The following is a 62,642-nucleotide window of genomic DNA, read 5'->3' as shown; positions in this document are numbered from 1 at the left end:
CCCACCACCCCCCCCCCCCCCCCCCCCCTCATTCACCAAAAACCGACCACCCTTCTCACTAAAAACTAACCCGACCACCCTCCCTCACCAAAAACTGACCAAAAACCGGCGACTTCCACGACTGAAATGGCATCACAAAATAGCTCTTCTTCCTCAACCAAGACGGCCATTTCCCGAACCCCTGTCGACGAGGCAACGGAATCTGCTAAGGTAACATTAAGGTTTTATTCTGTGATTTAAAATTAAGGTTTTATTCTTTTTTTTACTTTTTTTTATACATTTTTGCAAGAATAAAAACTTAATATAAGAAAACAAGAATTGCATACATTAGTGTGTGGTCTGTTCGTAGTCGGTTCTTAGTCGGTTTTGGTTCTTCTGTGGTCTGTTCGTAGTCGGTTCTAGGTCAGTTTTAAGTCGGTTCTAGGTTGGTCAGTTCTTGGTCGGTTCTAGGTCGGTTCTTAGTCGGTTCTAGGGTTAGGTCGGTTCTAGGTCGGTTTAGGTCGGTTCTAGGTTGGGTTCGTTCTTGGTCGGTTCTAGGTAGTTCTATTCGGGTGGTCAGTTATTTGTCGTTCTGTCAGTTCTAATTCGTGCATTGTCATTTCTGGTCGGTTCTAGGTCGGTTCGGTCTGGTTTGCTCGGTTCTAGTATGGTCTGTTTGGGCACGGTCAGTTCTAGGTCGTTTCAAGGTCGGTTCGGGTGGTTCAGTCGGTTTTGTCTTTTCAAGGTTCTAGTTGGTCAGTTCTGGTATGTTCTTATGGTTTTAGGTCGGTTCGGTCGGTTCTGGTCAGTTGTGTCGTTTTGGTCGGTTCTGACCGATGTATTTTTTTTTCAAAATGACCTCCCGAAGTACAACACATATGAACTTCCTGGGATTGGACAGCTAAAGATGATCATGGATCCTATGCAGGAGTACTTCCCAGTGAAAATCACTATGAAGTCAAAGATAAAGGCCCTGGAGGTAATAAGGCAGAATTTAGACCCTGAAATGGAAATGCCAATTTTTAAGGGATCTACCTTGGGGCATTTGATTTCGATGTCTGAAAATATGATCTATTTTGCAGCGTTGACACACTATCTGCTTCTGAGGCAAATAGAAACAGAAAAGAAACATGAGTTGTGGTTCATGGTTAATGGAAAGCCAACTCAGTTCGGAATGAGGGGATTTGCTTTAATCACTGGATTGAATTACGGGGAAATCCTAGAGCCGGACGTGGTGTTGAAAGCTTCGAAGAACATAAGATTGTTGGAACATTTTAAGGCTCAAGTAGTACTTGTTGCTGATTTAAAGAAATTGCTCACAGAGAACAAGATAAAAGGTAGCGATAAAGCAAAGATGCTATCATTTACTTTTTAGCACAAGTATTACTATATGGGGACGAGAAGAATACCGTCCCACTGGATTAGTTGTCGTACGTTGACGATTTAGATTTCTTTAACAGCTATCCATGGGGCATGGTGTCTTTTGAATGCACTATGCGGTCTTTGAGGAAGAAACTAAAAAAGAAATTTCAGAAATGGGTTCGGAAAGGACGTAATAAGAGCATCAAGGAAACCTACTCAATATGCGGGTTTCCTTGGGCCTTCCAGGTATGTCATACAGTTATATGCATAATTTTTCATGGTCTTATAGCCCACCACCCCCCCCCCCCCCCCCCCCCTCATTCACCAAAAACCGACCACCCTTCTCACTAAAAACTAACCCGACCACCCTCCCTCACCAAAAACTGACCAAAAACCGGCGACTTCCACGACTGAAATGGCATCACAAAATAGCTCTTCTTCCTCAACCAAGACGGCCATTTCCCGAACCCCTGTCGACGAGGCAACGGAATCTGCTAAGGTAACATTAAGGTTTTATTCTGTGATTTAAAATTAAGGTTTTATTCTTTTTTTTACTTTTTTTTATACATTTTTGCAAGAATAAAAACTTAATATAAGAAAACAAGAATTGCATACATTAGTGTGTGGTCTGTTCGTAGTCGGTTCTTAGTCGGTTTTGGTTCTTCTGTGGTCTGTTCGTAGTCGGTTCTAGGTCAGTTTTAAGTCGGTTCTAGGTTGGTCAGTTCTTGGTCGGTTCTAGGTCGGTTCTTAGTCGGTTCTAGGGTTAGGTCGGTTCTAGGTCGGTTTAGGTCGGTTCTAGGTTGGGTTCGTTCTTGGTCGGTTCTAGGTAGTTCTATTCGGGTGGTCAGTTATTTGTCGTTCTGTCAGTTCTAATTCGTGCATTGTCATTTCTGGTCGGTTCTAGGTCGGTTCGGTCTGGTTTGCTCGGTTCTAGTATGGTCTGTTTGGGCACGGTCAGTTCTAGGTCGTTTCAAGGTCGGTTCGGGTGGTTCAGTCGGTTTTGTCTTTTCAAGGTTCTAGTTGGTCAGTTCTGGTATGTTCTTATGGTTTTAGGTCGGTTCGGTCGGTTCTGGTCAGTTGTGTCGTTTTGGTCGGTTCTGACCGATGTATTTTTTTTTCAAAATGACCTCCCGAAGTACAACACATATGAACTTCCTGGGATTGGACAGCTAAAGATGATCATGGATCCTATGCAGGAGTACTTCCCAGTGAAAATCACTATGAAGTCAAAGATAAAGGCCCTGGAGGTAATAAGGCAGAATTTAGACCCTGAAATGGAAATGCCAATTTTTAAGGGATCTACCTTGGGGCATTTGATTTCGATGTCTGAAAATATGATCTATTTTGCAGCGTTGACACACTATCTGCTTCTGAGGCAAATAGAAACAGAAAAGAAACATGAGTTGTGGTTCATGGTTAATGGAAAGCCAACTCAGTTCGGAATGAGGGGATTTGCTTTAATCACTGGATTGAATTACGGGGAAATCCTAGAGCCGGACGTGGTGTTGAAAGCTTCGAAGAACATAAGATTGTTGGAAACAGTTTCTTTTGCCCATACGAATGTTAGCTGAAAGACTAAAGACATGTTTGTTTTATATAATTAAATTTAAATCATTAATTCTTTTATGATATTTTTTTACTCAAATCATGATTCTTAATTCTGACATTTAAAACTCAATTTTTTTCTCGTAAAAAAATTGAGTTTTAAATGTTAGAATTAAGAATTATGATTTGAGTATACTTTTTAAAGGGGTCATAAATAGTCCTTGATACTTCCACTTGGAACGAATCATTAGAAGTTATTCTATTACCATACGAGACATAAAAGTTCTTAGTGTGGATATTCACACTCTTCAATTTGCTAACAAAGCGAGTGGGCTTATGTCAGCGGTTCTTGAAGGAAATCAAATGCATGCTCACAAATAAAAATGGGTTTTGCATCTGATATCATAATTGAAACCGTTCCATATAAATACGTACTTTGAATATGCCCCAACAGATTTTCGATGAAACGCCTAATAGGGGATATCTAGTGAATGAGAAATTCTGTTATTGCTACATATGCTCTGCACAATTTCTCTCGATACCTTTGGAATCTGCGTATCATAACTCATATGGTATATAACGGTTTGAGATTGAACTTGATACGTGATATAAGCGTGATCTTTCTTACTTTTTTGTTTTTTTACATAGTAGGGTGTAAATCTCGTACATCAATTCTTCTTAGCTCTTTTAAAAAAATATATATATATATATATTTATAACCATACGTCACGTGTTAAGAGGAATTTCGGTGTGATCATATATATGAGAGTTCATAACGTCAACAGAGATTTCCCTCCTATATGCATGAGGACTTCGGTTTGCTCTTCAAATAAATGGTTTTGATGATCAGAAACTGTGCAAAACTATTGTGGATAAGCTGATTAAAGAAGACTCTTTTTTCTGATACAATAAGCCCAACGTTGGATTAAGGATCCAACAGACCATGATCATGTGGTTTCTTCTTGTGAATTGCCAATTTTGTTATGCTTTTTAGTCCCTAGGCAGGGTAATTCTGTTTTTTTATATATCTATTGGCTAGATATGCCTTAATTGATGCTGGTGATGTTGTCTAGAATAAGGGTTGTGTAGGGTAGACCGAAAATGATTGTATTTGAACAGTTCGATGATTTTTAGACTGTCGATTCAGTTCCACGTTAGAACTGTTTGTTGGCAGTCTAAACCAGATTGGACTATGCAAATAGCGATTCGGTGTATTAAAGCGAAGTTAGTAGTCCATTTAAAAAAATTCAATACTTCTGGCATAAGAAATTTAGGATAGCGTGTTTTATTAATTTGATGACGTGGCAATTTAGGAAAAAATTATATGAATACGTTGTGACTCATTTATATAATCATTTTATACACACGATGACAATCCATTTAGTCATGATTATAATAATTCTAAGGTTTTTATATGTCCAGACAAGCTGCAAGTGAAAATCATAGGGTTTAGCTCATGTATATACACTTTGACGCTGGTGTATTGAATTACCTCTACTTTCTGAGAATATTGATAACAATATTATTCTGAATTGGAATGCTAATGATGATAATGACGACAACGGCGGCGACGACAATGGTGTTAGTACTTTTGAGGCGGCGAGTAAAGAGTCGATTGAGAGTTTGGAGAAGGGGTAAGGTTGAGGTTCCAATTACTTGTTCGGTTTGTGTGGAGGATGTCTTGATTTGTTCGGAAGCGACTAGGTTGCCATATATGTTCATTGTTCGCATCTTTATCATGGAGATTGCATTGTCAAGTGGCTGAACAAAAGCAAGTGTTGTGCATTGTGACGATTTGAATTTCCTAGCGAGCTAGTTAGAAAGAGCATTATTCTTGTTGTTGATTTTCTTTATCTTATATATATATGTAAATATATTCTAGTGTTTCATTTGTCCTAATACAATTATTGACAGCGTCAGTTCTTTTTATTTGAGCCCTTTATATTTAGTTTTTGTTTGATTGTAAATAATGCTGTATCAACAAATCATGCAAAATAGGCAATTTTAGAAATTATAAATATGTTATTAAACAAGCAATAAATATTGCCTCCGGTGCAAGAATGGTCCATGTCCAGCAACTGAAGCCTCCCAAACAATATTCTCATCTCCAACAACTTCCCTAACAACAACAGCAACTTCCCTAACAACAACAACAACAACAACAACAACAATAACAACAACCTCGTCCCCAGGATGGTATGTCTATTAATTACATACTTGACATACTCTATCAGAGGATGGTAGAGTACAATGGTAGACATTTTAAAGCCATCAACATGAGGTTAGACTCACAAGACCAATCAGTTAGAGAAATAAAGGACAATATAGCATGTCTAGCAAAATAACAGTTACAGCCACAGCCTGAGGAACAACTTGAGCCACAGGTTAAGCCAAAGCCTGAGGAACAACTTAAGCCACAGGTTCAGTCAGAGCCTGAGGAACAACTTGAGCCACAGGTTCAGTTAGAGCCAGAGTCTGAATCCAAGAATGAAAAATGACTTAAAAGGCCCAGCAAGTATTTTGAGTCGCCTTACACAGATCCCCTGCGTAAGGTGATGAAGAAGATGCGGACCTATAAAGATGCTGTCGAGACCTTCAAAAAGTGGTTCGCTGATACAAGTATAGACTCTGAGCTGATTGATAGTGTTTTATTAATTTGATGACGTGGCAATTTAGGAAAAAATTATATGAATACATTATGACTCATTTATATAATCATTATATACGCACGATGACAATCCATTTAGTCATGATTATAATAATTCTAAGGTTTTTATATGTCCAGACAAGCTGCAAGTGAAAATCATAGGGTTTAGCTCATGTATATACACTTTGACGCTGGTGTATTGAATTACCTCTACTTTCTGAGAATATTGATACAATATTATTCTGAATTGGAATGCTAATTATGATAATGACGACAACTGCGGCGACGACAACGATGATAGTACTTTTGAGGCGGCGAGTAAAGAGTCGATTGAGAGTTTGGAGAAGGGGTAAGGTTGAGGTTCCAATTACTTGTTCGGTTTGTGTGGAGGATGTCTTGATTTGTTCGGAAGCGACTAGGTTGCCATATATGTTCATTGTTCGCATCTTTATCATGGAGATTGCATTGTCAAGTGGCTGAACAAAAGCAAGTGTTGTGCATTGTGACGATTTGAATTTCCTAGCGAGCTAGTTAGAAAGAGCATTATTCTTGTTGTTGATTTTCTTTATCTTATATATATATGTAAATATATTCTAGTGTTTCATTTGTCCTAATACAATTATTGACAGCGTCAGTTCTTTTTATTTGAGCCCTTTATATTTAGTTTTTGTTTGATTGTAAATAATGCTGTATCAACAAATCATGCAAAATAGGCAATTTTAGAAATTATAAATATGTTATTAAACAAGCAATAAATATTGCTAACAGAAAATATAGCAACCATAAAATTGTAATCCCTCCTAAAAAAAAAAGATTAATTTTAAAAACATCCCCTGGGCGAGGATTAACGGAAAATAAATATTTTAAAAAAGGTCCTTGTGCTAATGTAAAAAGGATTAACGGAAAGAACTCGAAATTAATTTGACGAGGAAATAAAAAAAGAAAGAAGATTCAAGAATTCTCTAGTTGTTGAAAACTCTTTACTAATTCTTCCTACCAATATCAAAGCGTTTTCAATGATTGACTTCGATCTCGATCATGGTGGAGTGGCAGAATCAGCTCATTTGGGCAATCTGGGCGAGGTCCTTCTTGACAGAGGAGAGCTTGGGGGAATTGATGGAGGGTGGAGGCGCTTGAGCGTTCGACAAAGTCCCAGCTCTGCCACCCATTTTCGCTTCCATTTTTGCTTCTCCAAGAGAGATCTGAGTTTGTTTATTTACTGATGGAGCCTTTTTGCTTTCCACGTTTGATTAACCGATTATCAGAATCGACCTTTGAATTTTATTAGAATTAAAAAACCCCAAGTCCTTTGCTGAGAAAATTTGATAAAAGAGACCGGAGCAAAACAACAATTGAGAATGTAGACTATATTTTTTATAACAAAAAAATTTTGATGTGTATTTTACGTATCAAAAAATGGATCCTATTTAGTCCATGTGTACGGGTCATTTCAAAAAAACTTTCCCTCACAAACTGACCTCCTCACGACCGACCGGCCCTCACGACCAACTCTCTCGCCGGTTTTTCTCTCCGATCTCTCACCCACCCTCACGACTGACCCTCACCACCGAGTTCCTCTCACCGGTTTCTCTCTCCGATCTCTCTCGCCGACTTTCTCTCGTCGGCCGATCCTTTCTCTCCGATCTCTCTCGCCGACTCTCTCGTCGGCCAACCCTCTCCGATCTCTCTTTCCGGCCGACCCTCTCTCACCGACAAAACCGACCCTCTCTCGCCGACGACCCCCCCCCCCCCCCCCCCCCCCCCCCCCCCCCCCCCCATTCACCAAAAACCGACCACCCTTCTCACTAAAAACTGACCCGACCACCCTCCCTCACCAAAAACTGACCAAAAACCGGCGACTTCCATGACTGAAATGGCATCACAAAATAGCTCTTCTTCCTCAACTAAGACGGCCATTTCCCGAACCCCTGTCGACGAGGCAACGGAATCTGCTAAGGTAACATTAAGGTTTTATTCTGTGATTTAAAATTAAGGTTTTATTCTTCTTTTACTTTTTTTTTATACATTTTTGCAAGAACAAAAACTTAATATAAGAAAACAAGAATTGCATACATTAGTGTGTGGTCTGTTCGTAGTCGGTTGTTAGTCGGTTTTGGTTCTTCTGTGGTCTGTTCGTAGTCGGTTCTAGGTCAGTTTTAAGTCAGTTCTAGGTTGGTAAGTTCTTGGTCAGTTCTAGGTTAGTTCTTAGTCGGTTCTAGGGTTGGGTCGGTTCTAGGTTAGGTTCGTTCTTGGTCGGTTCTAGGTAGTTCTATTCGGTTGGTCAGTTCTTTGTCGTTCCGTCAGTTCTAATTCGTGCACTGTCGTTTCTGGTCGGTTCTAGGTCGGTTCGGTCTGGTTTGCTCGGTTCTAGTATGGTCTGTTTGGGCACGGTCAGTTCTAGGTCGTTTCAAGGTCGGTTCGGATGGTTCAGTCGGTTTTGTCTTTTCAAGGTTCTAGTTGGTCGGTTCTGGTATGTTCTTATGGTTTTAGGTCGGTTCGGTCGGTTCTGGTCGGTTGTGTCGTTTTGGTCAGTTGTGTCGTTTTGGTCAGTTTTGACCGATGTGTTTTTTTTTTTTTTCAGAATGACCTCCTGAAGTACAACACAGATGAACTTCCTGGGATTGGACAGCTAAAGATGATCAAGGATCCTATGCAGGAGTACTTCCTAGTGAAAATCACTATGAAGTCAAAGATGAAGGCCTTTTGAGGTAATAAGGTAGAATTTAGACCCTGAAACCGAAATGCCAATTTTCAAGGGATCTGCCTTGGGGCATTTGATTTCGATGTCTAAAAATATGATCTATTTTGGAGTGTTGACACACTATCTACTTCTGAGGCAGATAGAAACAGAAAAGAAACATGAGTTGTGGTTCATGGTTAATGGAAAGCCAACTCGGTTCGGAATGAGGAGATTTGCTTTAATCACTGGATTGAACTATGGAAAAATCCCAGAGCTGGACGTGGTGTTGAAAGCTTCGAAGAACATAAGATTGTTGGAGCATTTTAAGGCTCAAGTAGTACTTGTTGCTGATTTAAAGAAATTGCTCACAGAGAACAAGATAAAAGGTAGCGATAAAGTAAAGATGCTATCATTTACTTTTTAGCACAAGTATTACTATATGGGGACGAGAAGAATACCGTCCCACTGGATTAGCTGTCGTACGTCGACGATTTAGATTTCTTTAACAGCTATCCATGGGGCATGGTGTTTTTTGAATGTACTCTGTGGTCTTTGAGGAAGAACCTGAAAAAGAAATTTCAAAAATGGGTTCGAAAAGGACATAATAAGAGCATAAAGGAAACCAACTCAATATGCAGGTTTCCTTGGGCCTTCCAGGTATGTCGTACAGTTATATGCATAATTTTTAATCATGGCCTTATAGTAAATAATACATAGTTTTTTGTTTTACTTGTCTTAAAAAAAATTATTTAACGCAGGTTTGGGCATTCAAAACTTTTCCAACCATCGGCGCCACATTTGCAAAGATGGTTGATGGACGTCTTCCCAGAATCCTCAAATGGGAGGCACGCCGGGTTTTATTGGTCGATGTTGGACAGATAGACGACCTCATGTAAAGTGGCGAGGTAAGGGTTTGAATACAATGTGTTTATAGGTTTTTTTTTTTTTTTTACAAAGTAGGTATATTTATTTTTTTAACAATATGTTTCCACCTAAATAATCATTAAATGTATATTCTTTTAATATACAGGGAATGGTCGTACCAATTCTTTATCCCACTAAGGAATAAATGAGTAGTATGTGCATGAGGTTGTATCTATGCCGACCAATAAGATGCATAGATTGACCAGCTTGCATCGTTTTTGGACTCCGGTGCAAGAATGGTCCATGTCTAGCAACCGAAGCCTCCCAAACAATATTCTCATCTCCAACAACTTCCACAACAACAACAACAACAACAACAACAACAACAACAACAACAACAACAACAACAACAACAACAACAACAACAACAACAACAACAACAACAACAACAACAATAACAACAACCTCATCTCGAGGATGGTATGTCTATTAATTACATACTTAACATACTCTATCAGAGGATGGTAGAGTACAATGGTAGACATTTTGAAGCCATCAACATGAGATTAGACTCACTAGACTAATTAGTTAAAGAAATAAAGGACAATATAGCATGTCTAGCAAAATAACAGTTACAACCACAGCCACATCCACAGCCTGAGGAACAACTTGAGCCACAGGTTAAGCTAAAGCCTGAGGAACAACTTGAGCCACAGGTTCAGTCAGAGCCTGAGGAACAACTTGAGCCACTAGTTCAGGCAGAGCCTGAGGAACAACTTGAGCCACAGGTTCAGTTAGAGCCAGAGTCTGAATCCAAGAATGAAAAATGACTTAAAAGGCCCAGCAAGTATTTTGAGTCGCCTTACACAGATCCCTTGCATAAGGTGATGAAGAAGATGTGGACCTATAAAGATGCTGTCGAGGCCTTCAAAAAGTGGTTCGCTGATACAAGTATAGACTCTGAGCTGATAGAGTGCGGTTTTGGTGATTGGAAGAAGAACTTCTTCCGGATCATCGTGAAGCCAGGTAAATGGCTGTACAATGAAGTAAGTAATCACAACATATTTTATAAATTTATAGTCTTATTTTTTATACCATTATCATTATACTGAATTCATTTTTTATGACTTACAACAAATTGACGAGGCATAGGGTCATCTATCTATGAGAAGGTCACGGGCCAACGAAGGAGAGTTCATTAACGATATTATCATCCTAGATGATGTATTTTGCCAAAAATTGAGAGGGCGATTCATCGCCAACAAATCAAAATTGGCAGAGTATACATTTGACAACGACCTGGATGAATATGTCTGTGGAAAAAAGCGCATAATTAGAAAGAAATAGGATGGGGCGTAAGGCTTCACTATGCCTTTTAACATTGTGCATAAACATTGGGTTGCGCTTTATGTTGATTTATCTGAAATCAACATAAAGGTGTATGACTCAGCTGTTAAGATGTACAGAGATCAAAAGATGCAAAAAAAATGTGAAGCCAATCTTTGTCATGATGCCAAAGTTCTTGAAGTACACAACTTTATTTAACCATCTGGGCGATAAACTTGATAGTGCGTGGCCAATCGTTCGTCCTAAGTGGTTGGTCCACAACCTCAGAATAGTTGACTGCAGACTTTTCACATACAAATTTATTGAATACCTTGTCCGCAAAATCTCATTAGAAGAACTCACTGAAGAACAAGTAGAAACGTACCGGTTGGAACTTGCGGCCGTAATTTGGATCGAGTACAAGCTTAAAAGGCCCGTAAGTTGTATATAAAATGTTGTTTTGCTTGTTGTAAAATGTATACAAATTGTTGTTTTGCTCGTAAAATGTACTCAAAACGAGGTTATTTTGGCGTTGCAATGTTTTTATTATTGGTGTTGCAATGTTTTTACACTTATTATATTCAACAGGTTATTTTGGCTTTAGAGAAGCTTATAATTATGGAGAAATGCTGCCTAAATTTTTAGACCAATAGGCGACCAAATAGACTAAGAACAGACCAAGAACTGACCGACCAGACCTAGAGCAGACCATTAATCGACCGAACAGACCAAGAACAGATCAGGAACCGACCGACCAGACCAAGAATAGACCAAGAACAAACTTTAATAAAACATTAAAAACATACATTTTTACATATTTTTTGATTTTTTGAGTATTAATAACTATTGTAATTTATAAAAGAGAAAAAAATTGGTAAAAAATGAAAAAACCAAGAACAGACCATGAACCGACCACACTTGACCAAGAATAGACAATGATGTTTTTTTGCAAAGTCTCGAACCAGTCTCGAAGATTGGAGAGACATTTAATTTATAAAAGAGAAAAAAATTGGTAAAAAATGAAAAAACCAAGAACAGACCATGAAACATCTTGGTTTGTTCTTGATTTTTTCATTTTTTACCAATTTTTTTCTCTTTTATAAATTAAATGTCTCTCCAATCTTCGAGATTGGTTCGAGGCTTTCTAGAAAAAAAAACATCATTGTCTATTCTTAGTCAAGTGTGGTCAGTTCGTGGTCTGCTCTTGGTCTGCTCTTAGTTTTTTTGTTTTTTACCAATTTTTTTTCTTTTATAAATTAAATGTTTCTCCAATCTTCAGGACTAGTTCGAAGTTTTTCAAAAAAAAAACATCATTGTCTATTCTTGGTCAAGCGTGGTCATTTCGTGGTCTATTCTTGGTATGTTCTTAGTTTTTTCATTTTTTACCAATTTTTTTTCTCTCTTTTATAAATTATAATGGTTATTAATACCCAAAAAATCAAAAAATATGTAAAAATGTATGTTTTTAATTTTTTATTAGAGTTTGTTCTTGGTCTGTTCTTGGTTTGGTTGGTCGGTTCTTGATCTGTTCTTGGTCTGTTCGGTCAGTTAATGGTCTGTTCTTGGTCTGGTCGGCAGTTCTTGGTCTGTTCTTAGTCTGTTCAGTTAGTTAATGGTCTGTTCTTGGTCTGGTCGGTCGGTTCCTGGTCTGTTCTTAGTCTATTCAGTCGGCTATTGGTTTGTTCTTGGTATGGCCGGTCGGTTCTTGGTATGTTCGGTCAGTTATTGGTCTGGTCGGTCGGTTCTTGTTCTGTTATTTGTCTGTTTGGTCAGTTATTGGTCTGTTCTTGGTTTTTCCATTTTTTACCAATTTTTTCTCTTTTATAAATTAAATGTTTCTCTAATCTTCAGGACTCGTTTGAAGCTTTCCAAAAAAAAAAAAAAAAACATCATGGTCTAAAAATGTGTGCATCATTTCCCCATAAATATAAGCTTCCCCAATGCAACGCCAAAATTTTTTTTTCATGAGTACATCAGTGCGTTTTTACATTTCTTCTGATAATGTCCATATTGCCCACAACTAGCACATCGGTTCTGCCTTCGTGTGAACTCACCTATGTTGGGAATGCATATTTTCTTTGGCCTTAGTACAACTCGTGGTGGAAGAAGGTGAACTTCCTTTATGTCATTCGGAATATCTTATTGCGAAGTATCCGGCACAAGATAGATTGTCTCAGCATACGCAAGAGCCTAAACTTCTGTCCTGTAGTATTTTGAGCATAAATCATAGAGAAATATTCCTGCTTTTCTACAACATGATATTGCATGCTCGCATGGTATCTGCTTAAGGTCGAACACACGACAAGTGCAACTCCTCGTTCCAATGTTGACAATTGCAGTGGTCTCTCCACCTATCACTTGGAACTTAACAGTATTAAGTCTTGTGGCCGTTAGAAATCCCGCTTTATTGTGTCTCTCACGAAGAGTTTTTTTCCAAACTTGGCGTTAATAATGTTTTAGTTTTAGAAGCTTCGATCCGCCCGTTATTAAACCACTCTGACATTTTCGCTTGTATGAAATTCAAGAGGGCAATGATAGGGTAATCTCGAACATCTTTGAGCATTACATTAACTAACTCATACATGTTTGTAGTCATAATATTATATCGATTTCCTTTAAAATGAGCACGAGACCACATTTCAAAACGAACTTGCTCTTGTAGGTATCTGAAAATACTGGGATATCTTGCAGACAACTCATCAAACAAGACATAAAACTCATCAATGCGATAGGCCTCAGCGGTTTTAAAGAACAATGGCAGAACACTGCTACATCTGAAATTACTCTTGATGTTTTCCGACACATGCCATATGCAACAACCATGATGTGCTAATGTATAAACTGTAGACAATGCATTATTTATACTTTGATTCCTATTAGAAATAAAAACTAATTCCTCAGAATTAGTGATAATTTCCTTCAAGTTCGAGAAGAACCATGTCCAAGATGCATCATTCTTTGAGTCTACAATGGCCCATGGATGGGATAATAATGATGTTCACTATCCTGTGCAGTGGCAACTAACAACGTACCTCTGAACTTTCCCTTCAACCACGTTCCATCAACACTGATAACTTTTCTCATGCAATCAAAATCTCATATACAAGGTCCATATGCTAGGAAAAGATAGATAAAACGGTTATGGTCATCAAAATGAATATTGGTGATACTGTCGTGATTAGTAAGAGACACCATATGAAAGTATGATGGGAGCTTCGTGAAGCTTTCTTCGGCTGTACCTCTTATGAGTTTAAGTGCATGCTCACGAGCCTTCCATCCTTTGTAATAACTGAAGTCCGTCCCGAATTCGTCACGGGCATATTTCTAAATTGATTTGGGAACCAGACCCTGTTTGACGCCTATAAATTAGTTTTTCATGCAACTCCCAATAACGGAGTACGTTGCTTGCATATGCTTCACAGAACGCTTTTATAACGAGCAAGAGTGAAGACCATTATACTTGTGGATTACAAACATGTTCGATAGTCTCAGTTTGCAGGCCCGGATACGCCACACACACTTCAGATCCACACACTATACTACAAGCATGTCTTTATTTGATTTTGTTGTTCAAAACTCAAACTTTCCCTTTAAAGCTATTAAATGCAGCTTTTCCTTCAAATCATTCTTACTTGTAAAGTACTGACCAACTTCTAAACTAGATCCGTCACTGAAGGTAGATCCATGAGATGATCCAAACTCAGTCTGGTCGATACAACCTAAAGGACCAGCAACTTCTACTTCATTTAAAATGGCAAGTGGTTGTGGCTTTAGCTGTGACTGTGACTCTGGTTGTGGTTGCGACTGTGGTGGAATATCATTACGAGTCCAAAACTCATATGTAGCTACAATACCTATAAAATCACGATAAAAAAAAAGCATCATGCAAAGGATTTCTCCTAATTTTGACTTCATCAATATGTTCTTCTAGATTAATAAACTTCTCATCCGCTATCACGTGTAGCGGTACCTCGTGGGCTATATCCCTGAAGAATAACAAATCATCATTGTCTTTTATTACAACAGGCAACGATTTCTGTTTCAAATTCGGTACCCACGATAACTGCAAGGAATGTATTTGTCCATCAATTCAACATTTTCTATAAATCTTATTAACGAAGGTTTCAAGAGTATCATTCTCATCCATATATACGCCAATCAAATTAGAGTCTGTATGCCACACTCCACAACTTTCATTCTCCTCCCATTTTCTTCTAATGTAAAAAAAAATCCTCCACTGAGGCATTTTTTAGATTTTAAAACTGCAAAAATTTAATCAAGATAATAATATGTCATTAAACCAAACCAAATATACCACGAACAGACCAAGTACAGACCATATAATAAGAACAGACCAAGAACATACCATATAATAAGAACAAACCAAGAACAGACCAAGAACAGACCAAGAATCGACTTTGCAATAAGAACAGACTAAAAACTGACCGTGCAATTGTGGGTTACCGAATCGAATTCGGATGCGGAAGTGTGGTGGGGAGGCGGATTGTGTATAACAAAAATTTTCATAAAAACTTTTGAGATACTCTATAGATTATATTAATTTATGCACGAATAAATTAATCACATTAATTTATATAACAAGAACTCAATTAGGAAAAATACCTGGAGGCCGACTCGGATGATAACTTGAGTTCTTTGACCACGAACAATTCTTGCTCTAATCTTTGTGTTTAGAAAACCAAAGACTTCCACGTCAATTCCTTGATTCCACGTAGACGTGTGTGTGGGCACACGTGAGACAAAACAAGTTTGATTAAACACTCGAATTTACCACAAACACCAACGCATGCACGATGTGGAATTTTTTGGGAGAAAAAATTTTCCTGCTCTTTCATTTCAGGGAATTTGGCCAGCCCTCTTAGGTTAGGTTAAAAAATTTTGTCACCCGTAATTTTTCATCATCCCTTATTTATAGAGTAGAAGTCCAACTTCTAGAAGGAAACAAATCTCTCTCTCATGTTTGAATTTTGAACAAAAATTCTCCTCTACCTCATCCTTAAGTGGCCGGCTAACCCTAGGGTTTTATCCCTGTGTGTGGCACCAATTGCAGATAGGGAAGGAAGAGAAAATCATCATTTATCCTGTAGTCCAATTTCAATTCAAATTCAAATTCGAATTTAAGTCAAACTTAAATTAATTTGAATTCTAAATTGAATAACTTATCAAATAAGTTTAAAAGGATAAATTTAAATTATATTCATGATTCAAATTCAAATTTAAATAATCACATTATTTAAATAATAATTAATTCTCAATTAATTATTTTTTGAGTATTTAATTTTAGAATTCCATAATTCTAAAATTATCATTTTGTCCTTTGTCTCTGGTAGAATTACAAGGACGACACGGGGATTTATGGACCTATAATCTCGAGCTCCAATAAAATTAATAATTAATTAAGCACTTTAATTAATTAATTAATTCTATTAATTCCAATGGTTACTCCACTATAAACTTGGAATTACACTCTCGAAATTATAGACATTAATTACTTCTAAACTGTGAAGTGTCCATTTGATATAGTCATTACATATAGATCAATCTTCTTAAATAATTCATAATTAGAGTCAGGTAGAATCCGTTAACATCTCTAATTATATCTTCATCCTTGAGTACCATTGATTCTCTAATGGATAGTGATTCATAAAACACATTCATGAACCAGAGTGCTCTATACTAATCCAAGTACCAAATCAACACTCAAGAAAATTATTTATCTACTTCTTTCTCAAGAAGGAATGGATTCCATCTCGTATAATAACATTCCCGGCTACCTATTTCATCATGTCTCCAAAATACAAGGAATAAGATTCAGGGTCTCAGAATCCGTACCGAGTAAATAAAAAAACACAAATCCATAAATAGGAGTTTGTTAAGAACTCAGGATTAAGATCATTCTATATATGATCATTGGTAGACTCAATTAGAATTTCTATGCTTAATGGAAATTATTAGAAATTCACATTATGTGTGTGTCCCTGTTCCACACAATCTCATTATGCGAAATACACTCATTCAATATCTCACCATATTAACAGTGTGGATAGCACCATTCCATTCTAAATGGGAATGACATGTATTAATAATGTTTTAATTAAAGATTCTGAACTTTAATTAAATTCATTATGAACAATGTTTTTTATTATTTTCCTTAAACATTATCCTCTTGTATATAACACTTATATAATATGTTTAAGGTTACATAAATAATCACGGAATTTTCATTTGATATTCATAAAATATTCATAAATATATGCACATAAAATGATGAATAAACTCTTTTATTAATTAAATAACAAATATCGTATCACATCTCATGCTTCTAGGACACTATTCCCAACAGCAATAAGAACAGACCAAGAACAGACTAAGAACTGACCGTGCAATAAGAACAGACCACGAACTGACTATGTAATAAGAACAGACCAAGAACAGACCACGAACTGACCACGTAACGAGAACAGACCAAGAACAAACCATGAACTGACCATGTATAAGAACAGACTAAGAACTGACCAAGAACAGACCACGAACCGACCATGTTATAAGAACAGACCAAGAACAGACCAAGAACAGACCATGTTATAAGAAAAGACCAATGACAGACCAAGAACAGACCAAAAACAGACCAAGAACAAACCTTTTTTTTTTCTAAACCCAGTAGATCTTCATCATATCAGACAATGTAAATTGGTCCTTTACCATGTAAAATTACTATTTTAATGGATTTTTAACATTTTTAACTAAATTTTCATCTTAAAAACATATGAACAACAATGAAAAAACATCATGAGAGATATAGAAAAAGAAAGACTTACTTAGTAGCTCTTCTTCAAACTTCGTTTTGGACGAGAAAAAAACGTACGCTGAATGGGCAAGATAATAATGTTAATGAGGTTGTGCGACGACAATGACTTGAGAAAAAGAGAGAAGAAATGGAAGGTGGCTGGGAGAAAAAAATTGCGTGCAATGGAAGAGGAGAAGGAGAAAGAAACTCCTAAAAACATAATTGATGACGTAGAATAGCTTATGTGAAAGTTGGTTTATTTACCCAATTTATTTTTTCGTGGTTTATTTACTTAAAAACACTTTTTACTTAGTCTATTTATCCAAACAGCCCTCCTTTGCTGCAGCTCTACTTTACACGCACTAACAGCTATCTAACTACTTTTACTAAAAGGGCCTTCATTAACTGATTTTAAAAATGCCACGTAGGAGATTCCGTCATTTCATAGACGGATTTTGACAGAAGGACTTTTTTGCTACTTTTGCATAATGAGAGGGTGACAATGCTATATTTTAAAGATTAGGGGCCAATTTGACACAAGGTGCATAATTCAGGGGGTGTTTTTAAAATTAATATAAAAAAACAATTTAATAAAATTACGATTCCAAATCATAATCTTCTAGTATTGTCGTTCTTCTCTATTTGATTTGGTTTTGAAAAAAGGAGATAAATATTTCTTAAAAGTACATAAATCATAATTTTTACTCGTTACTCTTGATTATTAACATTTTTCATCAAATAACTATACTAGTAAAAGGAGTATTTATCAAGAATGAGTGGTAAAAATCCAGACTTATATACTCTTAATGATAAATTATGTAATTTTCTCTTTGATTTTTTCTAACTCCTCCAAAAGCCCCAACCAGCTTTTTATGAAATATACCAAGTAATAAAACTCTTTTTAAACTTTATTTCATAAATAAATAGTTCTAAACCATTGAAACAGTTAATATATAATTAATTGTATTTTATTTTAAAAATTGTTCAAAATATATTTTTTAGAGGATTTTCAAAATATATTTTAGATTAATAATTGCTTTAACTTACTGAAATTTGAAAGATAATTTTATATTTACATAAAAATAACACATTAATATTGGGACGGATGAGGGGTAGGGAGCATTTTCCCTATCCCCAGCCCGTCATGAATTGGAGATTAGAATTTCGTCCATATTCTCATTCCTAATAATTATCTTCTATTTCTGTCCCATTTAAGATGGGCCCGTTCCCATAGAGATTATTATCATCCCTTTAGTTGCGGGCTAATAATGAAATTAACCCGAATTCTTTCTATTAAGAAGTTACTATTTAATTAATCCCTTACACTTGGTGTACACTTGATCTAAAAGTGAATCAAAAAGTCCTAATAGATCTGAAAGGCACGTGGCCTTCTTCCCTAGTTATTATCTGCCTGCATGGCTTGGAGACTTTAATTGACTAAAAGTAGAACTCGAATTGACACTAAGAGAAGGACTCGAACTCAAACGATCGATAACCTAATAGTAAATACTGACTTTATATATATAATCCTTTATTGCCTGTGTATTTCCATCGACCCCTGTTTAATTATTTGCCATTCTCACACACACTCTCTCTCTCTCTCTCTCTCTAAATCCCTTTTCCTTTCATCTTTTTTTTTTTGTCTTTTTCTTTCGATCTTGATATATATCTTCCTTTTCTCAAAAACATGGATAATTTCTTATATCTCAGCGAACCTTACATCGATGCTTGGCCACAAGAAAACAATGAAATTACGGAAGAGTTTCCGTCTCCGGATCACGAATCTTCTTCATCCACCACGGTCTTGAATATCTCTATCACCGTCCATTTCTTGAGCCATTCGGAAGTCGGATTGTTCCTGTTCGAGAAATCGTTCTCGCAGTCGCTCGAAACGTTGGTTCGCGGCGGCCCCGTGGCGCTGGCCGCCCTGTCCAGTATGCTCTCGGCGGTGCGCCTACCGTCTACGCTGACGAATGCGCATATCATTATGGAAGACTGCCGCTTAAGGTCCAGACAATCTGCAAGTGAAAATCATAGGGTTTGGCGCATGGATATACACTTTAACGCTATTGTACATCGACTACCTCCACTTCCTGAGAATGAAAACTATGTTATTATTTCTTCTGATTATGATGATGATGATCACAATGATTACGACGACGGCGATGACGACGACGAAGATAATGGTGAAGCAGAGCGTATTTCTTTTAATGATTACACCGTTAGGTTTGAGCCGGCGAGTAAAGAGTCGATTGAGAGTTTGGAGAAGATGAAGATTGAGGTTCCAATTACTTGTTCAGTTTGTTTGGAGGATGTTTTGGTTGGTTCGGACGTGACTAGGTTGCCATGTTCACATCTTTATCATGGAGATTGCATTGTCGAGTGGTTGAACAAAAGCAAGTTTTGTCCATTGTGCCGATTTGAATTTCCTAGCTAGCTAGAAAGGGCATCATTCTTGTTGCTGATTTTCTTTATCATAAATGTAAATATGTTTCAATATATCATGCGCTTGTTCGGTTGTATTTTTGAGTTATGATGACTTGAGTATAGATTATGAGTTGATTTTGAATTATAATTTGAGTTAAAGTTGTAACCTGAGTTTGTGTTTAGATGTGCACATTTGAATTGAAAATCTATTTGAGTTTGGCTTAGTTTGGTAGTCCTTAGATTTTGAAAAAATTGCTTTTAGCTGTGCGGAAGGAAGAAACAGCTGAGTGTTTGGTAAACTATAATTATAGTAGTTGTGCTGATTCCAAAATTAATGTAATAGCGTTTGGTAAATTATAAGGTTGAATTGCTGTGGATAGTTAAAAATTACGACTATATTATATTATAATACAATATATTATATTATATTATAATACAATATATTATATTATATTATAATACAATATATTATATTATATTATAATACAATATATTATATTATATTATAATACAATATATTATATTATATTATAATACAATATATTATATTATATTATAATACAATATATTATATTATATTATAATACAATATATTATATTATATTATAATACAATATATTATATTATATTATAATACAATATATTATATTATATTATAATACAATATATTATATTATATTATAATACAATATATTATATTATATTATAATACAATATATTATATTATATTATAATACAATATATTATATTATATTATAATACAATATATTATATTATATTATAATACAATATATTATATTATATTATAATACAATATATTATATTATATTATAATACAATATATTATATTATATTATAATACAATATATTATATTATATTATAATACAATATATTATATTATATTATAATACAATATATTATATTATATTATAATACAATATATTATATTATATTATAATACAATATATTATATTATATTATAATACAATATATTATATTATATTATAATACAATATATTATATTATATAATTATGATATTATTTGTTATAATATTATTATTATATTATATTATATTATATTTGGAGTCTGAATTTTAGATTGAGGAGATTGTAAATTTTAAATTTCATTAGGAATATTGTGGATATTATGAAAGTTTTATTAATTATACTATGCTGATTCTCGCACAATCTAAAAGTTAAAGTTGTCTTTAGGTTACTTCTGATTTTGGCTGTAAATTCTTAAAAAATTATTCAAAAAGTACTTTTGAGAAGATTTACAAAACACTAAAATCAGCTTCTGGTACAAGAAGAAGTTGATTTTGAGAGAGAAAAGTAATAACAAACTAAGCTTTTGTGTTTGGGTGGGTCAAAACTTGAATTTATATTTAAATAGTATTTTAATAAAAACTCAATGCTGATGAAAAATTTTAATAGGGTATATAGGTGGGGTTTTATTCGTCTCTTCATTGTGAACGCATAGAAAAAAAAATCATCTCAATCGGAATGAAAACGAAAAAGTTATGATGTTTTTAAGAATAGAAAAAATATTGTTCATTAACTTGAGTTTGAGTTTAAAAACTTGAGTTGAAGGGGAAACTTGACCTCAGATTTTAGCCCCAAACTCAAGATAAAACCCAAGTTCAAACTCAAATTTTACAAACGAACATGAATTTGAATAAAATTATAACTTGAGTTCAAACTTTTTTTGAGTTTTACTCCAAAAAAATAAACCCTATATGTTCTAGTAAAATAGACAGTGCATGCCAGTTAATTTTTATTTGAGTTATGTTATTGTTTGATTTTAATTAAAGTTGTATAAAAAAAAATCGTGCAATAGAAGGTTTTTTTAATTATAAAATTGTTATTAAATAAATAATAAATATTACTAAAAAAAGAGAATAAGGGAAATAACAGAATTTAAAGAGGGGAATAAAAATTAATGACAGCAACTTTACAAAAATGAAATAAATAACATTTTTAGAATAAATTACTTTTACAAGCTAACAAAAAACCCAAAATACCCCCACTAAGAATACTGCTATGGAAACCAAAATATCCCTCTTTCTTTCTCTCTCATCTCCTCATTTTTTCTCACGTCAAAAGCATAAACACTAACCCAGCAACCTCATTCTCTCTCCTCTCCTCATCTTCCCTTATGGTCTCTCCTCCCATCAAAAGCACAAACACAAACACAGAAGAGCTCGTTCTTGAGTAGATCTCGCCCGACGCGGGCTCGCATCTGTTGGCGACGGAGAGAGAGAGGAGAATCATGAAGAGAGAGAGAGAGAGAGAGATGATGTCGCCGGAGAGAAGATTGACTAAGAGAGAGAAGAGAGAGAAAGTAGTTGGCAGCCAAGAGGAGAGAGACATTGTAGAGACGAGTTAGAGAAGGGAAAGACCTGAGACGGAGGAGAAAACTATTAAGGGTAAAAAAAGGAAAATAAGATCTCTTTTAAATTAAATGTTATTTATTTAAATGTGTAGAAAAATGTGTTATTTGCTTTCAGAAGTTTATTAAATCTGCTATTAGTTACAATTTCTGCAAAAAGAAAAAAAAAAAACATAACAACCGTAATATTGTGATTCATTCTTAAAAAAGATAGTTTCATTCACACAATATTTTTTATTCTACACGTTCTACTTTAAATTAAAATTTCCTATAATAAAAAGATTCTCCCGCAAAATGACAAAAAAGACAACTACAATGGACTTCATGTAGTTTTCTTTAATAACTTTTACAAAAAGTTGCATGAAGAAATGTTAAATTTTCTTTGCTATTTGTTTGTTGTATGATGATTTTTTTTTTTCAATTGATTTTTATCGATCGGGGTTTAAACATGAATTTATGATTAAAAAAATTCACTGTGGATCTTTTTAGTTCTTAAAAAATTTCTATATACAGTCCCTTATTAACAACGTATTTCCACCTCTTGTGCATTACCACTTCATTCTCTCTCTCTCGCTCTAAATCACTTTTCCTTTCCTTGATTCTTCTTCTCTCTCAACATGGCAAGCAACTCTGAGCCCGAGTTGCGCGTCGACCCTTACATCAGTGTTTTGCTGCGAGATTTCATCGAATTATCTTCGGCATCCACCGCAGTTCTCTTCATGATCACCATCACCGCAAAGCTCACTTGCCCGTCGGAGGCCGAAGAAGAAGGGGATGATGTAATTGGAGGACTCCCAGAGGAACGGCCCGGCCGTTCGATTCAGTTCTGGAACTCGTTTTCGATGTCGCTCGGCACATTGGACAGCGGCGGCGCCGAGGGGCGGGTTGCCGTGGCCTCCATGCTCTCGGACGTGCACGTTCCGCACAGCTGTGCCTGCAATGCCGTGAGCAAGATTGTGGAATGCTGCCGCGGAATGGCTAGTAAGAGAGAACCGCATCAGAGGGTTTTGCACGTCGATGTGTACATTGACGCTTTTGTAGATGAACTTCCCAAACCTTCTGAGAATGACCGCTTTGTTCGATAATGATAACGATAACGATTATGATACAGAGCATATTTCTTTCGATGATTACACGGTTAGCTTCGCGCGGCGAGTAAAGAGTCAATTGAGGACTTGGAGAAGCTGAGGATAGAGGTTCCGGAGAAATCGGTTACTTGTTCGGTTTGTCTGGACGACGTTCCGGTCGGTTCCGAGGCGACTAGGCTGCCATGTTCGCACCTTTACCATGGAGATTGCATTGTCGAGTGGTTGAACAAGAGAAAGTTTTGTCCATTGTCTCGTTTCGAATTGGCTAGCTAGCTATAGCTGGATAAAAAGAGAATTGTTGTTACAAATTGTCTTTAACATACACTACAACAAAAAGGGTTATTAACGACGATAAGCATCGTTGCTAAAATTACAGTATTAGTGATGACATGTCGTCGCCAAAAAAAAAAAAAAATTTTTTGAACGACTTGTCGTCGCATTAACTATTAGCAACGACATGTCGTTACACAAAATTTCAATAGTTACGACGGCATGCCGTCGCTAACATGTGGCAAATTATTTGAGACGACGTGTCGTCGCTAATAGTTAATGACACCAAAACCAATCTGACGCCAACAATTTTGGCGCCAGTTTGTCCATTATGTGCAACGACATGTCGTCGTAAATATGGATACATACAGCTGGCAGTGGCATAGCCAAAAAGAGGCAGAAAATTTGGCGGTTTCCCGCGAATAGATTCCAGATATTTCTTTATTTTTTACGACAACAAATTGAAAAGTCGTCGCAAAAAATGGTTTCAGAAAATTCTTTTCAGAACGACTGTTTTTGCGACGACACGCGTCGTCACAAAAAAAGGTTTCAAAAAATTCTATCAAGTACGACTATTTTTTGCGACGACTTGTTTAATAATGTCGTCGTAAATAAGTTAGAATTTAATTTTCCCCAAAAATAAGGGCGGAAACTTTGGCGGTTTCCCTAAAATTATTTGCGATGACATCTTAACAAAGTCATCGCAAAAAATGAGCACGGGTATATTCCTCAAGAATATTCTCAGAAATATTAATGAGGTGAAGAAGAACGACGTCATTTTTCTTACAATTGTGACGACAATTTAATATTTTTTACGACGACAATATATCGTTGCAAAAAATGGCCTGTATAAACACGATCGCAGACCTCCTTCCACCATTTTTCTTGGTGAGCTCTCACGTTTTCTTACTTCCTCTATGTCCAAAACCACAACATACTGTCCAAAACCTCCGAGAAAAGCTTAAATACTTCATTCTCTCTTCAAATCCTTCATTTGTGTCAAAAAATATTGCGAAAAAATAAAAAAAAAATAGAATTTTTTCTAGCCGTCGCCACCCCTTAATCCGGCCATCACTGCCCCTTATTCTTGCCACCATCGCTCTCCCATTTTGTTGCCTTACCGTTCTCCAACCCCCGGTGTTTGTGGGTTTAGATTTTGTAAGTTAATAGTTTGGTATTTTGTTAATTGATTTTGGTATTTTTGTTTTGGTTTGTGCTTTTGTTTTAGATTTTGAATTTAGTTTGTGGTTTTGAATTTAGAATTGTGAATTGTAAATTAGAATTGAAATTGAAATATGTGGTAATTAAATTGAAATTTATATGAAATTTATTTAATGATGATTATGTGATTATTAAAAAATAGATAAAAATTTTAATTAGGATTATATTAATAATTAAATAATAAAATAAACTAATGTTAAATACTTATTATAAAATAATTTGTGTTAATTTTCATAAAATTTGATAAAACTTTATAAATTGTTCGTAGTGGAGATGCCTATGGATAAGAGTTGGATACATTTAAGGAACCGGTTATTTGATGAGTACTGAGATGGTTTGTGTGCTTTTATTGAGGTTGGAAAGAATTATGCAAATTCAACCGGGGGTATTAGTTGTCCGTGTATCAAGTGTAGAAATCATGAGATGCTGCCACCAGAAACAGTGAAAGCATACATACATCGATGGGGTTTTGATACAAGTTACACCACATGGATTCCCTATGGTGAAGTACGTGTTGCTGCTACAGTTGTTAGTGAACCTGTTGACAAGATCTTTGCAGTGTTAAATGATGTGGCTGGGATTAGTGATGATCATGAGACAATGGGTGAGACAAAAACAGTTATAGAAGATACTCATTATGATGAATTTAATTATCTCTTATCTGAGCTCCAAGTCGGATTGTATCTGGGTTGCGCTAAGTATTCATTGTTCAATTTCTTAGTGAAACTAATGCATCTAAAAGTGTTGTAGAAGTGGTCTAATGGGTGCATGGATGAAATGTTGAAGCTACTGAGAGATGCACTCCTTGAAGGGAACAAGTTACCTACATCGCATTACGAGGCGAAGAAGTTATTAAGTAAACTAGGTCTGAGCTACGAGACAATTCACGTGTGTAAGTATGACTGCGCTTTGTTTTGAAAGCAGAATGCTGCTTTCCAGTCTTGTCCAGTATGTAGTACAAGTCGTTCGAAGAGCAAAAAGGGAAAAAAGTTTTGTGGAAAGTACTCTGATATTTCCCTTTGAAGGATCAGTTGAAGCATCTATATGCTTCCCGTCACACTGCTAAGGAAATGACGTGGCACGTATGGGGGCGTCTGAGGGATGAAGACTTAATGCGTCATCTAGTTGATGGTACGGAGTGAAAAGAGTTTGATGAAAAACATCTACAATTTGCACATGAACTGAGAAATGTTCGATTAGGGTTATCTACTGATGGTTTCAACCCATTCAGGAATATGAGTTTATCATACAGTATGTGACATGTTATTGTGACTGCATATAATTTACCCCCGTGGCTATGTCTGAAGGACCCGTATAAGATGTTGACGTTATTGATTCCTGGTCACAATACTTTTGGGAAAGATATTGATGTGTTCTTAAGGCCCCTTATGGATGAGTTAAAAGAGTTGTGGGATGAAGGGGTTGTTGTTCATGATGATGCTACGAATACGTCATTTCGGATGCGGGCTGTGTTGTTGATGACAGTTAACGACTTTCCTATGCGTAGTAGTTTATCTGGTTGGAGTGGTCAAGGGTACTTCGCGTGTCCCAATAGCAGCGATTTAACCCCATCGAAGCGAATAACAAGTAAAATTTACTTTGTTGGGCATAGACAATGGCTTCCTATGAGTCATAGGATGAAGACTAACAAAAAGTTCAATGGTAAGGTTGATCGACGACCTCCCCCACCTTGAAAATCCGTTAAGCAAATATTGGCTCAATTAGAAAAGGTGGAATCTCGATTGCCAGGTAAACATGAAAAATTTAACGGTAAAAAGTGAAAGAGACATCCGACAGAGCTAAATTGGACGAAGATCCTTATAGGTTGCCATCACACTATGAGTCTAGTATGTTAGAACATAATTATAAATTTGTTAAATTAATTACATCAGTATTATATGATCACTAAATATATTTCATTCTATAGCACCCGATGCCGCACCTCGACGACTTCATGGAAGTCGAGGGAAGGCTAAAAGTCACGAAATCATAGCCATAGTGGCAGAGGAAGGAAAGATCACCCCCATGTCTGACGAACGTGGAGATACTTGGAAGGCAATTAGAAACTACGTCACCTGGTTCGATAGTGCCGTTGGAATCCATGTTTGGGATGTCTGTGAGCCTTTCCACGATGCCTGGAAGGTTGTGGACATCCAGCATAAGAGAGAGATTGAGCAGCGCCTGCTGGTATAAATTATTCAACGTCATTATTTTTTAATTTAATCTAAATTTCAAAATAATAAAATCATTTAATATGTTTATATTGTATTATAGGAATGGTTCAACCTCGATTATGACTGCGACGATGGTATACTTAGGTATGTGGTTGACAGGGAGGCTGCAAAATGTTATAAGGATTGAAAAAGTGACCTCCATGACTATTTCAAAGATCTTGGTGGTTCACAAAATGAGAGTGCAGTTAGGGCCCACCCTCTCAAAAACCTCAAGAATCCATATCATTGTGGTCGCTGCTGCGATAGATTCATGTCTGACAAGTTTCAGGTAATTGAATCTCTTTTATATGTTGTTTTATTATATATATATATATATAATAAAGGTTAATTTTACTAACACTGAATGTAATCATAAATAGAAAAAGTCAATGATCAATAAACTTAATCGTAGCAACCAAAAGTGCTTGAGTTTTCATAGTCGGCTGTCGTACTCCCAACCTCGCGAGAAGAAAGTAAGTATTTGTTAATAATTTATTCAATATAAATGTTAATTTGGTAATCTATTACACTATATTCATATACATTTAAACTATTATACAGTCTACCACAGGGACTTAACAGTCGATATATGTCATCAATAACTGGGGGGACATGCATTATCGTGGGGATACTTGGGTTAATCCCCAAGCTGATGAGCAGACTTTTGTAAGTATACTCGTAATGTTTAATTATATTTTTTTATTTAAATCGTATTATGTATTTAATTATTTTTCTTCTAATATTTGTAGCATCAGATAGAGAAAGAAAGAGAAACACAAATCCATACGTAGTATGCTACTTCTGGATTATCCACAGCAAGAACAGTTAACGCGGAGGATATTATGGAGCAGTTTCTGGGCACCCACAGAAGACACAAGACTGGAGTGGGTCGCACACTCCCACAAAAAGTTTATCAAGGAGATGTGCCATCATCAGGCTCATGCTCGGTAAGATCTTCTACGACATGTTCTGACCCACACGTAGAAGAATGCTTGCAATAGAATTACCAGCAAAACCTCTCGCTGTATGAGAACGTCAGAATGATGCAGGATTTCATCACTCAAATGCACCCCAACATGACTTTCCCAGCGATTACTCCTCATGTGTTGTAAGTTTGTCCAGGTCATCCGCCTCCGAATCCTTCTGATGATAATGACGATGATTCTAGTGATGCTGCTAATTTAGAATATTAGATTTTTATTAATGTAGCAATTTGTATTTCAGCACATTTCTACTATAATTACATTTTTATTTTATTTTATTAATTACTTTTTACAATAATAGTTTAATTTCTATTTTTAATTATTTGTTTCCTTTTATTTAATTTATTATTATTATTATAATATCATGAATTATATTTAATATTGGGTTTAAATATATAGTAATATAACAAAAAATAAATAAAAAATTAAAATATTTTTTATGACGGTAAATGTGGTCACAAAAAATATAAGACACGTCAGCTAAATCTGCATCTTTTGCGACGACTTAATTCAAAAAATGTCGTTGCAAAAACTCAATGCCATGTCATTTTAACGATGTAACCGATGAAATAATTGCAGCGACTCATTTGCAACGATTGTCGTCACAAATATAATTGTGACGACTGCTTGGCGTTATAAAAATTATTTTTGCGACGAATCAATTGCGGCGACAGGTTTGCGATGACAAGTGATTGCTAAAACTTCATTTACGACGACTTTACATTTGTTGCAATGACTTTTTGTCATCACTAATAGCCATGTTTCTTGTAATGATATTGTGAATATGTTACCTTACATAACTAATTCAAATGAGAGTTGTTTTTTATTATTATTATTTTTTCTGTTCTGCATTAATGGGAAATACTAGTATTTGTTAGTAAAAGCTGGAGATCCAAAGGAGCTAAAGTGAAGCTTCTGAGAATGCCGTGGCTAGTTGGAGGAAAAGTAAAGAAGCCATTTTCATTAATAGGGAAAAAGAAAAAAAAAAAAAAAAAAAAAAAAAAAAAGAAAGAAACATTGAGTTGTTTGGCACTTGAAAAAAATTGCATCTATTGGAATGGATACAATGCGACTCAGATATATATAGGAAATAACACACACTTGCACAATCCAAATTTACATTCAATTTCAGTTATTTTTTTCTTTTTACCAACCTGCTCGTATAAGTTTATTTATTAGTAAAGTTTAGATAAAAGTTGATATTTTCAACTGGTTTATAGAAGTCTTTTCTTTGATATTCTGAGTGAATTAACGTACCTCAAAAATTAGTATTTTTTTATTTTTTTTTTTTTACACTTCCGCCACATCAGGGTTGTACATCATAACAATTCTGAAGTCTAGATGTACTTTTTCACAAAATTAAAGTTCAAATACCAAGTTGTGGCATGATAAACAATTCGGTGACAATTAATGGGAAAGTCCTTTTTCTTATTTGATTTTATTAGTTTTTTATTTTATTATGAGATTCATTATTTTATTTTATTTTATTTTTATTTCTTAAAGGAAATTTAAGTTTTTTTTAGTAAAAAATTTTGCTTTTGACTAGAAAAGGTAAAAGATTTAGCATAATTTTAAATCTAAACATATAAATGTGCAACAATATTGAAATAACCGGTACAAGTTTTTGATACTTTTTAAAAATACATGGTATATAAATATATATAAAAAAAGTATATGACATTATATTTATTTTTTTTCTTTTTGGCTCTAAGGATATTTCAGTCTTTTATGGTCAAAATCAACGGTTGTCGAAGAAAAAAGACTTGGAATTTCAAACAAAATATATATATATATATATATTTAAAACTCCAAAAAAAAAAAAACCGATAACCTCAAAATGCATAACATAAAAATAAAAATAAAAAAAGGAAAGGAAGAAAATGGTCTTCCCTTCAAGGAGGGGAAAAAAATAACCTCCCCCAGCCAAAAAAAGAAAAAAAAGAAAAAAAAAACGTTTACCTCAAAAAATTCGTTTTAGTAAATAAATAAAAATAATTGTTTTAGATTAAAAAAAAAATAATCGTTTTTACCTAGTCTAACCAATCACCGCCCGAATAGGCAATAGCTAGTAACCCTCTAATATAATTGCTTGCTCTTCAAGTATTAAATATCTCTATTTCCACTCCCGTGCCCTCTATCTCCACATCACTTTCTTGTTTCCCTTTCTTTCTTCGTTTCGTTTTCTCACTCTCAAGACATGGCCAGCGATTCTCTGCAATTGCTCGGCGACATTCACTACAATGTTTGTCCGCTTGACGACCGCATCGAAAGAGGCGATTCGGCAGCGGATGAATCTTCCGCTTCTTCTTCTCAATGCATCAAGTTCTTGATCATTATCACCGCCAAATTTACTCGTCCCGTAATCGATTCAGAAGAAGAAGAAGAAGAAAGTCTATTTCCTTGCACAGAAGGCCGCTCCATCAGGTTTCGTCGCGAATTTTCTTCGCCGCTCAACGCGTTGACGAGAGACGCCGTAGCCAAGATGCTCTCCGACGTACACGTTCCGAGTCTCCAATCTATTGTCGGTGAGATTCTCGAGACCGGCCGTGTAATGGTGGATGACAGACCGCAACATGATCCGAGGTACTTTCTTCGTATGAATGTGGAAATCGATGCTTTTGTAGATGAATTGCCTGTCCCTTCTGAAGATGATGACGCGATGGAAATCGACGGTGATGATGATGGTGATGATGATGATTCTTTACCTAATTTTAATGGCGATGACGATTCCGTTGTTAGGTTTGTGCCGGCGAGTAAAAAATCGATTCAGGGTTTGCAGAAAGTGAGGATGGAGATTTCGGAGAAACCGGCGACTTGTCCGGTTTGTTTGGAAGATGTTTTGGTTGGTTCGGAAGTGACAAGATTGCCATGTTTCCACTCTTATCATGGAGAGTGCATTGTCAAGTGGTTGCAGAACAGCAAGTTTTGTCCGTTGTGCCGATTTGAAATGCCTAGTCTAATTTTATTGTCTAAGATATCATAATTCTAATTTGTGACAATACTTATTTTCTTGTTTAATGTAAATATTTTGTTTTGAACTTATAAAGTGTCAAATGTTGCATTCATTTAATTACTTTTGCTCTTTTTTTTTTCCTCGTTTGGGTTGATTAAAGTTTAGTTCTCATTAATTAGTTCTGAATATGTAGAAAATTTAACAAGAAAGAGATGGAGGATAAATAAGAAATAATAATGTACAAGGTACACTTTTGTCACTAATGGGTAGTGCAAGGGTTAGGATTCAGTAATAGTAGACTCTTAAAATTTTTTACTATAGACAAAAATTAATTAAAAAAACAAAGTTATATGCACTCTTGCTGCAAGAGTGATTTTATTTTATTTTTTTCTCGAGTTTAATTGAATATATTCACTAAATAGAATTGGAGTCGACTAGATCAAATAAAAATAATTGAGTTTCGAAATAATTGAGTTCTCTTCCATTTAAAAAAAAAATTTTTCTCCAAATTATCGATTTGCGTTTTTTAGTTTATCAATTACATTAATCATTATGATATCATATATGTTAACATGACTCCGTAATTATGTTTATCATTGGTCAGATTTTTTTTTTTGTTTTTAACCTTTCTCGTTGATATTTTTCTTTGTTTAACGGAAAGCACTTGAAATCCTCTGTTTCTATTGTTCCTATTACCACTGGACGAATTTATAACAACTAAGGAATTTATTTTTAGAAAAGAAAGAAATGGTTAATGATCAGAACGAAGTGAAATAAGATATTTTACCTAAATGGTACTTGAAACCACATCAACGATATTTAAACCTTTATTTCCGATCAAGAAAAGATAACACAAAGCAAAATTACAAGAAAATCAAGAAAAATATAATACAAAACAAAGTGAATCTTTGCCTTAAAAAAAAAACAAAAAAAAACAAAAAAAAAAACAAAGGTTAATCTTTCTAACAAGCTTAACTTCATATCTCTAACAAGGCATCTCAAACCGACACAAGGGACAGAATTTGCTCTTTCGAAACCACTTCTGAATGCAGTTTCCGTGATAAATATGTGAGCATGGCAGCCGAGTTGCTTCATAGCCAACCATAAAATCCTCGAAACAAACCAAACAAGTCGGTGTTCGCCCCAAATCTCCGCCGCCGATCATCTCTTTTGACGTCGCCATAAACCTAAGACGCAGTTCTCCAACAGTATACGGAGCTTGGCACGCTTCCTAATTCTCCAGGGGCGAAGGAAACTCATCAACAACAACAACATCAATACTCACACTCAAACTCATCATTACCTGACGTAATGCGAAATCACGACACAAAATTACTATATGGTTCTCAAGTTCGCTGTTAGGGGTAACGCACATGTCCAAGAGCATCCAAGCTACGTTAAGCCTCGCCTCGGCGCCGTTTGCCAACACCGCGAGCCACACCGTGAACGGGCGGAAAAAGGTGACAACATTGTCTGGTTGGCACCCGGAGAGAGTGAAGTTTGCAAAGATATCGACCTCGAATAAGCTGGTGGTTCGTCATAGTTTAAGGGCAATAGATTGCAGTACACGTAATCGATCACTTGATCAGAAGGGTAGATGATAGTTGCCATCTTTGAGAATATTTGGGAAGAAAAAACTGTTAGACTTTAATTATAAATATAATTTTGACCCGATATTCATTAATCCCAATAACTATCATGCCAAATTATTAAGAACAATATGTAGAAAGCGTACATAGCAATAATCATTACTTTTATAGAATTATTAGACGATTGGCGAACCAGTTAATGTCTTTTTCAATCAAATCACCAGAATCTATTAATCCTTAATGGGGAGCTCTCTTTTTAGATGAAAAAAAAAAGAAAACGGCCGAATGATTTGACGTATTGAAGACCATAATCTATAAGTCCTTATATATTTATTTAATAGACTCCCATGAACCTGATTGGATAAACATTGAGTATCCACTCATTTATCTCATATCATATTATAAGTTTAATTACCACTTTATTGGCCCGATTAATTAAATAACTTAATATAACTGTTATAATAATATGTGGCCCACACTATATATAAACGTGATTTTCATAACAAAAACGAGTTTCTTAGAAAAACAGGGAATTTGAGATTTATGTATTAGGTAAATTGGTCTATACTTTATAGAGAGAGAGAGGTTTTGTTTTTGGGAAATAATGTACGGAAAGTTGGCAAGTAAATCCATGCTATATTGTCCTGTATTTAGAGTCATTGTCAAATTCGGAGTTTATATACCTTCTATGAATCAACAAATTACTCGAATTGAAAAATTTATCCCTTTGTATTTTGTAGGTAAAAATTCACACCTTCGAATGAAAATACAATTTATATGAATTTTCTTTTAGTTTCTTAAAACATAAAACCTATTTGGTGTTTGGTTACATGTTTCTCTAATCTAACAGCTAAAAAAAAAAAAAAGTAATTCGTCAATTCATATTCAAAATTAGTTCTTGACACAAAAGATATGAATTTAGCATGAATTTCAAATTAAATACAACCATAGAAACACAAAAGATACATGACATTAGAATTCTTTGTATTTTTGTGACTTCTAAATACACAAGAAAATGAAAATTGTATCTTTTCATATCCCATTTTCCCATGCAACCCAATTTTAGCCGATGGAAAAATTATCTTTCTTTCAAAAAAATTTCAACTAAAAGCTGACAAACTTTTGTTTAATGACGCAAATCGCGAATTTTTTTTAATTCCTAACCATAGGAAGTAAATAATAAAAAATACATGTAAAGTTCATGAGGTGTCGAATTTTTGAAGAATAACCAACGGGACAGAAAAATAAGATAACAAATTTTCACTCATTAAAGAACACCATTAATACAGAATCACCAGACTGCAAATTTTGAATACAGACATACACTCCTTATCTATTTTTCTGAAGAATAAAATAGATTTAGACTAGTACTATGTGATGTTTCAGTTAATTAGAAAGCAGTTGATTTGCTCAGCTATGGAAAGATTTTTTATTGGTGTAAAATATGGTGGAAATAAATAGAATAAACAAAAAAAGACTTTATTTTTAACTAAACAAGTCAAATTTTGGATGCATATTTTCTTCAAGGTTTTTAAAAATAAAAAAGAAATTAACAATTTTTCTCAAGTTAAATTATTCTTTTAATTGGTGAGCTTAAAGTAAACGACCACTCATCCTCACATACAATTGGTGGTCTATTGTGTGGATATATGGATAGATAGATGGTAAGAATTAATTATATATGTGTTATGCATTAAAAATACTTTAATATTATTCATTAAACAAGAATATTATACAAACATGTACTTTGAGGTCGCTAAGAAAATTAAACAAAAAAAAAATGGAAGATATACAATACCGTAAAAGAATTCAGAATTCTCAGTTTAAACTACTAAATAAACGAATATTTCCAGGAGGAAAACTGAGTAAAGGATGCAAAATACGCATGAAGATTATGATAATACATTGAAAGCTTGAGCCCCACGAGCAACCTTGATGAAGACATCCTCCAATGTTGTGTCAGCTAAACCCCATGCGAAAACCGTGAATCGGCTCTTTGCAGTCTGAACAGATTGGAACACATCCGCGATTCTCACCTCGTGCTTCGGCAACTCGAACTTCTGGGTTCCAGACAAATGGTATATCTTGCTCGCGTTCGGGGAGAGCCGCCTCACAAGGGTCTCAACCTCTTGTTCATGAGTTGAAGATGTTGTCATTGTAAAGACATAGGATCCTCCATATCTTGCCTTCAGCTGCAACACATTGTTGAGAATTAATGTTATTGTTGAGAAAATAATTTGATAGGTAGTTTCCAGTCTGGAACTCTGTAAAGACAATCTAACATATTGTAAAAGCGAAATGTTGGCATCACTATTCCTGTCATTATCTGTCATTTACTGCATTCACTGTTTAACATGTGGACTTTATTATCTCATTTTATGTTTAAATAATATTATATCATGTTAGTTCAGTCCACGTATCAAACAGTGAATGCAGAAAGTGACACAGAGAGTGATAGAAAAAGTGATGCTAACCTTTCTCATTGTAAGTATTAGACTATGGCTTAATGCGGACATTCCTCAGCATGTGTGACCCTTTTGGCCACGCCCATTTGCAAGAGTATCTGCAGTTGGTCGCCCCTCCCCACACTATTTTTCAGCAAATAAAGAAGGGGGAAAAAGAAGAAGAAAACTAACCTCTTTTGGATTTCCTATGCACTGCAAGCCTCCATCCACAAAAATTCCTAATCGATCACATAGGACCTCTGCCTCTTCCATGGAATGTGCTGCAGACAATGAAAGCAGGTTTTTAAGTAGATTAAAAGCGTGAAAAAATTATGTTTATCTTGTGATGTACACGCTCTCTACTAAGAGTAAAGGGACTTTATTCATAATGCAGCAGATTGGATGTCCAATGAAGATGAAGTTGAACAACAATGGAAAGAGGGAGAGAGAGAGAGAGAGAGAGAGAGATTACTTGTAAGGATGATTGCGCGTTCTTTCTTTGCTTTCTTCATGACATTCCAGAGACTGTTTCTTGAAGCTGGATCAAGCCCAGTACTAGGCTCATCCATGTAAACAACCTACACAAGTTTTCCCAAGAATGTTATCAAGTCATATATTATTAAATGAAAAGAAGAAAGTGACATAAAGAAAGTAATAAAAGTGAAGAGACTAATAGAGAATGAGGCATACTTTGGGATCCCCTATGAGAGAAATCGCAACGCTAAGCCTCCTCTTCATGCCTCCACTATACTTCCCAGCTTGTTTGTCTGCAACTCCTCCATTGAATAGGTTGACACTCTTTAGAGATTCTTCCACTGCCTGCGACGACAAAATTGTTTCAAATAAAGAATAGATGCTTAAGTTTATTGCGGGAGAAAAAAAAAAGGAAAAAAGAAACAAACTCAGGATTCTTCACATTTCAGCTCTACCACAACCTCTAAGCTATACTCTTCCTTTTTTTCAGAACTAACAAAACATCATTAGGATTCTCTTAAATGCTTAGAATTGTTCAATGAAAATCGCAAAGTCAAATGATAACTCACTTGTGTTAAGGAGGAACCTTTGAGATTCTTAAGTCTGCCATAGAATAATAGATGTTCCCTTCCTGTAAGGGTTTCCCAAAGCAGGCTAGAGATTACCCAGCAAAGAAGGAAAGAATTTGCTATTAGTATTTAGAAAAAACGATGACAATGGAAAACAAAAGCTTTCTGACACAAAGGTAAGAGGAGTAGCTCACTCATGCTGTGGACATACGCCCATGCTGGTATATATTTCTTCCATATGAGTTTGTATATCCAGATCCTGAACATATGCTGTGCCAGAGCTTGGTTTTGTGAGACCGATCATCTGTCGACGACGGATATAATTTAACAGTTAGCAGATATAGAAGCCATGTGATAATTCTCTCTCTCTCTCTCGCTCTCTCTCTCTCGGAACTATAAGCAAGTCAAACTTTGACCCGCTATATCATTCACCAGTGTCCAAAGAGGATAGAGGACAAAATGTTAAAGTGAAGGAGGGAGAAAATCGAAAGGACCAACATGTTTAAACACAGATCTTGAAGAAGACTAGAAGGACGTTAGCAGTTATTGCCAAAGTGAACTAGCTAATATTAGAACTTCCTAATAGAAGAGAAAGCGCAAATATACACAACTGCCTGTTTATTCATGATACTATGATGGCGTATATTACTTGAAGAAAATCTTAGAGCACACTCACCATATTAATAAAAGAGGTCTTGCCTGCACCATTGGGGCCAAGCATACCAAAACACTCTCCGCGGGGCAAAGCAAGAGATAACCCTTTTACAGCAAGCTTGTCAGGATTCCCGTCCCGTCCCGGATACACCTTCCTGAGGTTGTCACAGACTATGGCATTTTGTTTATCTTGTTCAAGTATTATTTGTTCAACTTTCTCACGCTGAAAAAAGAAGTCAAAGTACAATTTTAACTTGACAATGATGGAATCTATGGCAATGTGGAACCATGCATGAAGCAAATATCCAGGAAGATTGGATAATCTTAGCAGAAAAAGTACTGATTTGACAATAATAAAAAGTTCAGCTCATTTAAATGATCTTGCAAGGTAAGCTCATTTAAATGATCTTGCAAGGTAAGATCATTTCCATGCTTTGTGGTTGCAGCATATAAGCTAGCATATCATTATATATACATGGTGATCAAGAACTATGCTGATAAAGTGAAATGGAAAGAAAGAAAAATGTTACCTCTTGGACTACATCAAGTTTGTCCATCTCAACAGTGACTTTAAGAGATCCCTGCTTTCGCAAACTAGGCACCTTGAAAGATGATCCCTTCTTCTTCCTGAGGCTTTGCAAGAAAAATAGAGGTCTCTTTCCTGATGATGCTATTTTGTCTACATAATATGCAACAAAAAGCACCAATAACCACTCTACAACCATTATGATGAAGACGTCTTTCATTCCATTTTCGCCGTCACTTAAATTTTTCCACCGCATACCATCCGTCCCCAAGTAATTTCCATTATAGGAATACTGCGCAAATTCATATAACCCTCTATACAGAGCGAAGCCAGGATATAGCTCCATAACAATAATCCAGGCTCCTACAATAGCAGCAAAAGGAAGGGGAAAAAAAAAATCCTAGTGAGAAGATATAAAACGGGAGGAAATGCAGTGCAAAGTGGCAATGAATTCAAGAGTATTTAATAGAATGTGATTCTATCATTCCTATCTTTCGTTTTTCACTCTCAATAGAAAAGTTGAATTATCTTTCTTTTCAGTCTCCTAGACTTGCATGTTTTTGAAGAATCATCACAGAACATGCCCATATGTCAAGTAGTTCAACGTTTTCTATTTAGTATTTATGTCAAATGGGGACCAACTGCGCTGCGCATAATTATGTGAGTTCAGCCTCTCCTACCACGACTTTAGCCATGCACCAATTGCAAACTCGGAGAGGAACTCATAGACCTCACGCAGTTCCCACATAATATAAAGAAAAAAAAAAAAAAAAAAACTAATTGACATGTTTTGTTCATTATATTAAGTTCAACTGTACAAAAGGCCCTTCATTCAAAATTTGAGCTTCGATCTGGATATCATTTATTCGATAAAGAAGTCAAAGTGAAGGATACTTATTTGCACAAATTCTTCCGCTTACTTGGAAATGATGTATCTTCAACAAAAAACTGAAAAAGGAAGCCTCCTAAGAGCCCAGTTCCAAAGACACATATGTATCCTACAACTGTGTCCACAAAGTAATAATGACAAGCATGTTAGTTAAATCTCCTTCAGAAATTAGTTGTTATCAGTTGACACAGTTAAATCAAATGGCTGGCATCAAACCTGTGGCAGTCTTCACATTAAAAAACATCGCTGCCGCTAGAAAAGCGAGTGAAATTTGCAAATTGATATAGATGAAGTAGAAAACAAATTGGATGCTGTAGTCATTCAGTGTGAAGAATTTCAACCCTGTAAGATGATCAGTCAACTTCAGCTAAAGCAACTAGAAGGAAACATCAAACTAAGATGTCTATTAAGTGGTTAAACAATTACCTACTACCGAGCCAAATATTACGAAACACAACATGTAGATCATAGAGACGACTAAAAAGTAAGCATATGAAATCAACCAATAAGGTCCATCACCAAGCCCGTGCATTTTCATCATGATTCTCAATCTCTGCTGTTTCTCATAAACCAATGATGTCAACACAACCTACGAGAACAAGAATCAGAAGGTTATGAAGAGAAAGAAAACAAAGATGACATGTAACACAACCATAAAGTATTAGAGTAATGTAAACTAAATTATGCCCCTTTTCTCTTTAGATTAATCCGTATCCTTCTTCTCAAAACAACTACAATAGCATCCAAAAAAGTCCTTTAAAACAAGGTTAACACTTTACACTTTATGTGCGTATTTCCATATAGATTGATCATTGATTTGAAGATTCAATTTAGAGGAATGAGTCAATGACCATGAAAAATGGAACACTTAAATTCAAATTGATTACTATGAGGAAATTCCCAAGGAAAACTGTTTAATGCATCACCCAAAAAAACAAAAAGACACATTTCATTTTAATCGTCCAAGCTATATTTCAGTTATGGGACATTCAAGTCTTGCATTTTCTTTCAGACAAATAACTAGAAATTACAAATGATGAACCCAAACTCAGCAAAAGGGGCACGCCGTTAACTTTATGTGATGGAAAAATTGACAACCGACATTGAGCTTAAATGCTTGGAACGAGTCCTATAAATATCTCATACTTACCGGAAATAGTTGTATGACGACCCATGTAAAGAACAGTGTACCAAGAAGAGAAGAGAAGTCAAGTTTGAGTGAGCTTTGAGCTTTGGGCATCTCTTTGACAAAATCAAACTGAATTTTCGTGCCAGGCCCTTTCAAGAATTGTAGGTAGGCATTGGATGCCTGTGAATATACCAATTAAAAGTATTAGAGTTAAAACAGTATGTAATTCAGTAGACATCAGGATAAGCATAGAGCATCTTTGTTAAATAGCATTTGAAGTTTTACCACAATAAGGGAAATAACATAAGAAAAAGGATATGATTATATAGATACATTAGCTATATTTTGTCAAATCATGAATACGCACATGCACACGCAAAACTTATGATCTAAGAACCATATCGACAAATTGCACAAGATGAAAATATTTGCAATTTCACACCAGGAGGAGGAGGAAAAACTAAAAATGTAAAGAAGCAAAAATGTTTACCAGATTCACAGAGCGTGGGACTCTTAGCAGAGCAATAGCCTGATTGCCCGTATCATTCTTAAATGTTGAATTGTACCATACGCTCACGTTGAAATTATTTGCATTTGTGTTCAAGAAGTCGTACGCTGTAAAAAATAAATAAACAACTCTCTCAGTAATGCAATTCACGAAATTGCTTTAGTAACATAAAGCATTATAATTATAAATTTCAAGTAGATTAACCTGCAAGTATCTCGTTGATCTTCCTCTCTGTATTTCCCTTTCTGTAACCTTTATACAGCTCATTGTTTACATCCGCAGAACTATTGCGCCACAAAGGCACACCTTCGACACATATAATCTCTGGTTTCATAGCAGTGATTGTCTTAGCATCAAACTATTAGAAAATACTAATCACATAGTATATTCAAGAGAATCATTTGGATATTGTATAAGTTTCACTCATGAAATGCAAATTAATAAGGAGCAAGTCCTATTTTAAATATTCTCCTAAGTCCATCATCAATAAACAAGATTCTTAAATATCAAACCAGAATTTCAACCAATGACATTGACCACATATGAATTCTAGATTGAACATTTCAAACAGAAGCTCCACTAGGGTGTCTCTCAATTTCTCTTGTTTAAATGCATTTGATTGTCTTTTGGTAAATTGGGCTAATAATTGGTCAAAACTTTCTTGTGTCTAAGTCCCATCATAATCAGAAAATATTTTCTCTTGTGTAATTAACTAATCATTAATGCGTTTACTGATAACGGAGCTGACTACAAGAATTGTATAATTGCTTCACTTTTTTCCTGTACATATCCTTTATACCTCTAACTATATCTATACGTATCAGCATGTGCTTATCATTTGAAATGCATGCCTATTTGAGAAATCATGCGTGGAAGGTTAAGGTTATCTTTACCTTGTTGCCTTTCAAAGGTCATTACTGGAACAGAAACAGAATATGTAGAGTTCTGTGTGCACTGACGTTGCAAGTTATAGAGGGGAAGGCCCGAGTAGAAAGCAGGATCAAGGAAATTGGTATACTCAGGCATAGAATGTGAGCCCTGAAACATTTAGACAGAAATTATTTTGCTAATAGTATTGCAGTTAAAGCAGAAAAGATTTTGTAAAAAAAATAAAAGGGCAAAAGATGATGAGAAATTTGACTCACAGAGACGTTGCGGGCGATTCCAACCAAGACATCAGAAGAATTAGCAGAACTTGTGAACATATTCTCAACCATAACTACCAGAACACATCATATGATTTTTCAAATTAATATTGATCACTGTAATTTGATAGGCGAAAAAATCTTCAGAAACCAAAACTAATATGCTAAAAAAGACATGAAAGGGAGAAAATCATACTATCTCCAAGAGTGTGATTATTCCCAGTGAAGAGAAGAGTAACAGGACATGAACCAGTCCTTCTGCACGACTCATTTGGCAAGTCCGCGAATGGCATAACATCGGATGCCACTGCACGATATACTTGAGCCGGGACTTGCAACAATGGAGGCCATTCTGGAGGGCTATCAATGGCACAATAGGACCCTTGATCCAAATCCGAGTACTCCAATCCACAAACTTTCTCCTCTCGACCATCTCCATTTTGATCGAAAGTTCTACAGCCACATTTATTCTTAGGCTTATCCAATTCATTGTTGACCAAGGCTTGGATGAGAACAAGCAGCAGACACAGGATAAATGGAAATGAAATTAACCGAATATTCGTCTTGATGTTTCTTTTCTGCAGAAAGAACACAAGACATCTTAATGACCAGTATTACCGCTGCAAAATGTTGCGGCCAAAAATCCTCTAAATAAGTGAAAATGATATATCTTATTCTGGATAATCTTGCCAATTAAATTATAATGTCACAAACAAACAGTCATATCTATCAGAAGACACTGAAATATTAGCTTGTATTCATATTAAGTCTTCAATTGCCTTCTAAATTCTTGAAAATTAAAGCCATAGATAAACCATAATTAATCGTCCAAAAGTTAATTTTTTTCTTCTTTATTTTATACACACACACATATATAGAGACATATATATACAGGAAATGCTAAATAAACTCTACCCACAAACCAGTTAGTTTAGATCGGGATATTAGAGAAGTTGACTAATGTAAAAGATATTTTTTTGTAATTGTGATTGTAATCCCACTTATTCAGGGAATTATTTATCAATTAGTTAAGCTATAATTTATTTTTTTCTGAGCCGTACTGCCACTTTATATCTTCAATAATATTTCAGATGAGAAAACAGATATTTTTCCCTTTCGTTGTTCAAACTAAACAGGTCAACAAAATTCATAAATATTAAGAGAAAAGATACAAGATAAATCAACATATCCTTCAAAATAAACCCAGAACCCATTACTGAATTAGAATCAATAAAAAAGGAAGAAACCTTTTTTTTTTTTTTTTTTAAAGAATATAAAGAGAAGCAAAGCAAAGTATCCCCTTGATCAACAAGTAAGAATCTTTCATATCCATGACCAGAAAAAAAAAAAAGAAAAAAAAAAAAAAAAAAAAAAAAAAAAAAAAAAAAACAAACCCATTAACGAAAAGGCTAATCCGATTACAAAACATATTCCATTTTCCTACTTTCTCTAGCTCTACTTGCAGAGCTATGGACAGAGATAGATAGATAGATAGATATTGAGAGAGAAATAGAGGACAGAGAGAGAGAGACCTGGTAGGTTAAATTCTTTCTAAGGAGAGCATCGGCTTGAGTCCAGAAGCTGGCAGGTCCATGAGAAGAATCCGCCATTGAAGCTGCAGCAGAGAAAAACAGAACAGAGAAAAAAGTAACCGTAGCGAGGTATTCTAATATAAGTTAAATGTCCGCGGCTTGTCGTTGTATCCAAAGGACGCTTTTGTCCCTACTGTTTGCCTTTATTAACGTAAATGACATCAGCGCGGCTTTTCGCAATACCAAAACTACCCTTTTTTGAATGACCGTTCTGCCCCTCACGCGTTCAACTTTAAAAACCAAAAAGACTTCTAGAAAAGAAAGTCCTGGTTCTTTGAACATATCTGCGCTCCGTGCGGTAATTTAATTGGCGGCTTAAGGTGGGAAATTAGAACCACTTGAGCCTCTTTAAATCCCCTTATTATCGGAAAGAAAAATGATTTTCAACCCCTTTATGAAAAAGAAAAACAATAAAACAATAAAAAGGGATAATATTCAACCCGCAAATTGAATCCCATCTTCCACAAATAGAGGAATCTATTTAATGGGATCCGCGTGCGTCTCTTTAAGTGGGGGTCACTATTTAATAGAATTTAGATTCTAATCGTGTCGAGTTAAACATAAATAGCTCTATAAACTGCTCAAGTTTTTTTCCTCAATTTAATTCCATAAATAAGTTTAATTCCATAAACCTCATAAAAACTTGTATTCTTTTTTTTGAAAAAAAAAAAAAAATATAGAATTAAAACATTTGTTTTCTTAAAAACAATTGGCCTAACTTTCTACGCCCTATCCATCTTTCAACTTGATCGTTAAATCATATTATATCCCAAATAAGTTCTTTAAAAGAGTTATAACAGAGAAATAATAGCTATTAATCTTTAATTGTTTAATTTTGTTCTATTAGTTTTTAATGTGCCAGATAAGTAATGGTTTTATAATTTTGATGAAGATGTGCTTCTAGATTTGATCCATTATTTAGCATCGAAATCTATGTTCCCATTAAAAGAAAATAATAATTAATAAATTTCATTTCTGACCTCTTCTTCACCAACTGTAGCAAGTTGACCAATGAAAACAGGTAAGTTTACAAAATCAGAAGCAAGCATAAGCAGTGAAGGTTATTCTAGTCTGAAAGTTCATTCAAACTCTTTAGACAAAAGTTTATTCCAATATAATATATTCTACTTCAAAAAAAAACAAAACACTTAAAAACCCCAAATATAATATCCAAAGGAAGCTTCTTTGTAAAACATCAAATAAAAAGCCTACAACGCTTTCTTTCAAGTCGTTTTAGAAGACAATTGGTGCAGTGGCTTTTTGTCATTACTTGCCTAATTTAATGTGATATTAAAAAGATATGGTGTAGGTTTTTTTTTTTTTATACCTCAACCACATAATGCTCTTAAAAAAAATAAACAAACTTAAAATATTTTAATATAATATCCAAATGAAGCCTCTTTTTAAGACATCAGATAAAACGCGCCTGAAACTTTTTGTATAGAGTTGATTTAGAGGATACTTTGTCATTATATGCATAGTTTAATGCACGTTAAAAAAACATGTGGTGTAGGTTTTTTTTAATACTTTTTCACAGGATGCTCCATAAAAAAAAATTAAAAGTTTAAGGCCCCGTTTATTTCGTCGATTTGAGTTTAGAATTTGAGTTTTGCTACAGTAAAAAGCTCTCAGAAACAGTCACGTCTAACTTTTTTGCTATAGTAAAAAGCTCTCACACAAAATTACATCTCAATTCAAATTATAAACTCGAATCAGCGAAGTGAACGGGCTCTAAATTACCACGAAAAAGAGGAATATGCCTTCTTGTGGTTGCAAAGAGAATTGGGTAGTGCGTAATGAGAAAGAAACCTTGAAATCTCAGTCCATTGTAAGCAACTTACATTTTGTCAAAGTTTTTAATCAAAATTAAGCACTAGAAATACAGTTGAAAGTGAAACGTTTGGCACTATCATTGTATGAATCGCTGTGCACCGAATCACTGAACACGCGTATTTCAGCACGGTAAGAGGATGAACACAAGGGAACTATCATTGTATGAATTGCTATGTTACCTAGTAGAAAGTTGTTTTAGTGGGATTGTTTTTTCAATGGAAAAATGGTCAGATTTGTAATGAGTGTCCGCATTAAACATTTACAGTGCACAATACAAAATTGTTTCCACTCATAAATTTGACTGTTAAAAAATCAATCTAACAACTATAACAGTTATTCTAACGGATAGAATAAAATAGCAATTCCTACCATAAAAGTTGTTAAAAAAATAAAAATAAAAGAAGTATAATACTTTCAAAGAAGGAATTCTATGCCTTATCACTAGACCAAATTAGTGGATCTCTTAGACTCTGTTTATTTTACCGATTTAAATTTAAAATTTAAAAACAATCACATTTATTTTTTTTACTATAATAAAAAAAATTTATATAAAATCACATCTCAATTTAAATTAAAAATTTAAATTAATAAAGAGTCCTTAATATATAATACGGCTAATGGGCTAACTCTCAAACTGGTCAAATATCATTTTTAAAATTTCATAAAAATAAAAAAAAAAAATCAATTTTCAATTCTGATACAATGCATATCTGAAAATAGTCAGACGTCTTATCAAAAAAAAAGAAAAAAGTCAGAAGTCCACATAGGAGAAAGAGACGGATACAGAGAGAGAGATGAAATGCCAAAAGGCCCTTGGTCCACATGTTCAGATCGTTAGAATAATCAAGAATTGACTTTTAAGTATAAAATACAATAATGTAAAGCCACAAATACCACTAAACTTGGACATATCAACTAATACAAGGATTTTCAGTCCTTTTTCTCTAACAGTACTTATTGTCTGAAATTGGCATGTTGATGCGTCATGATTCACCACTATCTGAAATCTAATTTTTTTTCCATGAACCACTTTATCTATTGCAAATATTTCCCTTAACCTACAACTTTCTTCGAGGTAAAAAAAACAAAACAAAAAACAAAAAAACAAAACCCAACTTTCCAATTTGATATTGCCTCAAATTCATTCAAATATAATGTCATTGTCATCTAGTACTGTTAACCAAAAGAGGTAAAATCAAGATAACTCACATGAAAAACTGTCTACCAGTCATAGGCTTCCAAGTGGCAGTCTTTGATATAAGACCTGAACGCACAAGCAGGAAATCCACTTGTCTCTTTTTCTTTTTTTCTTTTTTTTTACTATAATCATCAACAGATTTCCAAATCCAAGTTCTACTCTTGGCCAGCACTAGTCAGCTGTATGGCCAACTCATTAACAAGGCTAAAGATTTCATTCCACCTATGATGGGAAGTGTCCCCAACTAAGAATTTGTGCAACTCATTCCCTGCTGTTATACAACTATAAGCAACTTCCTTCTTCAGCTTCCTATCTTTCATCAATTTTCGTACCTCCGAGGCTTCTTCCCATTTTCCGATACTGGCATAAAGATTAGAAAGAAAGACATAATTTCCATAGTACTCAGGCTCTAACTCAAGTAGTTTCTTAAGACAACTCTCAGTAAGTTCTACATTCATGTGAGTTCTAGAAGCACTCAGCAAGGTACCCCATATAACAACATTGGAATCCACTTCCATTCTTGATATATACTCGTATGCATCCTTTAGTCTTCCTGATCTGCAGAAAAGATCTATAACACAAGCATGGTGTTCTATCTCCGGAGTAATCCCGTAGTCTGATTTCATGCTTTCGAAGAACTTAAGACCCAGTTCAATAAGGCCTGCATGTGTGCAGGCTGTCAATAGCCCTGAAAATGTGATGTTATCTGGTTTCAACCCCGTTTCTTTCATTTTCTCGTAAAGATGAATTGCTTCCTCTGCATAACCATTAACTGCTAACCCAGAAATCATCGAGTTCCAACTAACAATGTCCTTTACGCGCATCTCATCGAACACTTGGCGAGCTTTATCAATGTTACCAAACTTGGAATGCATATCTAACAATGCAGAGGCCACTTTTACATCTGAAGTGAAGCTGTGACTCTCTACATAGGCGCTAATACGCTCTCCAACTTCTACAAAGCCTGATTGAGCACAAGCGGATAGAGCACTGACAAGTGCTGCATTATCCGGTTTAATTTTTTCATTCATCATGCGTTCAAAGAGCTTTATGGCCTCAATTGATCTTCCATTTTGGGCATAACCAGCAAGCATTGCACTCCATGCGACAACATCTCTTCTATCCATTCTATCAAACTCTCTACGAGCACCATCAACAGCCCCGCATTTAACATACAGTTCTAAAATCGCAGTTGAAATTATCATATCCGATCGCAAACTACTATCGTCTATGTACTTCTTCTTAATTCCCAGCCCCATCTCGAGATCTCCCAGCTTAGCACAAATTGAGAGCAAGATCACCAGAGTGATCTTACTCGGACCAAAATTTTCAGCCTGCATTCTCTCGATAAGCCTCAAAGCCTCATGATAATCCTCATTTTGTGCATAACAAGAAATCATAGAATTCCACGAGACAACAGTTCTCTCAGGCATGTCATCAAAGAGTCGCCTAGCCGCTTTAGTATCGCCAGACCTAGAATACCCAGAAATCAAACAATTGTAACAACCTGGATCCTTAACCAAACTCCCATCAAGAATTTTCCTCGCGGAGACTAAATCATCATTTTTGACATAAAAGTCCATCAAAGCAGTCTGAACAAAAACAGTTGTATCGCACCCCCGACTTATTGCAACACTATGCATTTGTTTCCCAACATTGATAGCACGCAACGACAAACACGACTTGATAACGGGAGGAACTGTGGAAGAAAACACTCGAATACCGCTCTGGTACATTGAGCAGAACGTCTCCAAGGCCTCTTTATTCATTGATAGTTTGGAATAGGAACAAACAAGAGCGTTATAAATATGCATATCTGGTTGAGGAATTTTATCAAACAATCTGCGCGCATAATGTACGGCAGACGAGTCGAGGAGCTTTTTAACGAAAACCGGAGTAAGAGATGGGTGCTTAGTGATTACCAGGGCGTGAACTTGCTTCAACTGGTTTAGACGCAGAGAGGATTGAAGTAAGCTAGTTAGATAGCCCTCCATTTACGTGGGCATGAATATTTTCATAATCTTTCGGGTTTTTGTAACTTTTGGCGGTAAGGCAAACGTAGGGGACTAGCCTTTATAGAGGTTAGGGTTTGACTCTTTGTGACACGGCGAGTAAATGTCAAACTTCTTTTTTTTATTATTTTTTATGAAAGAGTGAATGTCGAACTTGGGTCTTAGAAAAATATACAAACAAACAAACTTATAACATAAGGGCAACTTTAATAGACCTAAGGACATGATCTTGGGTTTAATCTCGACTGAGCTCGGTAACGTGCTCGAATGTCAAAGGTGAAAATTCTGACAGTTTGACCAGAGCTCGACAGCTTAAATAAAAATTTCGAGTTAGGCTAGTCATAAATAAAATATGGACGGTCAAACCCGTAATTTTATAAGGTATTATTGTTTTTAAAAGATGGCGTTTAGGTCAGACCGGATTTTTAGGCTCGAAGTCTTAGCCTGGTCGAGCCCAGACTAACAGGGTGGGCTCTGGTCGGCTAATTTGACCCGACTCAAACTTGTAGCTTTAGTCGGGTGTTTTCTTGCCCTCCTATTCTGTAAAGGCCTATTGGGGGCACGAGTGAGTTGTTCTATTACAAATGACTTTTATAAAAAACTTTGTTTATAAAATAACATTTTAATGTGAGTTTCTCTAGTAGGATAAAAAAATAAAATATCGGTAGTTCACAACTTTTCAGTTGTTAGATTTGTATAAAAAATTATTTATTTTACATATTTTTTTAATCTAATGTAATTTTAATTAGATCTAACAGTCAAAAATTAACAATAACAATACATAGACTTATCTAAGAAAGTCCCTTTAAAAATTTAATTTGTAAAAATGACATTGAAACGACCCAATTCAACTGGGTGGATCACTCAGTATAACAATGAAAATAATCAATTTGCTAATTTCATTTTTGTTAGGCAATCGTTTTAGCAAACTTACCAATGCCAATCTAGCTCAAGCCGAACATTATTTTATACATGACACCTATGAAATATTACACATATCATTACGAGCTGGCGCTATTGCAATGGCTTTATTTTGAACGATTAGATACTATTAGTTTTACACATTAATCATGAGGAATAATTTCATGGTAGCATGTTCTACTTGTACTAATGGACCGTCATTTTTGCTTAATTATTTCAAACGTAATCTATGTGTAATTAATTATCTTTGTTAGTGAGACTAATAATTTTTTTAATATAATGCAATAGATATTTATATATACAATTTTTTAAAATAAAATTATCTGAGTCCCCACTTGGTCTTTATTGGTTCGCTTCATGCGGCATAGTCCTAAAAACATAAATAAATTGATGTATGTAATCATACAAGTTATTTAATTCTCTATAAGATGTCCATGTTCTAACATCATAAACCATAATATTAAAGTAGTATATCTTGAAAAAAAAAAAGAAAAAAAAAAAGAAAAAAAAAAAGGTATGTATGGAACGTTTTACTACTCAAAAACAGTTGCTTCCCTGTATCGTTAAGAGAAATATATAAACAAAAGAGATCAAATCAAGATGAATGGGCTTGTTAGTTTGTTTAGTAATATTTTATTGCTTCTTTTAGCTTCGTCGCACTCATCACGCATGCGAGGGTGGCTATTTTTTTGCATAATTTTATGATTCGAAATTGGAATATTTTAAATGACATTTTTGTGAGAGAAAAAGAGTTGGTATTATCATTTTTATTTATGAATAATGCTAAGGACAACAACTAAAAAACTGTTAGGGATAACATCTCAAATTTTAATTTTTATGCACCAACTGATGTGGTATGAGAGTTGTCATTTTTACATCGACGTGTATTTAAAACATTATCACATCAATTTATGATAAGAGATTGAATCTACTAATAAAAAAAATGACAATTCACATGTCACATCAGCTGTTGAGATTTAAATTAGTGTCCATAACATTATTTTTTATTTATATTGCTAAGGAAACCCATGTTTATAATTAAGATCTTTTTCGGTACGTTAACATACTAGTATGTTAAGTTTTATGTCCGTCAGATTTATATAAAATTACGTAAAAATTAAAATATATACAGATCTAATGATTAAAAAAAAAAAAAACATGACACACGGATACTCTAAACGTACCAAAAAATCTTCCTTCTACCATGAGGCATTTAGCATCTCCTTGTCAACGAAAATGTGCTAGCGAATTTTCTCATCACGTTATTATTTTTCCTTTTCAAAATCTCAAAATGTTGTACTCCACCACATTACCCCTTTTCACACACGTGGAAGGAAAAAAATAAGGATTTTTTTATGCGCTAATATACTAATAGATTAAATTTTTTAACAAATAAAAATTAAAAAATATATAAATTTAATTATTATAAAAATTTAATTTATTGATACACCGACATATTAAAAAATCTTTTAAAAAAGTACAGATCAGTCGTCATTTCTAGACCAGTTTTTCGAAAATAGTTGGAAAAGGCAGTAGGAATATTACGGGCATATAGTTTTCTTATAAGGCAAGTAATTGATTTATTCGTTTTTCATGTTTCTTTTATTGCTTTTTTAATTTATTTTTGACTCTTTTTTTGTCGTTCGTGGATTTATAATCTTTTGAGAGATCGGCAGACTTATTTTGATTTCTTAATAGTGCCGGTTGCACGTTTCTATTTTTTTATATATTAACTTGTCATTTTCTTGATAAAGTTTAGTTTATTTCTTTTTTGAATATTATGTTAGCCTTCATTTGACTAGCAATGCCCAGCATGGCTTTCGTTGGATTTGCAATATAGAATGACGAGTTTGCACTTTGATGTAGTACAACTAACTGACCAAAATGCCCTTCTCATACTTTTTTTTTTTTTTTTTGAACTCGGAACCTTCTCATACATTTGCCCTGTTCTTTCTTGACCAAAAGTTCCTCTCTCTCTCTCTCCTAATTCTAAAAAAAAAGTTCCTCTCTCCTTTTTATTTTTTCAAATCCTCCCTAAAAAAAATGGAAAAGAAATAGAAAACCTTCACTTAAGTCTATTTAAAAGGTTATTAAAAAAGGAAAGAAAATTGCTTGAAACTTGAAAGTGATTCTTCATCTATATTAAAGTTTCCTTTATTAATTTTTTTTTACATGTTTTGGTGAAATTAGAAATTCCATCATATATTACGGAGATGATAAATATTTTTGACAATTGTCTTGTTACATTATGAAAAAGTCAAGTCTTTTTTACACCCATTCCTTAGCCTAATAATACAATTTTTTTTTTCTTTTTGACCTTGTAAAGCAATAATCAAACTTTGCAAACTGCAAGGGGTAGCAAAACATTTCTTAGCTTCCAAAAAACAATAAAAAGCCAAAAAATCTGACTAATAAAGTCTAATTGTTTCTCCTTATTAAACTTCTTCTGTTTTAAACTTGAAGATGGGATTCAAAGTAACATTTTTTTTGACGGTAAAGTTAAGTATGAAATTAATGTTATTCTATTCCTACACTCATAATATGCATATTTTTTGGGGACGAATGAATTAGACAGTTTTTATAATATAAGATAAAATTATTAAATTTATTTTTAGAGTATATAAATATGAATTTTTACGTCTTATTTCTAATTAAGGAGTTTTTCTTGTACGACTAAAAAAATAAAACTATCGATAATTTTATTTTATTTAGTCATTTTCAGTCGTTAAATCTGTATTAAAAACTGTTTATTTTACATATTTTTTTAATTTTATTTGACTTTGATCAAATCTAACAGTTAGAAAAGTGATCCTATGAATAGAACGACATACCTTTTTAACGAATTTAATTATTTAACTAAAAGACATTAATTAAGATTAAGAAATACTCAGAATCATATAGCTATTTGTCTCATTTTTTTCTTTTATAATCAGGTACTCTATTATCTTGTACGTATCTCCATTCATAGAAAATTACGAAAATACGCGTTTAATCTTTAAAAAAAATAGAAAAAAAAAAAGCGCGTTGACCAGCAGCCAACAAGCAGTGGCCATATCGTAAATGAAACAAAACCACGCCCCATTTCAATTCGATCACCCTCACCATTGTCCCACCTCCACTCAAAGCTCAAAACCGCGCCTTTTTCAATAACATTCTCTTCTACTCTTTCAATCTCTCTCCCTTAATCAACACCAAAAAAAAAAAAAAAAAAAAAAAAAAATCCACCAAAAAAAAAAAAAAAAAAAAAAAAAAAAAACCAAAAACTGTTTGCGAAAACAAGAAGACCATGAATTTGCAGAGCGGTTTTCCGCTGCTGTTCCAACAGTACAAGGCGCTCTTCAAGAAGAATCTCATCCTCTCATGGCGGAACCGGCGGGCGACCATCATCCAGCTCTTCTCCTCCTTAATCTTCATCTTCCTCATCTACGCCATCCAGGAGGCGATCACATCTCGATTCTCTTCCACCACCAACTACAAGAGCATCACCAATCCCCGCCCTCTCGTCTCGCCGCCGATCCCGCGCTGCGAGGACAAGTACTACGTCAAGCTTCCTTGCTTCGACTTCGTCTGGAGCGGAAATGGAAGCTCGAGGGCTCGGAGCATTGTCGACGCCATTAGGGAGAATAATCCTGGAAGGCGGATTCCCTTGGATAAGGTGCGTTTTCCTGAAAAAGGTCAAAGAACTAATTACCTTTGCTGTGGTTTTTGTGTTTATGGAATAAAAAGTAAAATATAACAGATTCACTTATTGCGGATGTTAATTCTGCGTGATAATGAGAATTGTATGGTTTTCCTGTTTGTTTCCGGGAAAAAAGTCAAAAGAATCTTTTTTTTTGGTCCTGTAAGCTAATTATTTTCGCTGTGGTGCGTATGATGAGAATTCGTGGATTTTGTGTTTGTTTCCCAAGGAAAATGGAAGAGAAAGTAACCATAAGTCATGAGATTCGATGTTAATTCTAGGTGATAATGAGAATTTTGTGGTTTTCCTGTTTGTTTCCCGGGAAAAAAGTAAAAAAGAATCGTTTTTATTTTTGTCCTGTAAGCTAATTATTTTCGCTGTGGTGCGTATGATGAGAACTCGTGGTTTTTGTGTTTCTCTTCGGGGAAAATGGAAGAGAAAGTAAACATAAGTCATGAGATTCAGTTATTGTGGAAGTTAATTCTGCGGATAATGAGAAATTGTGGTTTTCCTCTATTTCCCGGGAAAAAGGTCAAAGGACTCCTTTCTTTTTGTCTTGTGATCTAATTATTTTGGCTGTGGTGCGTGGTGATGAGAATTTCTGGTTTTTGTGTTTGTTTCTCGGGAAAAATATTAGAAGAGGAAGTAAAACAAAGTCATGAGATTTATTGTGGACGTTATGATAAGATATGGGGGTTTTCCTGTTTGTTTCCCGTGAAAAATGTAAGTGGGAGAAAGCCGAACGAGAATCTTAACATCTATTTAGCTCGGTAATTTAAATTTTTTATTTAAATTAAGATATAATTTTATATACAAATTTTTTACTTTCATTATTTTTAAAATTTTTTATTATAATAAAATTTAAATTAATAAAATGAACAGAACATTATTAAGGGCACCTTAACTTTTTTTTTGTTTGTGTTTATCTCCGGTGAAATTAACAATAATCTCCCACTTTACCGGACCACGTGGCAGTGTCAGCTTTTTAGGGTCATTGTACGAACTTTGTTTGTCCGAAACCCAAAAATAAAGGAAACTTCTACGGCACTAAACTTTTTTTTTTTTTTAACTATTCAAAGGACTATAGTTTTAGTTGTCCTATTAATTTTTTAACGATTTGATTAATAAGTATTCACATAAAATTTTAAAGTGCTTGACATAAAACTGTTCTCAATAAAAGAAAAATTATTAAAAAATTAATTCAACGACCAAAAATAGCAGTTCCTAACCATAGTGAAAAAAGGCGATTTCTATAGTAAAAATTCTCAAGTAAAATAATTGTTTTTTTCTTTTTCTTTTTTTTCAATTTGATACGGTTACTTTTACGGATTTATTTTATCTAATAGTTCAAAATTGTATTTAACAACGGTTTATAACTGTATGATACTTCAACTTTGAGCCTATTGTTCTTATATGGTGCGTAAGATGGAACATCAAGGATCACAATTCACAAGGCCGCTTTCTTTGTGTCTATGTTTATGCAGGTCAAATCATTTAGAACAGCAGATGAAGTAGATGCTTTTCTGTTTGATAAGCCTATGTACTGTCCAGCAGCTTTGCATTTCACCGAAATAAATGACACTGTAATGAGCTATGGCATTCAGACGAATTCAACTTCACTGTCAAAGAGAGGAATTTATGAAGACCCCACATTCAAGTTCCAAATCCCGCTTCAGATTGCCGCAGAGCGCGAAATTGCTAGGTCTCTGCTTGGAGGTATTAGATTTGATATAATGTTTTATGATGTTTTTTGTACAAGTTATTTTGCAAATCTGTTTCTTTGTTTTCTGCTTAGAACGTCTTTAATGCATTGGGCTCTGATGTATTACCACTCTGATGACTCCATGTTCAGTTCCAAACTTTAGCTGGCTCGCCTCGCTTAAGGAATTTGCACACCCTGCTGTGGAAATCGTCAACGTAATGGACTCAATAGGACCCACCTTTTTCCTTGCAGCTGCTATGTTCGGATTTGTACTTCAAATGGGTTCTTTGATCGCGGAGAAAGAGCTAAAACTCCGTCAGGTGTTCATCTCCCGAAATCTTTTTTGAATATGTTATTGTCCATTAATTAGGAATTAAAACATACATTTATCATTGTTGTCCTTTGAAGAATGAATATAAAATGTATTTATTTTTTGACCTGCAGGCAATGTCTATGATGGGTCTCTATGATTCTGCATACTGGTTGTCGTGGCTCACGTGGGAGGGGATTCTTACACTTATCTCATCACTTTTTATTGTTCTCTTTGGCATGTTGTTCCAGTTTGACTTCTTCTTGAACAACAGTTTTGCTGTTGTATTTCTTGTGTTCTTTCTATTCCAACTCAACATGGTGAGACTATTTCCTGTGATTACTTTAGGTCATTGTTTATGCTTATTCTTGTTGTGTCCACTTTTAGCTAAGCCTTATTTTCATCTCTTACTTTGAATCTCAGCTTGGCTTTGCCTTCATGTGTTCTACCTTCATAAGCAAGTCATCTTCATCTACAACATTTGGTTTCTTTACATTTATTATTGGCTTTCTGACCCAGGTAAGATTCTTCGGTATCATTCTTCAATAAAAGAGGTTATAAATACTTTGTTGGTGAAATAAATAAATAAAAAAAATTCCATTTTGCCATTGCAGCTTGTTACAGCTTTTGGTTTTCCCTACAACAGTGGCATCTCTAAACTATATCAAGTTATTTGGTCGTTTTTCTCTCCTAATCTTTTGGCTGAAGCTCTAACTTTGCTTGCTGGTGCAACTTCCACGCCTCAAGATCCTGGGATTAGCTGGGATAGACGAGATAAGTGTGCACCAAATGATGATGAATGTGTGATAACAATTGTAAGTTTAAACCTTGATTCTCCAAATTTATAGTTTGAAATGTCCTAGTCAATATAGATTTTTTAGTAGTTTTTTATCTTTTATTTCATTCACTCATACATATTTGTATTTGAAAATTTCCCTTGACAGAATGATATTTATATCTGGCTGGTGGCTACATTTTTCCTCTGGTTTGTGTTGGCAGTCTACTTTGATAACATCTTCCCTAACGTATCTGGTGTAAGAAAATCGGCGTTCTACTTTTTAAATCCTGGATACTGGACTGGAAGAGGTGGAGGCAAAGTGTCAGGTAGACTTAGATTAAATAATGTTCTTACTCGAGTTTCCTTTTGATGGCTTGTACTTTGAACTCAATATCTTTTATGTTTTTCCTTCATAGAGGGGAGCATTTGTAGTTGCTTTGGCTCAGTCCCACCATTGGAGCATATCCCTCCAGATGATGAAGATGTCCTTGAAGAGGAGAATCTCGTAAAACAACAAACTAGGGAAGGTATTGATGATCCAAACATTGCAGTTCAGATACGCGGCCTAGTGAAAACATTTCCTGGTTCCACAAACATTGGTTGCTGCAAATGCAAGAAAACTTCACCTTTCCATGCTGTCAAGGTAAAAACCATGGCTCGTTTTCAGTTTTGGATAGGCTGGTGATAGTCTCGAATCTCCATTTTGTTGAACTTTATGGTGTCTTTCGGCAGAATCCGTTAGACTTTGTACTAGGTATTGTCATCCATCGACAGCAGCTGCGTGAAGAAATCTTTGTGTGTAGCCAAATAGATATTTTCATGTCAAAATAAATTTTCCCCCTTTTTTTTCTGCATTTGTTCATCATCTTTACGGGGGGCTGTAGTGAATTTTGCAAAAAGAAACAAATATATGCATAACAGAAGTGACATTATGTCTTGGATCTGATTATATTCTCATTTAACTTTCAGGGCTTATGGGTGAACTTTGAAAAGGATCAATTGTTTTGCCTACTTGGACCCAATGGAGCAGGGAAGACCACGACAATCAGTTGTTTGACTGGAATCACACCGGTGACTACTGGAGATGGTGATATGCTAATTGTTCATATTCGTCAATCAAATTATTGGTGACATAGTCTATAAGAATTTAATCGTGTTCTTCTTTTGCTTGTGCCGGCAATTATGAACTTCTATGATAACAGCATTGATATATGGGTGCTCCGCCCGAAGCTCCGTTGGCATGTCTAACATCCGAAAAATGATAGGTGTTTGTCCCCAGGTTATCTTCCTCTCCCTCCCCTAATGTCTGTTTTCTTTGGTTAGTAGGGTATCTAAACTACAGTAGTGTTGTCAAGTCGTGCAGCCACCCTTATATTGACAAGGATACAAGTATATATCTTATTTTTCACCATTTAACAATGTCGAGAAAACTTATACTAAACTGTCTCTGTGTTTGTGCTTATTGGATAGTTCGATATTCTTTGGGATGCACTTTCTGGGAAAGAGCACCTAGAACTCTTTTCTTGCATTAAGGGTCTACCCCCATCTTCAATAAAGTCGGTATGTAACTCAAATCTTAAAGGTTCTGCATTATTTATTTAGCCTTTAGTGATTCTTTCTCTTACATGTTAATGTCAGTTAATTTGGTACTCATACATGTTAAGATGTTTAAATATCTCAATATACTACCTTTGTTAATGAAAACTTACTCCTCTAGATTCGGGATTTTACTAAGTGCTTTTGCTAAAATACAGGTTGTTGAAAAGTCTCTTGCAGAGGTTAGACTCACTGAGTCTGCCAAAATGAGAGCTGGCAGTTACAGTGGGGGAATGAAACGTCGCCTCAGTGTTGCAATAGCCCTTATTGGTGATCCGAAACTAGTCATCTTAGATGAACCTGTATGCAGATTTGAACATTGTCCTCTAGTGTTCACTTTTTCCCTCTTCTATTTTTTATTTCTTTGCTAGAATTCAGTGTTTCCAGTTCTGATTTGTAATGTGACTTGTACTTGCTGTCCAGACTACTGGTATGGATCCAATAACAAGAAGGCATGTATGGGACATTATAGAGGATGCCAAGAGAGGGCGTGCCGTAATCCTAACAACACATTCAATGGAAGAAGCTGACATTTTAAGTGACCGCATAGGAATTATGGCAAAGGGTAGGCTTCGCTGCATTGGAACCTCAATCAGATTGAAATCACGTTTTGGAACTGGTTTTGTCGCTAATGTGAGCTTCGCTGGGTGCACCAATGGACAAACTCCAAGCAATGGGGATATAGTTGATACAACTCATCATGAGGATGTGAAGAAATTCTTTAAACAGGTATATCGAATTAATTTACGGTTCAAGATTTTTCGTCTACAAAATGAAATGTTGGTATTAATGAATGTAATTACAGCATTTGGATGTTGTACCAAAGGAGGAGAACAAATCCTTTTTGACTTTTGTCATTCCTCATGATAGAGAGGCTCGTTTGTCGGTAAGATGATACCCTCCAATGCTGTTCTTTCTCTATTTCTCGGAGCTTTTGCTTGCAGTTTTATTTTATTTTATTGATTTCTGATTCTTTAGATTTGTTATGTCGCAGAGCTTTTTTACTGAGCTCCAAGATAGAGAAAAGGAATTTGGTATAGCTGACGTTCAACTTGGTCTTACAACTCTTGAAGAAGTTTTCTTGAACATCGCAAGGCAGGCGGATCTAGAAAGTGCCGCCGCTGAGGGCAGGTTGGTTCCTCTCACTTTGACAACATCTGGAGTTTCGGTTGAGGTAAGTCCAATCCACTGCCTGTTCTTCTTGCTCATTAGCAAAGATGAATTTGAAGTCATTACTAACATACATATTTTCTGTCTTGTTATCATCTCTTTATTCCTTTGCATTCATCATGCAGATACCAGTAGGAGCTCAATTCGTGGCAATTCCGGGAACCGAAAGTGCAGAGAATCCTAGAGGGATTATGGTAGAAGTATACTGGGAACAGGATGAGATGGGGGGTCTTTGCATCTCCGGTCACTCGGAAGAAACTCCGGTACCTCCCAACATCGGACCGGTGGCAACTTCTGCACCCGCTCCACGCAGGAATCTCTTAGGCCGGGCAGGACTTGTTCCTGGAGTTGTGCTTGATCCCAATCAAATCATCAACAACAATTCTCAAAATTGATGCAATTACGTGCCTGCAAATTCATAGAGGTTCCAATTGTTGTATGCAGCTTGTTCATTTATTAGATACTAGTTTTGGAACACAACGATCATTTGCTTATTGTTTGAGACGTTGATAATTTTTTGTGTTGCGGTTATATTATAAATATATATTTTTTTATTATGTACATATATTTCTCTAGTTTGGCAGCCGACTATGCTTTATTTAGCCAATCTTGTTAGTTAGTTTTTTTTTTGGTTGTAATTTTATTAAAAGAAAAGGTAAACGTACACGAGAGAAGAAACACAGCAAAAAACAACAAAATCAATCCCTGAATGTCCTATCCTATCCAGTTCAACAACAAAATTAATTTTGTTAGTTAGTTACAGTTAAATTGTTTGCTTTTAAACCAGTTCAATATCCTATCCAGTCTCTACAAGATTAGAAAAAAAATCTCCTTACTAGTCGTAAAAAGAAAATTTAAGAGAAAATTTTTTTTTTATTAGTCGTGAAAGGAACATTTACACAATAAATTGCTATTGATTTCAAATAATTTTACACTGTTATTTACTTCAATTATTTACTATAAATATGCTATTTACTTCATTCTTCCTACTTAAAAATTAAAAAAAAATATATAGTTTTTTTTCTTTAGAAAAATCGACCAGTTCGGTTCTCCCCAGTCCAAAACCAAAACCAATTATTGTTCTAGCCTATACGTCAAAGATATCGTTTGATTTGAAAAGGATATACAAATTTCATCACTTGTGCATTTTGTGGACAAAACAAATTAATGGCAAAGACACTTAATTAGACCAATTGTTTTCTAAGAAACTACATTTTTATCACGAAAATTTTATGAAAATTACTTTAAGCATTCAAAATATATAGAGTACGTCCAGATTTTTTTATAATTCATGTTTTGTTTTAGGTTTTGTGTTTTTAAAACGTTTAAAATATCTTCAGAAACTATTAAAGGCTATTTTTGTCTTTGTACTCTATTTTTATGGTCTACAAAGTAAGGAAGGAATAAAATTAAAATAGTTTTTTAAATATTTGTAAACTGAGAAAGATTTAAAAATAGGATGTCTATTTATGAAATTAAGCTTTAACTGAATTAGCACGTAGCGAGTAGCGACCAAGTTACCAAGTATTAGAATTGACTACAAGCAAAAAAAAAAAAAAAAAGTATTAGAATTGACTTATTAAAGCAAGTTTTACTAAATTACTGCACAAAAGTGCTATATATAAAGTGCCTATTTTTGTTTTCGAACACCGTAGAATCCTTAAATAAAAATAAAGAAAATCCAATAAAAAGTGATGAAAAGTAGAGAGGGCAAGGAAAGGAAAATACAATAATTAACTTATAAGCTCCGATAGGGCTTGAAATACAGTAACATTATCACGCTTGTTCAAAACCATCTCCTGTACTTCAGAACATTAGTAATATAACAATTAATTAGGAAAGATGAAAATTTGAGAAGTTGTTATGCACCCACAAATTTATATCATGATCATAACCTTTGATCTTATTATCTTAATAGTGTCATAATACATGATTTTGTTATTAATTAAGGACGAATCATGTTATTCGGATTCGGCGAAGGTGGTGATTTCTCGAAATAATGATCATCTCGCGCACCCTTCTGCAGCAACCTCCTGAAAGAAAAGAAAGTTTATAATTATATTAAGCATAGGAAGAAAGTGAATGATCAATTATCTAAACAAAATTTAATTAGTACTATGATCTTCCTCTAACGTTTTATTTTATTGTGTATATATATTACATCCCGGGTAATGCCATCGCCAGCCACTGGATTCAAGAGAAGAACAAGGATTAGGATGCAACATAACCAAAAAGCAAACCCTAATGACTTCATGATCTCGAATATCTCTCCTCTATGAGTTGTGAGTTATAACATGAGTTTTACTCGTATTTATTCGTTTTTAAGTGCTTACAACATCTAACAAGAATATAAACAAATGTAAACTGATAATATATATATATATATATATATACATGTTACGATATAGCATGTATATATTTTATTATTTTTTTGTTAGTTAGAATTACTTAAATTAGTGCATTAATCAATTACGTTGTATTTATCTTTTCTTTTATTTATTGAAATTATTAGGCTTCTCTGGTATTTTGTATGGGTCAATTGGTTGTTAAGGGTATGTCCTATCTTCTAGGGATTATGGCATTATCTTAGGAAATGAAGATGGTGGAAAACGTGGAGAAGGAAGTGGACCCTAGTTTAAGGAATAATTAGTACTGATGTAGTGTTATCAAGTGATAATCTCTTTATTATTTAAACTTGATGAATTAATGAGAAAAGGGTGTGCAGACTATTTTTATATCAAACGTGAGTTTGTGTGGAGGTTTTGGTTCCCTCCAACGAATCAAACTATCTTGGGAGGCCCTGGTTCCTCGAATTACCAAAAATTTCTCTTTTAATTTTAAGTATTTGGTTGGGGTTCGTATCAATACATTTCATTTATGACTTGTTTAAGTCATGTTCAACGGCTATCACATCCCAATATTGACTTTTTATTTCCCACGGAATTGGCTCGAGGATAATAGATATTAGAAACTAGAGGCCAAGAAGCTTGTAAGAAAATATATGGAACGAGCGCAAGAACCAGAAGCGGTTTTGGGTCTCGTATTTTACACATGTGAAGGCATCGCATTCACACAATAATTAAATATGCGTTTTAGCGCTATAAAACAGTTGTAGGAAAAGATGGAAAAATAAAAGGGTGATTTATACAAAATTTTAATATCAAAGTTTTAAAAACTTCAGCAAAAATAATTTTGAAACATTACAAGAATAGTAAAATGTTAGGAAAAACACACATTTACACCCACGCAACAAAAAATAAACTGAAATAAATGAGCCAAGATATAAACCTCGTAAGAATGGAAAGGAAAGAAAGTTCCACATAAGAAATTGGTTTATTTTCCAGTGAAGCCTAGATCGCAAAGATTGTTTATGTGTAGACATATATCAGCAGATATGAGGTGGTATAAAGAGAAACATAGTAATGTAGAAGGTGTCCTAAAGCATCCAGCAGATGGTGAGGCTGGGAAGAGTTTCGATGAATTATTTTATTCAAACGGAATTATTAATTAAACTAATTCAACTTTGGCCTAATTTAAGACATATTTCACAAATGGAGCTATATCAATATCTTTACTCATGAAGTTTCATTCCGACCTATGTTAATAACTAGCTAACATAACAATCTTAACATAAATAAAGCGTCTAACTTTATTCTCTCGATTGCAAATATATATAATTTAGACTATCATCTCTAGATTATTCATGTCTTCTGCATATTCTTCACATTATGTGACAATTTAAAGATTTAGAACGAACAATGTTAGAGTTTCAATTTGCTTTACATATATCCAATTAATATGAACATAAAGAAGACAATATTACTTAATATATGAAATAAATAAATAATCATTTATTGATATCAAGATGTCTAAATAATATTGTTACATTTATTCCTCAATGACATAAACGCTAAGAGAGTTCAAATCCTCCGTGCTATATATATAATATATATACGGCTTTTTAGAATATATAATTCTTTTTTAGTCAATATGGATCATGGATTATACATAAAATCAAAAAATAGGAATAAAATATATGCTCGCATGTAAAGATTTGGCCATATTTGATTTTAAACAGGATGTTATTTTGATGCATTTGTAGTTCAGGCTTTTTTCTTACTTTTTGATCCATTCCTATTTCCTAGAAACAAATTTCTAGTTGTTGAAAATATACAGTCACTTACGTGTAGCGCCTCTTGTTAGATAGTTGAAACATTCGCTTATTCATTCACATTTCAAACAATGGAAATCGTCAAACATGGAAAGTTCAAAGTGTGTAGAATTGGTCATTGACTAAGAAAGGGTTTTCTCTTCTTCCAAGTAATTTCCGATGTAAATAAACCAGGGTCGCTCAATATTGTGTCTAAATTCTTATTTACACACACACACACACACACACATATAGCTTCAAGCACAAAAAAAAAAAAAAAAAAAGTTGAATTGGATACACGTATATAAATGCCTGTTTATCTCGTTGTACACAAGTTGAGACATCTAGCTCGGGAGCAAAATGAAGACATCATTAGGGTTTGTGGCATGGTTATGCTGCATCGCAATCCTTGTTTTTTTCTTCAAAGATCCCTCGCTTGACCATCGCTTTGGCCGGTATGTGTGTTAGATTTTTTGCTGAAAAATATAGGAACATGACAACTTAATTAAAAGTATTTTTTAGAGATGAAGATAGTACGTACATACGTTGGTTTACATAATTAGTTAGGTCATGAGTCAGTATTTAATTTCCATGACATGAAAAATGAACATGTTACTTGTTTCTTCTTTCTTTCAGGAAGCTGATGAGAGGTCGCGAAGATGATGATATTCCTGGGAAATCACTACCCGCGCCGATTGGAGGTGGAAAGATTCATCATTAAGGAACAAAGTAATGCAGCACGCAAGCCCCTGATCTGCTATAAATGAGTTAATCTCAGAAGATCATGTTTCGATCATAGGTTATCATCATGTAATCTCAACTACTTAGCCTAGAATTGCTGTGACATGTCATGTAGTAATGATAATACATTATTTTTCCCCACACAGTATATATATTTTAGGGATATAACGATTTTTAAGTTTTCCATTTCTTTCTTGCCATATTATACGGTGAACATATAGCTCTAGTGATAACCAGATCAGTTAAGTGTGTATATATATATATATATATATATATA

General features: G+C 34.7%; 4 protein-coding genes and 1 long non-coding RNA gene across 5 annotated transcripts; 3 read left to right on the top strand and 2 right to left on the bottom strand.

Moving 5' to 3' along the window:
* Positions 1-30,000: 30,000 nt before the first annotated feature.
* Positions 30,001-30,786, top strand: LOC21389562 (E3 ubiquitin-protein ligase AIP2). The gene has a single exon (XM_010104137.1). It carries the CDS (start codon positions 30,001-30,003, stop codon positions 30,784-30,786), a length of 786 nt encoding a protein of 261 aa, XP_010102439.1.
* Positions 30,787-34,034: 3,248 nt separating this feature from the next.
* Positions 34,035-42,309, bottom strand: LOC21389560 (ABC transporter A family member 7). The gene is made up of 18 exons (XM_024169534.1): positions 42,216-42,309; positions 40,880-41,261; positions 40,684-40,757; positions 40,432-40,576; positions 39,743-39,862; positions 39,521-39,645; positions 39,052-39,210; positions 38,328-38,490; positions 38,118-38,243; positions 37,933-38,016; positions 37,017-37,375; positions 36,509-36,709; positions 36,027-36,136; positions 35,833-35,917; positions 35,480-35,608; positions 35,262-35,367; positions 34,982-35,070; positions 34,035-34,537 (listed from the first exon to the last, which is right to left on the bottom strand). The coding sequence occupies exons 1-18, from the start codon at positions 42,291-42,293 to the stop codon at positions 34,238-34,240; spliced, it is 2,835 nt and encodes a 944-aa protein (XP_024025302.1). The 5' UTR covers positions 42,294-42,309; the 3' UTR covers positions 34,035-34,237.
* A 2,978-nt stretch (positions 42,310-45,287) lies between these two features.
* LOC21389559 (pentatricopeptide repeat-containing protein At1g08070, chloroplastic) lies at positions 45,288-47,410 on the bottom strand. Its single transcript, XM_010104134.2, has one exon. The coding sequence runs from the start codon at positions 47,298-47,300 to the stop codon at positions 45,462-45,464; it is 1,839 nt and encodes a 612-aa protein (XP_010102436.1). The 5' UTR covers positions 47,301-47,410; the 3' UTR covers positions 45,288-45,461.
* Positions 47,411-51,319: 3,909 nt separating this feature from the next.
* Positions 51,320-58,039, top strand: LOC21389558 (ABC transporter A family member 2). The gene is made up of 16 exons (XM_010104133.2): positions 51,320-51,894; positions 53,403-53,634; positions 53,771-53,940; positions 54,065-54,250; positions 54,354-54,449; positions 54,545-54,745; positions 54,875-55,034; positions 55,125-55,351; positions 55,678-55,795; positions 55,911-55,987; positions 56,179-56,268; positions 56,463-56,606; positions 56,728-57,033; positions 57,110-57,190; positions 57,299-57,478; positions 57,600-58,039. Exons 1-16 carry the CDS (start codon positions 51,526-51,528, stop codon positions 57,867-57,869), a joined length of 2,907 nt encoding a protein of 968 aa, XP_010102435.1. The 5' UTR covers positions 51,320-51,525; the 3' UTR covers positions 57,870-58,039.
* A 3,884-nt stretch (positions 58,040-61,923) lies between these two features.
* Positions 61,924-62,543, top strand: LOC21389557. The gene is made up of 2 exons (XR_002902712.1): positions 61,924-62,079; positions 62,261-62,543. It is a non-coding gene; the product is annotated as an uncharacterized LOC21389557 (long non-coding RNA).
* Positions 62,544-62,642: the final 99 nt, after the last annotated feature.

Source organism: Morus notabilis, unplaced genomic scaffold (genome assembly GCF_000414095.1).
Source record: "Morus notabilis unplaced genomic scaffold, ASM41409v2 Scaffold301, whole genome shotgun sequence".
NCBI classification, from domain to species: domain Eukaryota; kingdom Viridiplantae; phylum Streptophyta; class Magnoliopsida; order Rosales; family Moraceae; genus Morus; species Morus notabilis.
Note: the sequence above shows the minus strand (reverse complement) of the source record. Positions and strands in the feature narration are given on the sequence as shown.

Bases quoted from the DNA above. Each gene is read 5' to 3' on its own strand.
- LOC21389562 (XM_010104137.1), top strand. From the start codon at position 30,001: ATGGCCAGCGATTCTCTGCAATTGCTCGGCGACATTCACTACAATGTT.
- LOC21389560 (XM_024169534.1), bottom strand. From the start codon at position 42,293: ATGGCGGATTCTTCTCATGGACCTGCCAGCTTCTGGACTCAAGCCGAT. The intron at 40,577-40,683 runs GTGAGTCAAATT...TAAATGTTTCAG, and splicing joins GAATCGCCCGCAACGTCTCT to GGCTCACATTCTATGCCTGA. The intron at 35,609-35,832 runs GTGAGTTATCAT...TTGTCGTCGCAG, and splicing joins AAGGTTCCTCCTTAACACAA to GCAGTGGAAGAATCTCTAAA.
- LOC21389559 (XM_010104134.2), bottom strand. From the start codon at position 47,300: ATGGAGGGCTATCTAACTAGCTTACTTCAATCCTCTCTGCGTCTAAAC.
- LOC21389558 (XM_010104133.2), top strand. From the start codon at position 51,526: ATGAATTTGCAGAGCGGTTTTCCGCTGCTGTTCCAACAGTACAAGGCG. The intron at 53,635-53,770 runs GTATTAGATTTG...CTCCATGTTCAG, and splicing joins TGCTAGGTCTCTGCTTGGAG to TTCCAAACTTTAGCTGGCTC. The intron at 54,746-54,874 runs GTAAGTTTAAAC...TTCCCTTGACAG, and splicing joins ATGAATGTGTGATAACAATT to AATGATATTTATATCTGGCT.